At 46.5% G+C, this 71644-nt stretch overlaps 3 protein-coding genes across 3 annotated transcripts in view; all 3 read right to left on the bottom strand.

The window, feature by feature from the left end:
- LOC131917304 (C-type lectin domain family 10 member A-like) overlaps positions 1-316 on the bottom strand; it is an 8070-nt gene extending 7754 nt beyond the window's left edge. The window contains exon 1 of the mRNA XM_059271046.1: positions 215-316. The gene's annotated coding sequence lies outside the window, so the exon portion shown is untranslated. The remainder of the gene's footprint in view (positions 1-214) is intronic.
- A 21070-nt stretch (positions 317-21386) lies between these two features.
- On the bottom strand, positions 21387-22172 carry LOC131917308 (enhancer of rudimentary homolog). The gene has a single exon (XM_059271055.1). It carries the CDS (start codon positions 22088-22090, stop codon positions 21776-21778), a length of 315 nt encoding a protein of 104 aa, XP_059127038.1. The 5' UTR covers positions 22091-22172; the 3' UTR covers positions 21387-21775.
- A 4846-nt stretch (positions 22173-27018) lies between these two features.
- LOC131917305 (asialoglycoprotein receptor 2-like) lies at positions 27019-41350 on the bottom strand. The gene is made up of 9 exons (XM_059271047.1): positions 41171-41350; positions 40703-40925; positions 33486-33602; positions 33131-33226; positions 32446-32517; positions 31621-31707; positions 31377-31522; positions 27528-27634; positions 27019-27291 (listed from the first exon to the last, which is right to left on the bottom strand). Exons 2-9 carry the CDS (start codon positions 40824-40826, stop codon positions 27135-27137), a joined length of 906 nt encoding a protein of 301 aa, XP_059127030.1. The 5' UTR covers positions 40827-40925; positions 41171-41350; the 3' UTR covers positions 27019-27134.
- Between the last annotated feature and the right edge of the window lie 30294 nt (positions 41351-71644).

Raw genomic sequence — 71644 nt, 5'->3', positions numbered from 1 at the left:
AGGGGCCAAGGATGGGCCTGAATTTGAGTCTTCGTCCGACTAGGAATTGTGGGTTCAAACTAGGATCCAGTGAAGGGGGGCAGTCCCAAGTCTCACACAAGCCCTTCCTATGCCTGCACACTTCCTTCCACCCAAGGTCTAGAGTCTGTCCCTCCTTGTATCCCTAACACATTCCCTGTCCCACTGGTCGCCCTGGCGACCCCAGCCCGGTTACCTGTGTGAAGTCTGGAGACGGTGACTCTCGGCTTCCCTGGGCAGCAGTGACCAGGGGTGGGAAGTCGGTCAGAATGGAGAACTATATCCCAGAGGGTTGATGTGGGAGGGACCAAGCAGAAGTCACAGACGTGTCAGAGCTCATCTAGTCCTTTGTGTCTGAAAGTCCAATGGTCTGTTTGGGGAACACCCAATTTTTCTCAACTTGTAACAGTAAACATTGAATTGGAACTTGAGTGTTTGTGGAGATTGTGGAAGTGAGGTAAAAGACAAGATTCAGCAACATCTTCCAGGGTATGCCTTCCTCTGTTTCTCTTTCTTGAAGCTCCTATAACTTCCTCATTTTTCACTAAGGGAAGAGGGATTACAACGAGGGACAGTCTATTTTTCTTCTCCTAGGTCTCTCATCTTCATTTGCTTCCTGCCCATGCCCAAGACACTATGAATTTTGGTGTCTGTCACTGAACTCCACAGGAGTTCATTCACTATTCACTCTGCAGAGTCAAAACCCGATCTGACTCCCTGGCACCTGAGGACCCCAGGACCATGCTCCATCTCTACATCCATCACTCCACTCAGAAGGATGGAGAGGGAAAGAAACCATGTCCTGACCAGAGTGGAGAGGAGAAGTAAAGAGAGAGAGCATCTTGTATTATTAAGCATCAATTCTGGGTGAGGGTGGAGGCGTTAGAATAGGCCACTGATTCCCACTAGCTCAGGAGGCAGTGAGGATGATGGAAGGAAACAGCCCTAAGTCAAACTCCATGGCATCCAACACCAGCCTGGCTCTCTGTCTGCTCAGCCTTCCCACCAGACATCCATTTCCTCACGGGAGCCTTGTCAGCGCGTGGATCTTCGGAACACGTTCCCTGTTTGGATTTCAATCAGGAACCTGAGTGTCGAAGAGTAAAAAGCTTTCCAGTTTGTTTTCTTTTCATCCATTTCGACTGCGTCGCTGCTTTGACCCTCACTTGCTTTTGCTGAACTGGTACGTGTCAGGATCATCTGTACACATCCAGTCATAAAACACGCTCCATTCACCTGCGTCTCGTTTTGTATGTTCGTTTTTGATTTGCCTGTTTGTGTTTGTGCCTTTCCATTGTGGTTTTGTTTTACTTATTCTGTGATATTTTGACTAGTCTGTGTTTCCAGTTAGAGCTATAGCTTGGATCTAGACAAAGGTCCTCAGACAGCTGTTATTGGGAGGTGACCAACCCCTTTAGAGGCAACTGAGTGGGAAGCCTTCTTGTCACCAAGCCGTGCTCTGGAAGGAGGTTGTGGGATCCCAGCCCTTTCCTCTTTCTCTTTTGCTTCCTAGCCAGGAGTTGAGTGGTTTTGCTCCCACACGCTCCTGATGTGATGTTCAGTCTCGTCGTGGGCACAATGCCATGGAATCAACCATAGGCTGAAATCACAGAAAATGTGACTCCAAATAAGGCTGTTCTTTCCACAAGCTGATTGTCTTGGGTAGTTTTTAGAGGGTGGAATGCCGACAGATTTTGCAAGCTAATGATGAAACTGAATTGGGGTACAGGGGATAGGCTCCTTAGTAGGAACCCACCCTTAGAAAAGGATGGGGAAGAAGACCAGAGGGAGCTCCAACATGATATCAACCAGCCTGAGTTCTACAAGTGTGAACTATGGAGATGCATGACCTTGATGGTTCCAATCCAGGAAATGATGGAGGTTATACCCAATCTGTAGATCACACTCAAGGAATACAGTCATTTTTCACAGTATTAATTCTGTCAAGTTATGAACATGAGAGTACTTAGAAAATTCTTGTCTTCTTCAGTTTTTGTAAAGGGCACAAGGTCTTTGTGCTCACAGATAAACACTAGAGAAACCAGGAATGTTAAACACCCAGACTTGCTGGGCGGTGATGGTGGCATTGCTCGCCTTTAATCCCAGCACTCGGGAGGCAGAGGCAGGTGGATCTCTGTGAGTTTGAGGCCACCCTGGCCTACAGAGTGAGTTCCAGGATATCCAGGACTGTTTCACAGAGAAACCCTGTCTTCAAAACAAAACAAAACAAAACTACCCAGACTTGCCTTTCAACTTGTTTTCCCCCCCACACCCCGGAAGGCCGGAGTGGATGTAGTAAATAGCCTGGTGATCTGTCCTGTCTGTAGGGCTGGGCCTTACTCGAATCCCCCAGACTATTACGTTTGTCCCAGACTTTCTCTCTGGACCTTTGTCTTCAGTACTGTTTCTCAGTCAATAGAATCCATCCTTAGGGGAGATGTCACATGCACTTTGTAGCTTGGTGACCTCTATGATATCTGTATGACCTAGACCATACCTAATCCTCCCCTAGGTCCTTAAGCTTTAGAGCCAGTCTTTATGGAAGAGGTCACATGTACTTTGCAAGAGTTCCAATGAGTCACACCTTAAGCTTTATTGTGCACATGGGATTGAGATCACTGTTACCAAAAAACCTTTTTCCAAAATTTTACTGTACTTAAATATATCTCAAATAAACTGCCCAGTGTCAGTCTCTAGAAGTTTGAACCAACACTAACTAACTCATGTTGAAGCTTCTTGCCTCACATGGATCGTTTCTCTGCTGGTGATGGGGCTTGCAGGGACCTCCACAAGGTTTTGTAGTAGAGGTCTTTCACCTCCAATTAGATGTCCCCCTAGGGTCGTGTATAAACAATTGTGAATGGATGGTTCTCGGTTCTCCTGATTTCTATCTAGGCATGTTCACAGTCAGTGTACAAAAAACACCGTTTTCAGATGCTGGCTTGGGATCCACAACTCTGCTGGGCATAATTATTAGATCTAAGAGTTTCATGATGGAACTTTCGGGTCTTTTAAGTATAAGATCATATTGTTTGAAAACAGGGATAATTTGGCTTCTTCTTTTACTGTTTCTACCTCTTATGTTTACTTCTATCACTTACTGTCCCAGCTGAAGCTCAAGTACTATATTGATTACGAATGGAGAAAGGGGTTATTTAGAGGAAATACTCTCAGGTTTTTCCCCATTTAGTAGAATGTTGATTATAGGTTTATGTTAAGTATGTTCCCTCTATTCCTAGGCACTTTGTGACCTTTATCATGAAAGGATGTTACGTCAGGTCTAAAGGAAACTCAAATTCCCCAGACCCCAAAAGGCAGTCCAAATATCCAAAAATGAGTGCAATCTGAACTATAGGAGGATTTCTGGTGGTTAGCTAAAAGCCAGAGTTCCTCGGGCACTTGTGAAACTGACTCCTTTCTACCAAAAGGAGTCATCTCCTTTATCTCTGACAGAAGGGACAAACAGCTGCCTGTTGTGCCTATTAGCATATTAAAGCCCATGCTGGCCCCCAGGCTCCCTCAGTACCACAGGTACCTGTTACACATTTCAAAGTCCATCCTAGCATCCTTACCCTTCTCACCTCCTCCCCTACCCCAAACTCCCTCCAGCTCACAGACTTCCCTCCCCACAGCTACTCATTCTCCTTATAACCCTGCTATTTCGGCTATTTTCTCTCTCTCTCTCTCTCTCTCTCTCTCTCTCTCTCTCTCTCTCTCTCTCTCCCTCCCTCCCTCCCTCTCCCTCTCTCTGTCTCTGCTCCTGTTTCTCTCATTGTGTTTTCGTTATTCTCTATCCTTGCTATTTTCCCTCTCTCAAAGATAGCCCTGGCCATGTCCAGTCTGCTAGTCATGTTCAGTCTACTGCTTTCTCTCTCTGCTCTGGACTCTTCCAGATGCCTTGGGCTATTCTCACTCTTATGTAATTCTCTACAATAAAAACCTTCACCTTAGCCATACCGTGGGGTAGTCATGTCATCAGTTTATACATGTTGCAGTTATCAAAGGCCTTTTCTGCATCTGTTGAGGGGATCACATGACTCTGGTCTTTGAGTCTATCTATGTGCTGTCTTGTGTTTATTGATTTGCATATGTTGACCCATCCTTGTATTCTTGGAATGAAACCAATATAATCATGATGTACAATGTTTTAATGAGCAAACATTTAATATCAGATTAGGTTTTTCCAATATCTCATTGACAATTTTTGTGTCTATTTTCATCAAGAATATTGTTTTACAATTTTTTTCTTTTTGTTGTTTTCTGTTCTGGAGAACACTAGGTTTTCAGTGTGTCTGCATCCAGCCCTTCCCTCTCCCCATCTATAACTGCCTTATGCAGCGATCTTTCAACTAGGACCATGACTGGGTGTCCCCAAGCTCCCTGATTTATGATTATTCCTTGTTTTCAGACCCACAGAGTAGCTCAGTCTCAAGTAATATGCCTCCTTCCAATACAGTGTAGAGCCCTGCAAGGAATGGAGCATGCTGAAACGGACTTCTCCAGTGTCCTTCTCTCAGCCATCCCAGTGGTTATCCAACACCAAGTGGTCAGCCCTGGAATCATATACATACAACTAACATCATACAGACTGGGCAGGCTGTATTTCTATGTTTAGGAATACACACACACACACACACACACACACACACACACACACACAATTAAAGAAATAGAGGTCATGAATTTGAGAGAGAATTGGAGGAGGTACATGGAAAAAGTTGGAGAAAGGAAAAGGAAGGGGGGAAATGATGTAATTCTGTTTTAATTTCATTTTTTTCTTTTTTTTTTATTCTTTTCTCAAACAATACATCCCAACTGCAGCCTCCCCTCCTTCTAGTTCCTCCTTCATCTCCCCTCTCCCCCAAATCCACAGCTCCTCTGTTTCCCTTCAGAAAAGAGCAGACCTCCCAGGGATATCAACCAAATATGGCATAAAAAAAAACTTTGTAATAATCCCAATTTTTGCAAAAGTCACTTATCTCAAATCTCCCAACTGGATCTTGGGCCTATGAGAACCATGCATTTGTCCTTTGGCTATGGTGACTGTCAACTTCTCTTTACATCAGGGCCACCTAGCTTACCTTGTAGAGAACTCTTCAGGCCTCCCTCCTCCTACAGGGAGCCAGGTAGATTGTTTTCCAATTTTTGCTGCTTAGTCTTGCTATTTCTCCAGGCCCTTCAGCTCTTCTGTGATGTCTTCTGTGATTTCTGTGCATTTCTTCCTTTCTGTCTTCAGTATAGAATCCACCCTGTTGCCCTGACTTCCTCAGAACTGATGGTACATGGAGGCTGCTTCTAATCTGCTGTCTTGGCATACCTCCCTCTGACATTTTGTTTTGTTTTATTTTGTTTTGCTTGGTTTTGGGTTTTTCGAGACAGGATCTCTCTGTGTAGCCCTGGCTGTCCCTGGAACTCATTCTGTAGATCAGGCTGGCCTTGAACTCACAGAGATCCACCTGCCTCTGCCTCCTGAGTGCTGGGATTAAAGGCATGTGCCACCAAGCTCAGCCTCTCTGACTTTTTAATGAGATCATTTACAGGCATCAATTTCCCTCTTGGAACTGCTTTCATTTTATCCCGTGGGTCCTAGTATATTGTATTTTCATTTTTAGTTGATTCTAAGAATTTTTAAATTTCCTTCCTGATTTCCATGAGTGCACATTTTCTGTAGTTCCTCTTGATGATGATTTCTAGTTTCATCCCATTTCAATCAGAATACAAGAAGTTATTTCAAATTCCTTATCCGTAATAAGACTTGCTTTATGCCCTAAAACATGATCTACTCTAGAGAACATGCATGGGCCTCTGAGAAGACTCTGCATTCTGCAGCTGAATGTTTTGTAGATGTCTGCCAACCCTTTGAGCTGTGGTGATATGTGTTGTACCCTAATAAAATTTGCCTGAAGATCAGAGAGACAAAGGAACAAGCCACTGCCACGCCTCACCTCACCAACTCCACGAATCCTCTCACTGAACGCCTCTGAGTCCTCAGACGAAAGCTTCCAGCCGAAAAGCCTTTAGTTCCTGTCTCCTCATGCCTTGTATACCTTCCTCCTATTGTAATCACTCAGAGGCTTAATATTAATTACAGACTGTACATTCTATGGCTAAGAATTCTTGCTAGCTAGCTCTTTCATCTTAAATTAACCCATATCTATTAATCTATGTATTGCCATGTGGCCATGGCATTACCAATCTGTTTGCATATTGCTCCTTGGGCAGCAGGCTGGCGTCTCCTCTGCCTCTGCCTTTCTTCTTCCTGTCTCTCTCTTGGATTTCCTGCCTGGCTATAACCTGACTTGCCATAGGCCAGAGCAGCTTCTTTATTAACCAATCATAGCAACACATATGCACAGCATACAGAAAGACCATCCCACAGCACTTCCCCTTTTCTATCTAATCAAAAAGGAAGGTTTTAACTTTAACATAGTAAAATCACATATAACAAACAGTTATCAAACAAGAATTACAGTTACATTATCTAGTCCATTTGTATTTGGCAAAATTAAAGAAGATATTCTATCATCTATCCTATTTTCATGAGTCTAAAGTTTCATATCTAATTTATCTTTTATCATAAGTAAGGAAAATTATAATTATAGCTATCTAGTCTTCAACTCCATCAAAGACCCCAGAAGGATATAATATTACCTAAGTAAACAGGAAATGTGTTGTAAGCAACTTCCAAAATTCTGGAAATGACAGAGACAGCTAGCTGCCTGGACAGTCACCCAAAGTTCCTCTGCAATGTTGGGGCATCCATCTTCAGCTTATAGGTCTAGAGTTTCTCCGTCACTTCTCCCTGTGTCCTGAAAAATGTCTGGCAGTCTCCTCTGTGAAGCAGAAACCTGAAGGACCATCTCACCTTGTTTTAGCAAAATTCAGTGGTCATTTTCCTATGGGTCCTGCATGTCCAGTTTATACAACATCCTGTCAAGCAGTCAAGGCAAGGGCACTTTTTTGCCCAGTGGCTAACTTTTGCCACAAAGAAAACAAACTCCATTAATGGGTTTCTTTGATGACCATCATCCTCTTTAAAGTAATTGGTGCTGCCAGGAGCAGACGTGTCTCATTGTTCAGAAAAGTCTAAGTTCTTAAGACATTTTAAATGCCATATTCTGAAGGTCTTTGAAGTGTTTGAAGATTACCTACCTAATTGAAATATACCTATATGTACCTAGAAAACTTAACTAAAATGACTATAAGTTTGATTATCATAGATGACTAATTATTCTGTATTTTTAAATTATATATTACAATTTTAAATGAGTTGCATAAACATAATACCTTAAACAAGAGTAGAAATATATATACAGTATAACAAAATTAACTTTAAATTTGTATCAATAAGCCAAAATTCATACTAATGTAAAATATTTTGAGATTAACAGTTGTTTTTTGTATTAAAGTAGATTCAATAATCTACCCTTTTATCCTATCATTTCTAAATCATATTCCCCTTTCTTCTTTTAGAGAGAGATTTACTATGACCAATAACAACTTGTAACCAACCCCTTAAACAAAGACAAACATCCATAATCCATTTTTGGGGAATGGGGGTGTAGTATTCTAGGCTAGCTCCTGCTGACTGGGGGCACTGTTAATCATATGGAGATCCTGAGAAAATTTGAGATAATGATCAAGCCTGGGAAGACCAGCCATAACCTTTGTTGATAGATACCATCTGTTAAGGTTCAGGAGGTCTCGCTTGATCAAATCTGATCCATCTTAACCTGGAATGAATCCACAGCCTCTTGCTTCCTGTGGAAACAAAAGCAGAGCCTCCTTTCCAAAGCAACATATCCTTAGATCCAAACTTTGAAGTCAAGATACTTTTAAAATATATATATATATATATATATATATATATATATATATATATATATGGCTGGGGAGATGGCTCAGAGGTTGGGAGCACTGACTGTTCTTCCAGAGGTCCTGAGTTCAAATCCCAGCACCCACATGGTGGCTCACAACCATCTGAGTGAGATCTGGCTCCCTCTTCTGGCCTGCAGTCATACATGCTGTATACATAATAAATAAATAAAATAAATAAAAAATAAGAAATAAAATATATATATATGTTTAACTTAGCAACCTTTACAATCAAATGCATTTCAGCAGTTAAAAATCCCAAAGTCAATATAATCTAGACTCTCTGTGTAATTTCCATCTTTACATGGCTTATTTTTTTTATATTATTTTATTCTCCTTTTTAAGGACTTTATTTTATTATTTTAAAACTATGTATTTCTTTTTTATGATTGTCTATACCTTCTGACCATTGTTTTAAACTGCAGCATGGCTAGGACCAAAGTGGCAGCCCCAGCTACTGGCTCCACCCACCCCAACCCGCTCAGCTTTGCAATGGTGGAGTTACACTTACCACCAGCTCTGGGGAGCAGTATTAAATAGCATGGACTTGTATTCTAGAGCCCACAGCTGTGCTGTCAAGCCTGCAGGCAGAGGCAGGGGCTGGGAGAAGCCTCTCTGTACCTCAGCCTGTGGGAGAGACAGCCCGCCACACCACTTAGCTCCATCTTGTAGGCGGCTGTCGGGAGACATGTCTCTGTGCTGCTGCTGGCATGAGACTGCAAGACCAGGAAGCCCAGTGAAGCTCTGTTTCTGTGTGTTAAGAATCCTTTTAAAGATTTATCAGGTCTATGTGGATCAGTGCTCGACCGTGGGCGCCAATATATTAGTTATAACCTTCTTTTATTATTTTAGACAAAAAAGGGGAAATGTGGTGATATATTGTGTACCCTAATAAAATTACCTGAAGACCAGACAACAGAAGAAGCCACTAGATTAAACATAGAGGCCAGGCAGTGGTGGCACACACCTTTAATCCTAACACTTGGGAGGCAGAAATTCATCTGGATCTCTGTGAGTTCAAAGCCACCCTGGACTACATGAGATTGACTCAGTCTAGGAGAGAAACAGCCAGGCAGTGGTGGCACACGCCTTTAATCCCAATACTTGGGAGTCACACGCCTTTAATCCCAGCACTAGAGATCTCACATTTTTAATCCCAGTATTTGGGAAGCACATACGCCATTAATCCTAGCACAAGGGAGGAAGTGGTGGCTGGGCGGAGGAAGGTATATAAGGCGTAAGGAGACAGAAACAAGGCTTTTTGACTGGAGGCTTTTGGATGAGGACTCAGAAGCATTTAGTCAGAGGATTCATGGAGTTGGCGAGGTGAGACAAGGCAGTGGCTTGTTCCTTTGTCTCTCTGATCTTCAGGCAAATTTTATTAGGATACAACAAAATCTCACCACATTGGGCTATGGTGTTGTTTAACTGTAACGGTTGTTGCTGTTTTGTTCAGGTGATTGTCTTGGTTAAAGTTGAGTGTTGACACCACCCCCTGTTACTGTGCTGAAGTTGTCCTGTGACATAAAGTCCAGTAGTATTTGTTTTGTGAAATCAAGTAGGCTAATGTTTGGTGCACGTGTGTTTAGAATTGCTATATACTCTTGGCAAATTGTTCCCTTAATCAATATGAAGTGGTCTGCTCTTCTGGTTCATTTTGAAGTCTGTTTTTGTCAGATGTGAGTGTAGCTACTCCTGCTCAGTTTTGAGTTCTATTTGCTTAGAGGATTTTTGTTTTTCCATTCTTTCACTCGAAGTCTTTATGAGATTTATTTCTTTACAGACAGCTACTGTTGTGTCATGATTTCTGTATGTGCATTTATGGGTATGAGTGTTCAGTGGGGGTGGTGCATGTGTGCACATGTGTAGGTCAAAGAAACCATCAGGTCTCATTGCTCAGGAGTCAACTACTTCGCTTTTTGAGACATGGTTTCTCACTGAGACCTGGAGCTAATGGGTTAAGCTAGACTGGCTGTCCAGGGAGCCCAAGGGGTCCTCCTGTCTCCAGTTCCCAGAGCTAGGATCATAAGCATTCATCAGCATGCCCAGCTTTTTTTAAATGGATGCTGGGGATTGGACTTACGTCCTTATGAAACGGGCACCTGAGAATGACTGTAGGGGTGTCTTAATTCTATTAAGTGAAGTGGGAGGAACTACCCAGTGTGGGTGGCACCATTCCCCAGGCCTTCAGTAAGTAGGAAAGGGGACTGAGCCACAGCAGACCTTCCATTCGATGCGACCAGCTGCTGCCTCGACTTCCCCACCTTACAGACCACACTCTGACGTGTAAGCCAAACAAACCCTTCCTGCTGTAAGTTGCTTCTGTCAGGATGTTTTACCATAGCAGCAGGAGAGGAAACTAAGGTAATCTACTTGTCTTCTAGTCCTCATATTCCATCTTCCTCTTGAAGCTTTCCACTGGGTAGAGTAACGGCTGTCTTAGTCAGGATTTCTACTGCTTGATGAAACGCCATGACCAAAAGCAAGTTGGGGAGGAAAGGGTTTATTTGGCTTACACTTCCATGTCACTATTCATCACTGAAGGAAGTCAGAACAGGAACTCACACAGGGCAGGAACCTGGAAACAGGAGCTGATGCAGAGGCCATGGAGGAGTGCTGCTTACTGGCTTGTTCCCCGTGGCTTGCTCAGTCTGCTTTCTTATAGAACCCAAGACCACCAGCCCAGGGATGGCACCATCCACAATGGGCCGGGCCCATCCCAACATTCACTAAGAAAATGCCTTACAGGCTTGCCTACAGCCTGATCTTACTGAGCATCTTCTAAATTGGGGTTCCCTCCTCTCCAATGACTTTAACTTGTGTCAAGTTGACATAAAACTATCCAGCACAGGGCATGCTGAGTTTTTTCACTTCCACAAATTCTTTTATTTTAGTATTTCTGTCTTTTTATTTAATTCCTCTTTTGTATCCTGTTTTATTGTCCTTTCTCACTCAGCTACTTATTTGTAGGAACTTTGAATTTGGTTTACTCACATCTTCTGAACATTCTTTTTTTTTTTTTTTTTTTTTTTTCGTTTTTCAAGACAGGGTTTCTCTGTGTAGCTTTGCACTTTTCCTGGAACTCACTTGGTAGCCCAGGCTGGCCTCGAACTCACAGAGATCCGCCTGCCTCTGCCTCCCGAGGGCTGGGATTAAAGGTGTGCACCACCACTGCCCAGCTCACTGAACATTCTTATAATCATTTTTTTAATAGTTTGCTTGGTATGCCCTGAACTTCAGCCCCAATTGAACACTCCAACTGCAGAACGGGGAGCTTTAGGGGAGCCATGAAGTGTCAGTTTTTCTTTCACATTTCTTGTGTTTCTGCCCTGGGACTGGGTCTTTAATTGGGCTTTTAAGTCTCCAGTGTGCTTTCAGCTGGAGTGTTTACAATGTTCCAGTGGCGGAAGGATGGCTGTTGGCAGGTGTAGTCTACACACACACACACATACACACACACACACACACACACACACACACACACACACTATGCTGGAGGTCTATGTGGACAGGTGTAGTCTACACACACACACACACACACACACACTCAGACACATTCACACACACACTGTTCTGGGGGTCTATGTGGACAGGTGTTGTACACACACACACATACACACACACACTATGCTGGAGGTCTATGTGGACAGGTGTAGTCTACACACACACACACACACTCACACTGTGCTGGGGGTCTATGTGGACAGGTGTTGTACACACACACACACACACTCACACACACTGTGCTGGGGGTCTAACTCAGAAGCTGAACTCCTGGCAATGTGCCTCTGGAGACACCAGGCCCAACCCCCAACACGACTCCACGTGTTGAAGAGAAGCCCCGGATGAAAATGCAGTAATGGTGGACTGAAAGGCCTGACTCAGTGATGGCAGGGGACAAAGGGGAGGCTAAACCACCGTTCATACCAGAAGCATGTTAGACTGAGGGTAGGAATGAAAAAATAAATAAATAAGAGGAGGCAGCCCCGTGACAGTGTTAGAGCAATGGGGAAATAAATGAGTTGAAAGTAAGGAGGAAAGCGAGAGGTACAGCAGACCCAACTCAGGGTGGAGTGAGGAAAAAAGGAGAAAAATACAGATGAGACACTGGCGATAAAGAGGAATTGTGGTTGGAGAAAGATAGTAAAGGGGGGGAAAGGAACCGAAGAGCTAAAGAGAGCTGAAGAGGAGGGTGGGGGAGAGGATCAAAAATTAAATACTCAACGCTGCAATCCCAGCACCCTGAGGCTGGGGCAAAGAGCCCATGAGCCCTAGGCCAGAGCTTGTCTCAAAAAGGAGGACCTAATTGACGAAGTAAATAGGAACTGTATAAAAGAGAACAGGAAACTGTTTAAGAGAACCAAGCAGAAGTTTACACATAAATAAATAGTTATCCTGACTTTGCTGGAGGAGTGCATAGACCAGCTCTCAGTGTCTAATACTTGACCCTCGACCCCGCCCTGGTCCTCACGGGTGGGGCAGGAGCTTTGCCACCCAGGACTGTCAAGTCCCTTGGGGTCTTTTCAGAATGATTTCCCACCACTGTGCTCCTCAAAGGCGGGGAGGAAAGGATTTTCCTAGCATCTATGTTAGGAAGCTCCCGGACACACAGACACACAGACACACAGACACACAGACAGACACACAGACACACAGACACACACACACGCTTTGGTGAGCAATAAATCTGCTAAGTGATGACTCCACTCTTGATTGTGTTTCCTGAGTCCCTGTTCTTGATCTGGTGTCCACCCCACCTCCTCTGTGCACCTCTGTCCCTGCTCACAGCTCTGTACCAAATAGCCCCCCCCTCCTCCACACACACACACCGCACTCTTCTCCAAAAAGTCTCGGCTGCTGGAAGTGCAGCATGCCTTTGCTGAGGCGGCAGCCTCTGAGGTTGCCACCACAGGCACTCAGAGCTCAGCCTCCCACTGCTGAAGCGGACTCACTCCTCCCACTGCTGAAGCGGACTCCTCCCACTGCTGAAGCGGACTCCTCCCACTGCTGAGGCGGACTCCTCCCACTGCTGAGCTTTCTAAACGGTCTTTTCTTTTCTTTTCTTTCCTTTCCTTTTCTTTTCTTTTCTCTTCTTTTCTTTTGTTGTTTGTTTGTTGCCTTTGCCCCTGGAATCCCACCCCTCAGTCGCCCACTTGGTAGGACAGCTGCTCTCCAATTCCTCCCAGTTTATTCTCCCAAGGTTCTAGCAGCTGGTGCAAGGGCCTCACCTACCACCTTCCAAAATGCCAGAGTGAGCCGGGCGGTGGTGGCGCACGCCTTTAATCCCAGCACTCGGGAGGCAGAGCCAGGCGGATCTCTGTGAGTTCGAGGCCAGCCTGGTCTCCAAAGCGAGTTCCAGGAAAGGCGCAAAGCTACACAGAGAAACCCTGTCTCGAAAAACCAAAAAAAAAAAAAAAAAAAACCAAACCGCCCGAGTGTGATTTTCATATGCTGTGGAGAACAAGGTTCCATTACTAGACAGTGCAGTTTAAAGTAGCCTTTCCGTTCCTGTCCTTCATTACAAGCACTTGGGAGGTTGGGCAGGAGGATCGAAAGTTCAAGGCCAGCCTGGATTACATGACAAAACCCTGCCTCAAAATAATAATAATAATAATAATAATAATAATAATAATAATAATAATGTTTCAAGAAAATCTTTACTGGGATGATGAAATCAGAGTAAAATTTGTGGGAGGCAAGGGACTAAGTCCTGGGGAATGCGGAAGGAACTGCGTTCCAGGCAGAAAGCAGAACAAGAGGGGAAGGCCCTGAGGTAGGATAATGTCTTCTGTGTACAAGGTCACCCATCCACGTGCAGATAGTTCATTAAAAAAGAGCTCCAGAGGAAATAGATCCGTGAGCCTCCGGGAAATCTGGGGTGCCAGTTCTTGAGGGGCGTCGTCACTCTGAGTCACATGGAGATTTTTGTTTGTTTGTTTTTTGTTTTTTGTTTTTCGAGGCAGGGTTTCTCTGTGTTGCTTTGCGCTTTCCTGGAACTTGCTTTGGAGACCAGGCTGGCCTCGAACTCACAGAGATCCGCCTGGCTCTGTCTCCTGAGTGCTGGGATTAAAGGCGTGCACCACCACCGCCCGGCCACATGGAGATTTTGAAGAAGTTAGAACAGAAGGATGACTTAACGTGACTTCCATGTGAGTCAGTGGTGTCAGTGCCGTGTGGTGAGCTTCCAGAGAAGAAACAAGCCTGGACGCAATGCCCAGGCAAGGAGCCTCTGGAAACGTGCAGGAGGAAGATGATGGCGGGTGTGCATGGAGGTGGTGAACGGTGTTCTGCGTCTGGATTCACTATAAATGTAACTGCACCCAGTTTTGCTGATAAACTATGTGGGGATTCCAAAGAACAATTCTTTTTCTAGTCCCTCAAATAAATGAGCTTTGAACTTTCCCCTAAACTGCTGACTCTATGAAAAGCAATTCTACCTCAGACTAATGCCATGCTGATGCTTAAAAGACATGTTAGGACTTTTTATAAATGTAGAAATCATGTGTGGGGGGGAGGCTGAATTTTGCCAGGGGGAACATTCTGAATTCAACTTTTTCAAGTACAAGGTGGTACTGGCGCTTTTTTACTGGAATACACATTTCTCCACTGAGTAAACTGTTGGCCTTTCTTAGACATTTTCTAGAACTCATCAGAGAAGTCATGTGGACATTTTCCTTCATGGAAGTTGTGGTGGCTGAATAAGAATGGCCCCCATAGGCTCATGTATTTGAATGCTTAGTCATCAGGGAGTGGAACTACTTGGGAAGGATTAGGAGGTGTGGACTTGCTGGAAGAAGTGTGTCACTGGGGGTGGGCTTTGAGTTTTCAAAAGCCCATACCAGCCCAGTCTCTCTCTCTCTCTCTCTCTCTCTCTCTCTCTCTCTCTCTCTCTCTCTCTCTCTCTCTGCCTACAGATCCGGATGTAGCTCTCAACTACTGTTCCAGCACCTGCCTGCCTGCCTCCATGTTCTCTGCCATGATAATGGACTAAGCCTTTGACACTGTAAGCAAGCAGCTAAATGCTTTCTTGGATAAGAGTTGTTTTAGTCATGGTGTCTCTTCACAGCAATAGAAATATGACTAAGACAGAAGGTTTTCAATTATGAATTCATTTTAAGTTCATTTACATCATTTTTTTGGAGTTTCACTGTTTCAGTCAGGCTGGTCTCCAGCTCACAGTCCTGCCGTGGTTTGGACTGCCAGGCCACTTTGCCCACTCACACATCCCATTTTGTGTTTTTTCGTGAGGCTGAAGACAGAAGCAAAGCCTTATGTGTACTGGGCAAGTGCTCTACCCCAGCGCTACATGTTGAGCCCATTTTTCCTAAGTTTTGGTAATCTCTATCCTTGAGGTATAGAAAAATCTGGGAGGAGATGAGGAGGAGAAAGAATATGATCAAAATATATTGTATAAAAAACTTAGTAAAAGTTTAAAAAGCAAATGTGTCTGTTCTGGCAAATGTTCATATTATGCTTTCACTGTATATAGGATCAATAGCCCTATCCCCTCTTTGGTTATTATCCTTGAAATTCAATCTTCATATTATCTCTTCATCAATCTATCAATTCTACATATCTTTTCAACAACTGTTGAAGCAGGGCGTGATAACACACCTGTAATCTCAGCACTTACAAGCTGAGGCAGGAGGATCATTGTGAGTTTGAGGCCAGCCTGGGCTGTATAACAAGTTCTCCATCATCCTGAACCACAGAGAGAGATTTTCTTACTTTCCGTTATTTTTAATGTTACAAATATCTGTGCTTCATCCTGTTCTTCACTTTCCAACTTTACAAACTGCTTATCTCCTTCCTTTCAAGTCTTTGATTTTTGGTATTTCTATTCTGGTTACAGTGGGTATCCTCCATCTGTTGATTTTACAGCTGGGATTCGACCAATAACTCATTGAAAATGTTAGGGGAAAAATTTGCATCAACACTGAATGTGCCAATCATTTTCATATCATTCCCTAAAATGAAGATAACAGCTATGTAGAGTGTATTAGTCAGGGTCTCTAGAGTCACAGAACTTATGGAACGTGTGCATATGTGTGTGTGTGTGTGTGTGTATAAACATATATTTGGGAATTTATTGGAATGACTTACAGTCTGCAATCTAACAATGGCTAGCTGTGAATGGAAAGTCCAAGAATCTAGTAGCTGCTCAGTCCCACAAGGCTGGGTCTGCATATGCTGGAATCCTGAAGAAGTAAGCTCCAGTGCAGTGAAGGAATGGATGTGCTGACTAGGTGAGGGCGAGCAGGCAAAGAGTGAATGAACCTTCCTTCTCCCATTGTCCTTCCAGCAAAAGGTGTGGCCCAGATTAAAGGTGTGCCTTCCTCCTCAAGAGCTGGATTAAAGGCTTGTGTCATCCTGCTTTAAGACCCGGATCAAAGTCATGTTGTCTTCTTGCCTCAAGGTCAGATCACAGGCGTTCCCTCTGAATCTGGACTGTAGTTCATTCCAGATATAGTCAAGTTGACAACCAAGAATAGCCATCACATACAAGCCCTCACGTTATAACAGGTACTAAAGTAATTAGAGCAGCGGCTTTAGATAAATCAGAAGGGTTTTACTGTCATAGTATTTTTCAATTATGTGTACTTAGGGGTGGGCAGTATGTGTATGTGAGTACAGGTACCTGAGGAGGCCAGAGGCAATGGGCCCTCAGGAGCTAGAGTCACAGGTGATTGTGTAGGAGAAAATTCCTCCCAGAGTCCTGGGGAAGATTATGTCTGGCAGGGGGGTATCTGAGAGAAAAGAATCTACGTATACCATGTTTTTTGTCCGCTTTGTTATTCCTCCATGACAGAATTCTATCTATACAGCCCTGGTTCTGCCCTGAGTCTCAGCTCCTCTCTGTACCTACTTTTCCTGTCCCCTCACAGCCTGGTAATAACTAAGCTCTTATGCTTTTGGTCTCATCTCCGTCCTCTGTTCCTCTGTCTTCCATCTCTCCTTCCTCTTCTCCTCTCCTGATCTGATTCACCTACAATCTACAAGAAGCCTTTCCTTGCTCCTCACTCCTCAGGCTGAGCTGTTCTGCCTTGTCATCTGCAGAAACTCTCCTTGTTCTCTTCTCCTCTGGCCACACAGCTCTGCCTCAGTCGGATTCCTGCCTCACTCTTCACTCCACCCAGATATGCAAAAACCTCCCTTGTTCTGAGTCAGTTGCCCTGGAACACCACTCTCCTGTCTGGGGAAGGGAGGTCTGAGCTTCATTTGCACAAGAAGCAAAGCTGTGCATCTACAGCCTGCCTGTCTCCTAGGCCCTGCGGGGGTGTTAGTTACCTAGTGGCTCAGCGTCTGAGAAGCTTACACTGTTTGCCAATACGGTCTAGTAGTATATGGGCTCACAAGAATTTCATAGCAGAAGACAGCTGAAGTATTAAAAACAGAATAACACCAAATATTCCTTGATAAATGGCTTCCTCTAGAAAAATGCCTTGAAATTTCTAGGTATAGCTTTAATATACAGCTGAATCTCTATAATATACTCTTGTGGCCCACAAGAGTTGTGAGCTGCCTGATATGGACACTGGGAACTGAGCTCAGGTCCTCATGCCCTTCACCACTGAGCCATCTCTCCAACTCCAGGATTTCATTCCCAACAGCCAGCGTCCATGCCTCTTCACCAGAGGACTGACCATCCTCCTGCCTCATCTGGGCACACAGAGAGCAGAAGTTACCTTAGAATTTATGTTCTTGCTAACCACAGCTGCTAACCAAAAGCTAGTGGGTGTGGTGCCGAGATGAAATACTCCAACTGCCTTCTTCCTACCAGGGAGAACTCGGGCATGTGACCTGTGCTGTCTTCACCGAGCCCTGTCCGGTTGAGACGAAGTTACAGAATCACCACTCTCATCAGCACCTGAGGTTTGGTTTGAAATTGCTTACTTACAACCCTTTGTAATGAATCACTTTCCTCAGAATCCTCATCTTACAGTCAGCACCCACTGACCTTTCTTGACCTCTGCCCATTCCTTATTCTGCCTCCCCGGACTCCTGACTTCCACTCCACAGAACACATTGTAATGAATCACATTCAAGGATCCTTCCTCATCTCCAGTCTCTTCCAAAGAGCAGGGGCTACAGATACGTTCCTCTACCCTCCATCTTCTCCTTTTCTTCTTGCCAATCCTCAAGAGCAAAGGAGACATGACTTCAAGGACATGGTTGGTGCTCTTCACAGTAAGCGTCCAGCACCAGACCTTCAGGAGGCTTGGTGGGAGTTCCTCAGAGCCCATGGGCTCCTCTGACCCACGCCAGTGCTGTGTGACAGTGATGGTCCCTGAATCACTTGGCTCCTGCTCTGATTGCAACCATTTCTGACAGTCTTCCTAGATGTCAATCATTGGGGATCTGGCTTCCAGCCTCACAAGTTCTTATTCTCTGACATCCTTGTCCTGCAAGGCCAGCTGAGTGCAGCCTGATCAACCAAAGAGAGAGGCAGGAGTTTGCCCAGGCATTTGCTTTCAGACTTTCAACAACAACAACAAAAAAAAAACCTCAAAGGCATAGCCACAGCCTCCTCTAAAACCTATCTTAAGAGACAGGGCTGGTGGCATGTACCTGTAACCTCAGCACTGGAGAGGCTGAGGCATGAATATTGTTGCAAGTTCAAAGCCATCCTAGGCCACATAGTGAGGCCCTGTCTCAAAACAAAACAACATTTCTTGATGTGTTAATATCTACAACTTGGCTCCCATTGAGCCTTCTGGGGAGAGGTTTGTCTTACTTCACGCAGACAACCCTCTCTGCACAGATGTGCCCTGGGGACCCCATCGTCTAACTAGGGAAGGTGTGAAGGAGCATTCCCCTTTCCTGGGGGAGGGAGGCGGGCGGTGATTCTCCCGCTATGTGTAAGAATTCTCTAGAAATCATCTCCATTAGTAGGTGCTTATTTTTGTCTCTTCCTAGGACACTCCCTCCCCATGCTTCCGGCTCCCCAGGCTTTGGAACACGTGGGCACTTTGCTGAGGAGATCTAACCAAATTTCTATGAAAACAGGAAAAGCGTTTCACCTCCTGTTTTGTGTGACTATACCACTTTTCTCTGTTCCTTAAACGGGCTTGTCAAGATTTTACTAACAATGCTGTATTCTTTTGGGGAAATGGGTTCTGTTACAAGAATGACAAGTCATGAGATTGGAGAAAATATTTGCAGGCTACAAACCATACAAGAGATCAGTGTCTAGAAGAGATAAAGAATTCTGGGCTGGCCGGGCGGTGGTGGCGCACGCCTTTAATCCCAGCACTCGGGAGGCAGAGGCAGGTGGATCTTTGTGAGTTCGAGGCCAGCCTGGTCTACAGAGCGAGATCCAGGAAAAGGCACAAAGCTACACAGAGAAACCCTGTCTCAAAAAAACAAAAAAAAAAAACAAAAAAAAAAAAAAAAACCCAAGAATTCTGGGCTGGAAATGGCTCAGTGGTTAAGAGTGTTTCTATGCAAGCTCGAGAACCTAAGTTCGAATCCCAAGCCTCCATGTTACAGGAATGGCTGTGTGCCTGCCACCTCCAGAATTTGGGGGCAGACAGGCAAAGAAATCTCCAGAGCTCCCTGGCCACACAAACTAAACAACAGCAAGCTTCAGGTTCAGTGGGAAAGTCCATCTCAAGGTGCCAAGCGGAGAGTAATAGAGAGACACTCGATTTCTTCTTCTCCAGTGTGACCTGGACACTCATGTGCATGCACCACAAACGTATCCCAATGCACACACACACACACACATACACATATTACACACATATACACATATTACACGCACACACTACACACACACACACATACACATATTACACACACATACACATATTACACGCACACACTACACACACACACATACACATATTACACACACATACACATATTACACACACATACACATATTACACACACACACTACACACATACACATGTTACACACACACATGGACAATTAGGACTTGAAGAAAGGACAAACACACAGACACATGTATAGAAAAGCTGGGATCGGGTGGGCTGTGCGTGCTGACAGAGACACACCAGCAAGACCCAGAAAGCCAGCGGTTACTTTATACACCTGAATTGAGGAGGCAGGTTTATTGGATACAGCTGAACAAGGCAGCATGTTTCCACTCATCTCAGTAGGTGGTGTCTGTAGGGAGTAGTCTCAGGCTGTAAACATCCAGGAGGAAGCTGCAGTCCATACTTCCTGCACACACTGTTAACCACCCCACCAGGACCAGCGGAAGGCTTTGCCATTCCCCTGGGTCTAAGGCATTAGGGTCCTTAGCATGGCCGTGCTTGTGACAATAATACACATTTACTCAAGACTTCATCTACTCCCCACAACAATGGAGTATTTATCACAAAGAAATGAAAATTTATGTTCACACAGAACCTTATACAAGAATATTCATGACAGAGCCAATGAGACAACCCAGCAGGTAAGGGTGCTTGCTGCCAAGCCTGGTGACCTGAGTTCAATCCCCAGAACCCACATGGTGAGGGAGAGACGTGACTGCAGCAAGTCTCCAGCTGACCTCCACACGTGCACCATGGCACTCAGGTGCCTATGCATGCACACACCAAGTAAATATAACTTTTTAAACTTTCAAAAAATGGTTTTTATGTGTACGAGTGTTCTGCCTGTATGTGTCCATGCACCATGTGCATGCAGTGCCTCTGGAGGCCAGGAGAGGGCGTCAGATCCTCCAGAACTGGAGGTACAAAGGGTTGTGGGTGATGTGGGTGCTGGGAATCAAACCCAGGTCCTCTGCAAGAACAGCCAGTGCTCTTAACCACTGAGCCATCACTCCAGCTCCAAAAAAAAATTTTTTTTAAAAGTTCATAACAGATTTATTTGCAGCAGCCAATATTTTGCCAAAATGCAAAAAACAAGCCCCATGTCCTTTAATGAGAAAATGTTTAAATACACTTGTACATTGAATGCTATTCAGCAATTAAAATGACTAGTGATGCATGCAATAATTTGGACAAATCAAGGAGTTATGCTGGGGGAAACTAAGTCAGTCCAAAAGGATTTTGTACATTCTCATATAATATGTAGCCTGCTGGAAATTACAAAATTAGAGAAATTAACAACAGATTTGTAACTATCATCACAGGAACTGGGGAGGGATGTGGAGCTGGCAGATGTGATACAAAAGCCAACAGGAAGGATCCTGGGGGCCACAGACATGTTCTACGTTGTGACTGTGTCAATGTCGATGCCCTAGTCATGGTGTGTTGGGAAATGCTATAAAGATCAGGTGGGATCTTCATCTACCTTCCTACAAGTGTATGCGAATTTCTAAATTTAAATGGTCTACTTCTTGGTTTGGTTTGTTTGTTTGTTTATGTCTCTCTGTGGAGCCCTGGCTGGCCTCAAACTCATAGAGATCCACCTTCCTCTGCTACCCAAGTGCTAGGATTAAAGGCATGTGCCCCCACACCCATCTTAAAACATCTACTTTTTTTTTTTTTGGTTTTTTTTTGTTTTTTTTTTTTTTTTTTTTAGCTACAGAACATTTTTTATTTTTCACTAAGACTTTCCCAGAGGACATAACTAAGCTGTCACCATCCCTACCCCCCACAAAGGGTTAGTGCACTCACTGCTGTAAAGCAGATACAAACAGTTTCCAGGACTGGAACCCACCTTAACTGGCCAAGAACACTTTCTCTCTGAATTATCATAAAAATGTTTAAGTAAAAAAAGAAAGGAAAGGAGCAAAGGGGCAATGGTGGTTTGGAATGAAAAGATCATTCACTATCATGTCATACATTCAATCTTGGCTCTAGTAACAAATTGGAAACAGGGTTACTATCATACAAAATGTTCACTACAGCACGCTGTATGCACCTGTTCCAAGCCCACCCTCAGCCCCCAATGCTTCCAACTCAACTACTTCCCAGCCTGTTGGGCCTGTCGACGAAGGAGCACGTAGATCTTCTCTTTGATCCAGTCTTTGTTATAAGGCTGGTACGTCTGTGTATCAGCTCGGTAAACAAGACAGCTGAGATCTGCCAGATCATCGATAAAGTCAAACAACTGACTGATATCATATGTGATGGAGGGGCTGTTGGGATTCATTCTCTTCAGATGTTCTTCATACATTTTACAAACACCTTCCATGCACTCATTCACAGACTCATAGTCCGCGTAAGTCCTGCCTTCTGGTCTCTTGGTAGGCCGTACCAACAAAATGGTGTGAGACATCGCGCCAAACGCTTTGCTGCAGCCGCCGCTCAACACCGCCGCCGCCGCACACGAGCTCAGCCGCAACGCCGCCAACAGCCAATCCCGCCTTTTTTTGGTTTTTTGAGACAGGGTTTCTCTGTGTAGTTTTGCGCCTTTCCTGGAACTCACTTGGTAGTCCAGGCTGGTCTCGAACTCAGCTTTTCCTGGAACTCACTTGGTAGTCCAGGCTGGCCTCGAACTCACAGAGATCCGCCTGCCTCTGCCTCCCGAGTGCTGGGATTAAAGGCGTGCGCCACCACCGCCCGGCCAGATCTATTTCTAATGTTTACTAATTTTTGTTTTGTTTAGTGCCCCACAGAGTTTAACTGAGGCTGTCTGTGCGGCCCTAAATTTGGCACCAGCCATCAGGAGCCTAGCGGGCTCAGCAGCGGGTGTAGAGCCACATGCTACGCCTCCCCATCTCACAGTCTGCTTGTTGACAACACATTGGCAGTGAGTTAGACAGATCCCCACTCCCACCAGAGCTGCCTGTGAGGAGGACATGACTTGTGTGGGCCCAGGGCCAGGAGATGCAGCTCCTGTGAATTCATGACCGCCATGGCTGTGTCTTGCTTGGAAGACATCCCCTTCACAGCTCTTCTCTGTATCTGTGGCTCTTAACATTTTTCTGCCCTCTAAGCCTTAAGGGGTGGTGGGAATGTCTTGCTTAGTACTGATCGCTCAACTGTCCTTTATTCTCAGCATTACGTGTGGCTTCTCTGTCTAAGGTGGAGAGTAGCCCCTGTTTGGGAGCGCTAACACAGATATTTCAGAGGTGGCTTTGTGGTGTATCGGTTCAGCTCAACAGCAACCTTAAATTCCCCACTAGGGCCCAAGACTTCTACAGTCACGGGGTTTGGACTGGATTCAGAGTAGGAAGTCTGGGTTAAATTCTATCCCTTTGAATTTGCCCCTGCTACAGTTCGATTTTACAATTGGTTTTCTAATTTCTAAGTTGGATACTTGTATTTTTCAGTCTTCAGTTTTCACTTCTTAAAAATCTTGAGGGTGTGCATTTTCCTCTGAGGCTAGCATAAGTCTATAGATAATTTCCTGTTGGATCGTGTAATATGAGAAAGCATTTATTCGTTTATAAATAGCTAATCCCCTTCTCTTATTTTTTTTTTTTTCTGAGACAGTGTTTCTCTGTGTAGCTTTGCACCTTTCCTGGAACTCACTCTGTAGACCAGGCTGGCCTTGAACTTACAGAGATCCGCCTGGCTCTGCCTCCCAAGTCCTGGGATTAAAGGCATGCGCCACCACCGCCCGGTCCCTTTTCTTATTTCTATGGACAATTTTAATATACTTGCATTGTAACAGGAGAATGTAACCTTAAAATCCTTCCCTCTGGCAATTAGTAAGATTTTGCTGGACTGGAAATGTGGCTCAGTGGTTAGGAGCGTTTACTACTTTTGTAGAGAACAGAGTTCAGTTCCCAACACCCATATCAGGCACCTCCCAACTGCCAGTAACTCCAGCTCCAAGGGATATAACACCCTCTTCTGGCCTCTGCTAATATCTACATTCTCATAAACAAAACTTACACACATACACACACACACACACACACACACACACATACACACACACAAATAAGAACTAAATGTATTTTTTAAAGAATTTGTTTTGCTTCCTTCCAATAGCGTATGCAAATGACTTTGTTGATGATAATGCTACAAGACATTGGCTCCCACAGACTGTTCATCTTTTAGGAAAATTTGTGTGTGTGAGTGTGTGTGTGTGAGTGTGTGTGTGTGTGTGTGTGTCTTGGTTTTTTGTTTGTTTTTTGTTGTTGTTTTGTTTGTTTGGTTGGGTTTTTTGTTTTGTTTTATTTGTTTGTTTGTTTGTTTGTTTTGAGACAATCTCACTTTATAGTCCAGACCTGACCAAAACTCACTATGTAGCCCAGGGTGGTCTTGAACTCAAGCAATCTTTCTACGTCAGCATCCCAAGAGCTGGGATTACTGGCCTGAGGCGCCATGCCCAGCTAATGAAAGCAGTTTTACCTGGTCAAGTGTCCTGTTGCTAACCTCGGGATATGTTTGTGCTTACGTTCTCATAAAACTCCTAAGGGAGGGGATGGAGAGTTGGCTCAGTGGTTAAATGAACTGGTTGCTCTTCCAGTTGACTGGGGTTTGGGTCCCAGCACCTGCGTGGTACCTAACAACGTTCTGTAACTCCAGTTCTAGGGGATCTGGCGAACTCTTCCGCTGTCCTCAGGCATTGCATACATGTTGTGCACAGGCATGCACGCCGGCTAAACACCCGCCCACATAAAAAAAATTAAAACTCCAACGAATGGGAAACTGTGTGCGTGTGGCAGGATATTTGATCACACTGTGAACCCCAAGATTGTATTATTTACTGGAAAAACCTGTTTCTAATTGTGTTATGGCTCATCCCTAGCCACATACCTTTAATCCAAGAGCTTTCTGCTTGAATATTGTAAATAGGATTAAATAAAGTCAACCATAGGTTAAGAGCGGAGCAAGCAACCAGTTGACAGGAAAAAACAGAGAGTAAGAAGGAGTTGGGAGGACAGATAGAGAGACACACAGGAAGCAGAAGGGAGGGCCGCTCAGTTTGAGGAGTCTTGTTTGAGATGGTATAGGAAATGGCTCTCTTTCTGGGATGTTGGTGGAGGAGGAAGGTCAGCCAGGTGCTTCCTCTGCCTCTCTGAGCTAGCAGGCTTTCACCCCAGCATCTGGCTCCCGAGTCTTTATTGGTGAAATTGAACAATTGAAAATTTGTTGAAAACAACATGCATGGATTATAATTTCCCTTTTACTCATCTGCTTTTCTAAATCCTACATTAGCAGTTCTTACAATGGATAAGCCAATACTGATACACTGTAATTGACTGACTCCATAATTTATGTTAGATTTTATTCTTTCTATTGTGGGTGTTGACAAATATATATGGACACAAAGTCACTACCTCCATAGTTTTGCCTCTTGGAATGGCATACAATTAGCATTATGGTTATAAAATATTTCCTGGAGGAATGTGTGACTATTTCCCTAGAAACTGAAGAATTCTCTCCTGTAGGGAGAAGGGAGTCTCATAAGACTCAGGAAGTCTGCGTGACTTTCACAACTCACTAGGCCACTTCTCCAAGGTAATAAGATTGGCAACAACAGCTGGAGGAGAGAAGGCAGAACTCTCTGAAAGGTGTGTGGGGAGCCCAGGGATGCGGCTTGTGTGGGTCACCATTCATGCTGGGGTGGAGATTTTGGTGACTTAGGTGCCTATGAGTCAACAATGCCCTGCAAGGAACCCCTGTAAACCCGACGGTTCCCTAAACTAGACTTGTGTGGAATGCCTCCTTCAGTCTGTCATCAGTGGCCTGTCTAGGATCGATAGACACATGCTCACTTCTCCCCAAGGTAAGTCTCGTAATACCCCCACAGACATATGCTGAACACGGTCTCTAACAAGTGGCACTGTTCCGGGAGGTTCCTGGGAAACTGTCAGAGGTAGGGCCTAGCTGGAGGAAAAGGTCACTGTAGCCTCAGGCCATATTTTACCTCGGTACCTGCCTCTCTGCCACATGTTCCTGCCACCATGGTCCCACCTTACCGTGGTCCCAGAGTCAGGGAAGCCAAGGACTATGGTCTGAAATAGTTCCTTTCTTTCCTTCCGGCTTTCTCTTGGGTATTTTGTCAAGGCAAAAAGAGCCAATTGATAAAGGAAATCAGTACCAAAGAAGCAGGGTTGCTACAGCAGCTATGTGCAATGTGCCTCTTAAGGGTTTGGAGCTGGTTTGCAGAAGGAATTTGAAAGCCTTTGGAGAATGTAGGCTGGGAAAAGCTTAGGCTGCAAAACGTAATGGGCGATCCTGGGGTCAGAGCTTAGAGTACCGGTAGGAACACGGATTGCTTAGGTAGCAATGAGGACAATGTTGAGAACTGGACTAGAGGCCACATGGGCTGCAAATGGCAAGGTCACAGGAATGGGACTTTCCGTGCTGGTGACCAGAGACGGCTATGTAAATCAAAGTTTCCTGGTTCCCAGTATCTTGTTCAAATTTGAGGCAAACTGTGTTAATTAAGGGGACAGTCGTTGGAAATTCGTAGCCAAGCATTAGAAACTCTTGACTCATCAGAAGTTTCCAACATTAGAGATAAAGACACACAAAGATGCCAACTCTGTTCCTATTGCAGTAAATAATTAAAGCAGAGAACATTCACACGTTAAATTTCTCTACAGCTGCTACATTCGATGAAGTAAAATCCTTTCAGGTAGTGGCATCTATTAGAAGAATGATCACAGACACTGCAAAGAGTGTGTTGGGGTGCTATTTGAGTCTATGTAGAATCGCGTATGTGAGTTACAGGAAGCACCCCAACAACGGCACACCCTGGAAGTGGTGAGTTCTGGGTGGAAGTGGAGGGGGAAGGGGAACCTTAGGGTGTGAGTGTGTGTGTGTGTGTGTGTGTGTGTGTGTGTGTGTGTGTGTATACGTGTGTGTGCCTTCCTTCCCCTGGGACTTGGATTAGAGTGAAGGCATTCCCTGCCAACTCAGCTTGGGGAGCCCTTGAGGTCAGAGAACACTCCTCTTCCAGGAGTCTGAGGTTCTTGCAGCAGATCCAACCATCCACACGGCAGCCAGCGAGGTTCCTGCTTCCTGCCTCTTTCCTCCCTCACTCTGAACACCAGTGTATCATGGATGGTCATCGGGGACTCACACCTTGCTTCCTCCAGACCCTCCCGGCTCCCTTTCTTTTGCCTCAGTTCCAAATAACCAGATCACATGACTTTCAAGTATCATTTCTTTCTTTTTTTTTTTTCCTACTCCATTCCAAGGGCTGAAATTTATAACAGTTGCAGTGATTGTGGAGAGCTGGAATCTCAGCCTTCCCAAAGTGTGAGACAATAAAGCCACCCCCTTTCTGTTTTCCCATAACTCCTCCTCATGCTAGGGACTCTGTTTCTCTTCCTTGTTTCAATATCCCCAGTGAAGAAGTTGGGGTGATGCAGTGGGGGGGAGGGGGGACAAGGGAGACATGGTAGAGCAGGCTCCTAGTGGGTGATATTGCGCCCCTTTTCACACGCCCAGCGGTTCACCTGTCGACAGAAGTTGTCATTCCAGCGGCCATCGGAGAACATTTCGACACAATCTTCACTTCCGCCCTCTTCATGGCCCTGCCAGTTATCTGGCTGAGTGGAGGCCCAATTCCTAAGAAGGTAAGCCAAAGAAAACTCAGGGTCTAACCCTACAACCCTGCCTCCCACCCCAAAAAAGCACAGCCTTGGGAGGGTTCAAGGGTTGAAGATGTACAAGCTTGGAAATGGGGGTGTTGAGAAGGAGAAGGTTGAGGAATAGGCCCCTGTGGGACCTGTAGGTGAAAGGCCAGGTGGTCATCCCTGGAGCAAGCAATAGGAGAGAGATGCACGCGGGAGGGAGGTACTGACTTGTAGTTGTCTCTATATTCGGTTCCGTCCACCCATTTCCAGGAGCCACCCCTGTCGGAGAGACCTATCCAGGTATGAAACGAGCCCGTGTGCTTCACAACGAATTTCTAGAAAAACAAACGCGAGAGCAGATTGCTTCATCCCTCATCCATGAGAGCATCCTCGTGACCACCACCACCACCCTAGCCTGACCTGCCCCATGCTGACGCCTCAGCTCCCAACAGTTACCCTGGCTTTTCCCTCTGTGAGCACAGCTAGTGTTAAGTGAACCTTTGCTGGGCTTGACTTTGGACCAAGTGCTTTGCAAGAATCATCTCGTTTGAGCCTTAGTAACTCTCCGAGTTGGTTGCCATAGAGACTCTCACTTTGCCAGGTACATTTTAGAACCCAGAAAGCCAATCCAGTATCTAGCTTGTGACAACATCCTGTTCCCAGCCTGGGCCCACTTCCCACTCCATTCCTAGCACCGCTGCTGTGGCAACACGACCTTCCCATCTTGTGCACCAGAATCTTGGTGGTCCTGCCCTTGCTGCCCCACAAGCCCCAGAACTCACGAAACACCCTGTTTCATTCTTCTCCTCATTGGCCCCTAGCTCTCTTGCAGGGGTGTGGATGTCATTTCCTGAGGTTTGCCAGCTCCAGCACTTCCAAGCTTGGCCTCACTTTCCAGAACCACATTTGGACCTGACTACATGGGGCCTGACGGTCTCTACTGAAGGTAGGAAGATGCCTGGGTAAAAGGCAGCCAGCTCAGTCAGGAAACTGTCGGGCTTCAGTGCAAAGGTCCCCGCACTTACAGATGGCTCCTGAGGACTAAAGCCTTTCCAAGGTTTTACAAATGTGGCTGTTCCCTCCCAGGAATCTAAATCCCATCTTTTCGGATGGTTATAAGGGAACATATGGTCACCTGGTTTTATAAAATACGCAGAATCAGTTTGACCAGCATACACTCTAATAATCTCATTCAATAGCATGTGAAGAGTCCCCACCTGCATTTGGAGAAAAAAACTGCCCGATTCCACTCAGTCTCCCCAGAGACCAAGGTTGCTCATCCAAGAGCAGACAGGAGCACCCATAAAGTCTAGAATTCTACATGTTGTGTCCAGTTCGTGAAGAAGCAGCCACCCAGGCTGGTAAGGCTGCTCCACAGATTCAGAAGTATCAACAGGGATGGAGTGAAGGGACCTGGAGACGGGATATTCTGGTTGTTGCTACCTGATGCTGTAGCCATGTTTCCCATTACAAAGAAACTGAATAACTAAGACAAATGTACACGATCAAAACCCCCAAGCTCAATGCTGAGAGGAGTCAAATAGTGTGCTAGATGACCAAATAATAATAATAATAATAATAATAATAATAATCCAGATTATCGTCTGCTCTTCCCTACGTGAACACAGAAGGAACTGCACCCCTTCACAACAGTGACAGGAGGGAAGTCATCGTGGAACTCATGCCCCACCCCAAAGAGGAACCTGAGTGTTTACATGACAACCAGCTGTGGCCTGTGTACCAACAGTTGAGCACAAAAGTCATTTGTCCCAAAAACCATTGATTGGGTCATTTTTTGAGGACAACGTACTTACTTTGAAAGTAAGAGGCTTGGGGTTGACATTTGTTACCCAAGACTGAGAACCACTAATTTAAAACACAGAGACCCAAAAATGGTTGGAACTGAAATGATGGACAGAGACTTAAAAAAAAAAAAATGCAAGGACCACACCGTGTATGTCAGCCAAAGATGAGTTCAAGGCCGGAAGGGTTAAGTGGGAAGTTCAGAATGATGGTAGCACAGTCCACCTCGAAGCTGTAGTCATGAACTCATGAGCCAAATCTGAGGCTGAGTTACATAAAATTGATGTTTTCATATGTCAAAATGAACTAAATACTAGCAACTTCAACCTAATCAGTAAAGCAAAATATGTTTGAAATTACCATAAAAATCACTTCCATAGCCTGACAGACAGCAAATAATAAATACATTCTGACTTCTGTATCAAATGGTCTAATTGCTTTAGCATCGTAACACTTCCAAATCCAAACAGAACGAAGCCCCCATAGACCGTTTAGTATTAAGGCGGCAGGCAGTAGTTGAAAACACTGGCAAAGAGGCCACGTGGGTCTCAATCCTGACTCCACGATGACTTGCTGGCTCTGTGCACATCACTTGACCTCTCTCTTCCCTGATGTCCTGAACTCAAAGCGGGAACGATAAAGGTGCCCACCCAATAGGGTGGTGAGGATTAAAGAAATGAACTCATGAACATGTCCAAATTGCAGTGAGCACTGCAGCCAATGCTATCATTACCCTCCTTGTGCAAAACTATTGCCCCACTCTACCAGACGGGTCCCCTCCATGAACTCCGGTGTTCAGGTTACTGTCTGGGGACAGACAGAGTGGGAAAGGAAGACACGAGACAGGAGACAGCGCTGGTCAGTGAGGACCCAGACCCACGGCAGGAGAGCAATTGAAGTCTTCCCGTTGTGTTCCTTTGGCCACGCCCCACACCCGACAGGGCAAGAAGGGACTTTCAGACCCTCCATTGGATTGACTTCCAAGTCTTCCAGGCTGGCATTCTATCCTGGGACTGTCTCTGCATCACCTGGTCACCTGGCCCCCGTCCCCTGCCTCTCCTGCCTCTCCTGGCCCCCGTCCCCTGCCTCTCCTGCCTCTCCTGCCTCTCCTGGCCCCCGGCCCCCGCCTCTCCTGGCCCTCAGCCCCTGCCTCTCCTGGCCCCTGGCTCCCACTTCTTAGGACCAGTTACTGTTCCACCCTGAGCCGCCCAGAGCCCTACCACACTCTTCTGTACTCTTCCTTAGGTGATATAAGAACTGCATGCAGGAAGAAAACTGTTCTACCTCCCTCCGCAGCCAATAGTCCTTCAGTGAGGGTTGAGGCTTCCATCCATCCTGGGATGTAGGTTAGCTTGATCTAGTGAAGGTCTTGTGCCTGAAACTACTGCACGACTACTGCACATGAGCACACATGAATACTGCGTGTTCACGTGTGCAATGATGACCCTGTCATGTCCAGAAACACACTGCTTCCCACCAGTCCTCCACAGCCTCTGACTTTCAGCCCGTGATTGGACACTCACGCTCCAGCGGACGGCCCTATACCCATGCACATACTAGAAACACCAGCTGGACTCATTGGGTTTTAAAAAAGAAGAACTCTGGGCGGTGGCGGCGCACGCCTTTAATCCCAGCACTCGGGAGGCAGAGGCAGGCGGATCTCTGTGAGTTCAAGGTCAGCATGGGCTACAGAGTGAGTTCCAGGAAAGGCTCCAAAGCTACACAGAGAAACCCTGTCTCAAAAAACTAAAAGAAGAAGAAGGAGAAGGAGGAGAGGAAGAGGAAGAGGAAGAAGAGGAGGAGGGAGGAGGAGGAGGAGGAGAAGGTGTGAAATTGGGAAGGCATATGATATGTGATACAGTGGTTCTGGTAGAATTTGGAAGGAAGGTCAAGGAGGGAGTAGATTAGATCGGAACACATTGTATAAAAGTATGAAATTCTAAAAGGATAATGAAAGAAGAAGAAGAAAGCAAACAAATTAAGTAAATAAATAAGAAATACAAGGGCCAGCGAGATGGCTCAACAGATGAACACAAGCCTGATGACCTGAGTTCAATCTCCAGAACTCACATAAAGGAAGGAGAAGACCAGCCCCACAAAGTCATCTTCTGACCTCCATATGCATGCCATGGCATACACACTCAAAATAATAATAATAATAATAATAATAATAATAATAATAATAATAACAATAATAATAAAGTAAATAGTAATAGGTAACTAACAGAAGCTTGACCAGGCTGCTTGATTAAGCCTGCCTTCAAGTTTGCTCACCTGCTCCTCCCAGGAGTTGATGACCAGCAGGTGGGCACTCTCTAGCTGGCAGTACTCAGCAGCCTCAGCCCAGGTCAGTCCATCCTTTGAAAACCAGTAGCAGCTGCCCCCGTGCTCCACCCAGTTAACAGGGCAGCATTCTGTGCCTGAGGGCACAGAAGGGCAGAGGGAAATGAGATCCAGCTGGAGGAGACAGACACTAGAATCAGAGCCGTCCCTGTCCCCGTCCCCATCCCGTCCCCACCATTGCTCTGGAAGAAAGCCAGCTGACAGCTCAAGGTTCGAAAATCCAGCGGGAAGTGCTTCAGGTGCAGGAGCAAGGTGGAGTGATCTAAGGGACAAACACGGACAGAGATGCAGCGGACATGCGGCTCCACACCTGCCAAGACCAGGCACAGAACTCCAGCTACCGTCTGGGGAAACACACAGATGCATACCACACCACACATCACCATCACCCAGAAGTGGGGGCTGTGGAAACACCCAGATACATACCACACCACACATCACCATCACCCAGAAGTGGGGGCTGTGGAAACACCCAGATACATACCACACCACACATCACCATCACCCAGAAGTGGGGGCTGTGGAAACACCCAGATACATACCACACCACACATCACCATCACCCAGAAGTGGGGGCTGTGGAAACACCCAGATACATACCACACCACACATCACCATCACCCAGAAGTGGGGGCTGTGGAAACACACAGATACATACCACACCACACATCACCATCACCCAGAAGTGGGGGCTGTGGAAACACACAGATACATACCACACTACACATCACCATCACCCAGAAGTGGGGGTTGGAGAAACACACAGATACATACCACACTACACATCACCATCACCCAGAAGTGGGGGTTGGAGAAACACACAGATACATACCACACTACACATCACCATCACCCAGAAGTGGGGGTTGGAGAAGCACACAGATACATACCACACTACACATCACCATCACCCAGAAGTGGGGGTTGGAGAAGCACACAGATACATACCACACTACACATCACCATCACCCAGAAGTGGAGGTTGGGGGTGACCTCTGACCTGCTCTCAGGTCCTGCTGCTTTTTCTCCAGTGTGGCTCCCCAGGATGTCAATTTGTCATCTCTGCTACCTCCTGAGAGAAGGAATGGTAAATGGCTTCCCCATCAGTCTGCCTCCTGAATGCTTCTCCAGCTGCACACTCCTGGGTACCCAGAAGGGTCTGTTACCTTTCCCCACATGCTGCTTATCTATGCCTAAACTCCCAGCCTCACCCCAGTGAGGCCGCTGTGCTGCTTAAATTCCTTCACTGGTTCCCCATGTTTTCAGGCCAAGCCCGACTCAGTCCACACAGCTTGCCGTGTGACCTGGGCCCCTCCGTCTCTCTGACCCATCACCGCTGTCCATCAGTCACCACCTCCGGCCACATTGAAAGTGTACACAGTCCTAAAATGTAGAGTGGTCTTCTTTACTTTTGACCATCATGGCTTCTTGTCTCTGCCTGGCACTAACCACCATCATATCACCTCCTGCCCGGATTCACCCTCCAAGCCCCTTTGGTCAGGAACCACGTCTCCAGAAGCCTTGCCAGTTCCCCTGGCTGGATTGTCTCCCTGGTTTTTATCCCCACAGCCCATGAACACACTCCTACTGCAGACCCAGCCCCATGTCCAGCAAGTCTGGATGGATAAACATACGTGGATAAAGCGTTCCTATGGATAAAGTCCCAGTCATCTTGCCCAACTCACCGTGAGAATCCAGAGCCCTGAACTCCATCAGGGTGCTGGAGGAGAAGTTGCTGAAATTTTCTTTCAGGGTCCGAAACTCCTCTTGCAGCCGCAAGCCTTGTCAGGGGACATTTGGGGTTAGGTGTGGGGCTGTGTCACAGTGTCATATCACCGTCCTTGTGACTGACCCCATATAACCCATCACTACTACCATCAATGATCCCGTCATTTCCACACTATTGATTTCCATCTGCACCCGGACCCTGCTGCCCCAAGCTGCCTCCACCTCTTCTCCTTTTCCTCCCCCCATCTGTGCCCCGCCACTCCCCAGAGCACTTCTCTATCCTGGCCTCATCCCTGCCAGCCATGACCTCACTTTGGGATGAAATCACACAGATGACCACCAGCAGCAGGACATTGAAGACCAGGGCAAGCAGACTGAGGTAGAGCCTGAAGCTGAGGCACCGTGGAAAGGGTGGGGAAGGAGGCTGCCCTGTGAGAGAGAGAGAGTGTGTCAGAAAACAATTCCAGAGGACGAGAGACAGAGAACAAGACTCAGAAGGAAACATGGGGCATGTGAGTCTGAGGAGGCACAGCCTGGGTAAGGGAGAAAATCAGGTGGGGGCTGAGGGAATTGGATGGACTTTGATTCTGTACACACACACACACACACACACACACACACAGTTACACACACACACACACAGTTACACACACACATAGTTACACACACACACACAGTTACACACACACAGTTACACACACACAGTTACACACACAGTTACACACACACAGTTACACACACACACACAGTTACACACACACAGTTACACACACACAGTTACACACACACAGTTACACACACACATAGTTACACACACACACAGTTACACACACAGTTACACACACACACAGTTACACACACACACAGTTACACACACACAGTTACGCACACACACAGTTACACACACACAGTTACACACACACACAGTTACACACACAGTTACACACACACAGTTACACACACACAGTTACACACACACACAGTTACACACACACAGTTACACACACACACACACACACAGTTACACACATGCATCCACATGAACACGTACAAGCACTCATTTGCACATGCTACAAGATGAACCAGCTGTATACACAGGAGAGATCTTACACCTGGGGACAGGGAGACACAGAGAAGACAGAGGTGCAGAACTGGCCTTTCCTAGACACCCTAAAAAAGGAGGTCTACCAATGGTTTTTCTTCCTGCCCATGAGTCAAAGAGACCTACAGATCACCTCTGTCCTTCCACGGCCCCTGTCCCTTCAGACTGGAGTGTTGACAGGCTAGATCATGTGCTCCTCTTAGACAATGCCCACATCCGTCACACAAGCCCAATACTGGAACAATGCCTTCCTTCACGATTCCACTGGGATTCTCCAGCCCAACTCATCCCGCCATAAAGTATGCCCCAAAAGCCACTGTCCAGGTCCCATCCACTTTACCCATGTCCCCCCAACTCCCACCACCCCTGTTCTCATCCCCAAATGTCACTGGCAGAGCCGTCCCTTTGTCCTTCCATCGTCTCTCAGTGGCCTCTCCTGCGCCTTCATCCATCTGCCCCACACTCACACCTACTTCTTTTTACTCCAACAAGCACACAGACTCGAAGACTTGTGCACACATCCATACACTTTGCCGCACAGTGATTTGCGACCTCACGCACCTGTGTCTTCACCTGCATGAACTGGCTTGCCTCTCCAGAGCCAGAGACGGGACTCCTCTCAAACCCCCCCCCCCCCCCGCTTTTGTACCAGCCACCTGCACCCAGACTCCTCTGCATCAGCCTGTGGCTCTGTAGCCTTCTCTGTGTCCATGTCACCAAGCCAAAGCAAGCTCACATCCAGGGGATCATCTCAGTCAGGAGCCAGAAATCCTCCTGAGGTCATTCCCCACTGCTATACTGAGTCAGATGTTTGCAGCCATACTTAGGACCCCTAGAGTTACCTAGAGTTCTCCCCAACCGCAAACCCCTAAGCACAGCCTCCCCTGCCTCTCACCGCCCCTGACACCCTTCTGAGACCCTGCACTCCTCTCTGCTGTGATTGGAATGTGCCCCCAACACTATCCCCAGTGCAGCGGTGTTGGGAGGTAGGGCCTAGTGGAAGGTGGGTAGGTCTTGAGAACTCTGCCCTCCTGAGTGGATTGTTGACATCATTGCAAGAGAGCAGCCTTATTAAAAGCTAACAGGGACAATTGGGGTCCAGCCCCCTCGATAGTCCTCTCCCAGGGTCCAGGAAAAGTCCACAACCAGCTGATAATCTAATCTTGGACGATATTAAATGAATCTATGTACATGAAACTCTTTTGGCCACACACTTTATTCTTCTGAGTCAGTTCTCTCTCTGCACGGCTTCTATTTTGCTCCTACTTAGCTCCTTTCTTGCCTAATTTCTCTCTACATTTATATGCTGTTCCCCTATCTTAATTCCTTCCTCTAATTCTGCCCCATCTTGGTTCTCATCCATCTAGTTCTTCCCGATCTTAGCTCCTCTTCGTCCTTCGTTCCTCTCTATAATCTTCTAAGTTCTCTCTCTCATTCTTCCCTTCTCCTTACTTCTTCCCATCTTGTTCTTACCCACCTAGTTCTTCCCCGTCTGGCTCTTCCTCGTCTTCTATCTCGTTCCTCTAGTCCTCTCCTCTAGCCCTTCAACCTAGTTCTCCTCTATCTAGTTCTCCTCTATCTAGTTCTCCTCTATCTAGTTCTCCTCTATCTGGTTCTCCTCTATCTGGTTCTCCTCTATCTAGTTCTCTATCTAGTTCTCCTCTACCTAGTTCTCCTCTACCTAGTTCTCCTCTACCTAGTTCTCCTCTACCTAGTTCTCCTCTATCTAGTTCTCCTCTACCTAGTTCTCCTCTATCTAGTCCTCCTCTATCTAGTTCTCCTCTACCTAGTTCTCCTCTATCTAGTCCTCCTCTATCTAGTTCTCCTCTACCTAGTTCTCCTCTATCTAGTTCTCCTCTATCTAGTCCTCTCCTCTATCTAGTTCTCCTCTATCTGGTTCTCCTCTATCTGGTTCTCCTCTATCTGGTTCTCCTCTATCTGGTTCTCCTCTATCTAGTTCTCTATCTAGTTCTCCTCTACCTAGTTCTCCTCTATCTAGTCCTTCTCTATCTAGTTCTCCTCTACCTAGTTCTCCTCTATCTAGTCCTCCTCTATCTAGTTCTCCTCTACCTAGTTCTCCTCTATCTAGTTCTCCTCTACCTAGTTCTCCTCTATCTAGTTCTCCTCTATCTAGTTCTCCTCTATCTGGTTCTCCTCTATCTAGTTCTCTATCTAGTTCTCCTCTACCTAGTTCTCCTCTATCTAGTCCTCCTCTATCTAGTTCTCCTCTACCTAGTTCTCCTCTATCTAGTCCTCCTCTATCTAGTTCTCCTCTACCTAGTTCTCCTCTATCTAGTTCTCCTCTATCTAGTCCTCTCCCCTATCTAGTTCTCCTCTATCTGGTTCTCCTCTATCTGGTTCTCCTCTATCTAGTTCTTCTCTATCTGGTTCTCCTCTATCTGGTTCTCCTCTATCTGGTTCTCCTCTATCTAGTTCTCTATCTAGTTCTCCTCTACCTAGTTCTCCTCTATCTAGTCCTCCTCTATCTAGTTCTCCTCTACCTAGTTCTCCTCTACCTAGTTCTCCTCTACCTAGTTCTCCTCTATCTAGTTCTCCTCTATCTAGTTCTTCTCTATCTGGTTCTCCTCTATCTGGTTCTCCTCTATCTGGTTCTCCTCTATCTAGTTCTCTATCTAGTTCTCCTCTACCTAGTTCTCCTCTATCTAGTCCTTCTCTATCTAGTTCTCCTCTACCTAGTTCTCCTCTATCTGGTCCTCCTCTATCTAGTTCTCCTCTACCTAGTTCTCCTCTATCTAGTTCTCCTCTACCTAGTTCTCCTCTACCTAGTTCTCCTCTACCTAGTTCTCCTCTATCTAGTTCTCCTCTACCTAGTTCTCCTCTACCTAGTTCTCCTCTATCTAGTCCTCCTCTATCTAGTTCTCCTCTATCTAGTTCTTCTCTATCTGGTTCTCCTCTATCTGGTTCTCCTCTATCTGGTTCTCCTCTATCTAGTTCTCTATCTAGTTCTCCTCTACCTAGTTCTCCTCTATCTAGTTCTCCTCTACCTAGTTCTCCTCTACCTAGTTCTCCTCTATCTAGTCCTCCTCTATCTAGTTCTCCTCTATCTAGTTCTCCTCTACCTAGTTCTCCTCTATCTGGTCCTCCTCTATCTAGTTCTCCTCTACCTAGTTCTCCTCTATCTAGTCCTCCTCTCTCTAGTTCTCCTCTACCTAGTTCTCCTCTACCTAGTTCTCCTCTATCTAGTCCTCCTCTATCTAGTTCTCCTCTATCTAGTTCTCCTCTACCTAGTTCTCCTCTATCTAGTCCTCCTCTCTCTAGTTCTCCTCTACCTAGTTCTCCTCTACCTAGTTCTCCTCTATCTAGTTCTCCTCTATCTAGTTCTCCTCTATCTGGTTCTCCTCCAATCTAGTTCTTCCCCATCTCAGTCTGTTCCTCTCCAGTTCTTACCCATCTAGGTCTTCCATTCTCTTTTTCTTCTCCATCCCTCCTCTGAAAATAAAACTGCCTTTTATCCCTTTGGCCTTATCTCTCCAAGCTATCTCTGCTCCCGCCATTTCTGGCAGGGCAGGGGAAGTATTCTTGGTCGCTAGGCAACTTGGCTAGGCAACTTCCGTCACAGCTAGATGTACCTGTAAATTGGAACTCTTTAGTTCTGAGTTAATTGTTAAGAGTGGATCTAAAACTAGAGATAAGACTTTGGAAAGGAGAAAGTTAAGCTTAATTAGCACATCTGCCAGGCCTTCTCAAACCGATAGTCTGGATGCTTAAGTCTGTTCTTAGAGAATCCAGAGGTATCTCTGATAAGATACTTTCATCCATCTGGGAATGGTCCTGGCTGGATGCTGTTAATGACGATAATTACAGAAAGGCCTGAAATTAGGCATCCTAGCTGAGTTACTGCACAGAAGGTTATCTAAATATTCCATTAGTAGAGGGGAAATTGTGCCTAATAAATGATGGAAAAGCTACAACAGCACATGAGAAATTCATAGCAGGAAACAGCTAATAATCAAAAGCCAATATCACAAGACTCCTTGAGCCCCAGCTTGACCTCTGGAAGGCCCTTGCCTTGGCTTCTTCCAGGTGTAGCTTTGTCGCAGCCAGCTGAAATCCAACTACATCTTATTGCGGCTTGCAGCAAAAAGCTTCCCTCTTTGCTGTCCCTTTCACCCTCCCCGTGCCCTCCCACTTTGGGGTGACACATGAAGAAGCCCTACCAGACACAGCCCTCAGTCCCGGGCTTCCCAGACTCAAGAAACATGAGCCAACACATACCTGTTCATTCTAAGTTTCTTAGTCTTGTGCATTCTGTTTTAGCAGCACAAGACAGGCTGGGAAATGCTCCATCTAGAAACACTTTCTGACCAGTCTCCCCAGATGGAAATCCACATTTAAAACCCTGACTACTTCTGCTAGAACTGTCATGCAGGAAACCTTTATCCTGATTCCCAGCTGACCTGTGACTTATCAAGTCCCAAGCCAGTCAACCCAGAGTAAGCCAGCTGAGCCACCAACTAGGTCTGACATCGTGGACAGGCCATTCCATCTCTTAGTGTCCCCTTTTTTTCATGTATAAAATAACAGTGACAAGTGTAGCCTCCTGATGTAGTGGTTTCTGGGAATTATTTGAGTTAAAACATAAAGCTCTGTGTAGGCAAGTTTGAAATGCTCTACTCAAGATGGAATGGAAGCTGCCAGATTTAACATTCTTTCAGAAAAAGTCAATTAAAACACACACACACACACACACACACACACATATACATGCATACACATATACATATACATATATGTATGCATGTTTGTATGAAACAACAGTTTTCAAGACACTGGACATCAGGCCATGAAGGGCACTGGTCCCTGAAAGACGGGGAATGAACGAGATGAGTCCTCCCGTTGCTCAGCTCACTGCTCACACCTAGAGGAACTTTCCAGGTCACTGGGCAGCGGGGAGAAATCGGGACAGAATCTAGCAGACTCCCCATGCTGAGGAAACAGCTTGAAGGACCCAGGGGTCAGATGGGTCCTAAGCCACTTACCTGCATCCCAGAAAGCTGAAGAATACTTAGAGGAATACCAAAGCATCCAGCACCCAGCAAGACGGAAGTCACAACGCTCCACATCCCACCACAGGTTACAAGACATAATGAAATGGAAAACAGTTCAAATGAAGGAGATGGATAAGTCGACAACTCAGACACATGGTGTCTCAGTGATATGACACTTGCCTATGTGCCTAAGGCCCTGGGTTCGACTACCAGCATCAAAAATCAATAATCAGAAAGTGCATCTATCCAAACGAGATCCCAAGACCATTTGAAATGGACTCAGAAGCAACACCAATGTTAGAACAGACAGGACACTGATGCCCATGCTGTGACTGGACCACACAGGTGTAAAACACCAGGGATCTGAAAGAGAGTTAAAAGTTCAAGTTGGCTGGGCATGGTAGTGCACACCTGGGATCCCAGCACTCAGGAGGTTAAAACAGGGGGACTTCTGGGAGTTCAAGGCTAGCTCAGGCTACACAGTGAGTTCCAAGACAGCCTGGGCTACAAAGTGAGACCCTGTCTCAAAATAACAACAGAAGTCCCAAGTTTCTTCTGAGATGAAAAAATAAAGTGTCTGAAACACATTGGGTAACGAGCCTAGGGTAAGATCTCTCTTGCCCTAAACCTTTTTCCAACCATGGGGAGCCTGTGTTCAAAATGTGCAAGAGGCGGATACAGGCAGGAAACAAGTGGGGTCTCCCAGGATCTTTCTGTGCAGCCCAACTCATGCCCCACCCCAGTTCTGGATTCTGCACGCCTCCTAGGCACATACATTGCACACGGGCAGTCTGGAGGAAGGACTCATCCCTAGGTCCAAGCATTCTCTCACTTCTAGGCATACACCCTTTCCTTGGGACCCTGCAGTCAGAAGTGTCAGCAGCTCACATCGAGAGGGACACTGCACTGGCTAGTTCTATGTCAACTTGACACGAGTTAGAGTCAGCAGAGAGGAGGAAGCCTCTACTGAGAAATTGACTCCATAACATTGCGCTGTAGGGAGACCTGTAAGGCATTTTAATTAGTGATTGATATGGGAGGGCCCAGCCCATTGTGGGTAGTGTCACCCCTGGGCTGGTGGTCCTGGGTTCTATAAGAAAGCAGGCTGAGCAAGCCATGAGGAACAAGCCAGTCAGCAGCACCCCTCCATGGCCTCTGCATCAGCTCCTGCCTCCAGGTTCCTGCCCTGCTTGAATTCCTGTCCGGACTTCCTTCAGTGATGAACAGTGGTGTGGAAGCATAAGCCAAATAAACCCTTTCCTCTCCAAGTTGCTTTTGGTCACTGTGTTTCATCACAGCGATAGAAACCCTAACTAGGACAGACGTACACCCTGCTCACTGAGTGAATGTGAGAGAGACAGAGGAGCTGGCAGCTGAGACAGGGATCCAAGTGAGGCCCCCAGACACTGAACACTTGCCTTTCCAGAATGGATTTTCTGTCCTAGGATTCTGCCCATGGGTGTCTCGTTCCTCATCGCCGCTGAGCTGATGGTCGTTTTCCTCGGAGTCCAGCTGCTGGATATCTTGAAAGTCCTTCTCCATGGTGGGCCCTGAGGGCTGGAGCTGAGTTGAGGTTTTTCTTGGAGCTGGAACTTGGGTTTACGCTAAGAAGCCAGTCTCCTGTGGAGGGACTGATGGGACCTGAATAGGTCAAGGTGAGTGGTTTTGAGGTTGGAGATTAGCTTGGATAAGGCTTGAAGTACTGCAGGGTCCCATCTCTTCCCAGGAGACTGTCTGGCTCTTTACACAGCCAGGAGCCTTCCTACCATACTCTTATGGACCAAATTATACAGCATGTTCCCATTCCTCCCCCAGTGTCCCTGAACCATGTTCTTTTTTAGCCCTAGACATCCCCAGTCCCACCTGCCTCCCCCCACCTCAGTTACCTGTTAAAGGTCTAGAGAGCTGTCTGTGGCTTCCCAAGGCAGCCCACGCACAAGGAGAAAGGGGAGTTAAACCCGGGAGAACTGGACAGGTGGTGCCAGATGAGAGAGGAGGAGGTGGGTCTAGACGAGAGCCGAGTCCCTGTGTCTGAGTGTCTAAGTCCATCTAACCTGTCATCTCCTGCCCCCTGGGACTTTGGACAGTAAATAGAAATAGAAACACAGTTGGAAACGTGGACAGTGAGCAGTGGGGGTGGAGGACATGTTTCTGTTCTCACAAGCAGAGAAAGGAGAAGGGACGTCCTCTTGTACACACACACACACACACACACACACACACACACACACATACACACACACACACACACCACTCCGCCCCTCATTGCACAATGTAGGAAGGGGAGCCAGGTGTGGAGGGGCCAGGATACAGTTTGCTGTTTCCTCTCCATCCCTCCCCTGTTTCACTTCCTGCCTCTTCATTTTCCAGAACTGTTGATGTCTCCAAATATCTTGGATCAGAGTGACCTACAGATCAGTTCCCTGTTCTTGCCCAATCTGATCCTGTGACTCTGGAGCCAGCCACAGCCACAGCTTCCTAGGCACTCAGCACCGGGCTCCCCACCCCAGCCTGACTCACTCACACTCCTTTTTTCCCTCCCCAAATCCTTCCAGATCCTTATCTCTCACCTACTCAACTTTATGTTCCCCCCTCTCTCTCTAAAAAAATAAATAAATAAAATAAAAAGTCAAAGCAAAAGACCAATATGACAAAACAAAACAAAAAAACCACCGTAAAGTTCATTTTGTGTTGGCCAAATACTTCTGGGCCTGGTGGAGTGTGGTTGATACCCAATGACACGCCATTGGAGAAAACAGATTTTTCCCTTCGCCATTGGGTACCAATTGCAAATAGCTTCTTGGTTAGGAGCGAGACCCAGTGTCCACCTCCCCCTTTTAGTGGGGAGAAGTTTGATGAAGACATCCCACTTAGGACTGAGTCCTCCAAAGATACTCACTCTGCACATTGCTCAGTTGTGGGTCTTGACTCTGGAGTAGGGAAGTTCCTCAAAATACTAGGAGTCGTGACCCTGGCACCACGCCAGTCCAGGAACACAAACATCTCTCCACATGCCCTGCTAGAGTCACACAGTGTCTCTAAAGCCTGGGGAGGTGACTCGGGGGGTAAGGCGCTTGCTTTGTAAGCGTGACGACTTGAGTTCGAATCCCCAGCACCCGCGTAGAAAGCCAGGCATGGCAACACACACCTACGATGCCAAGACATCAGGGAACAGAAAATGACAGGCAGATCCACGAGGCCAGCATCGCCAAAACGACAAACTCCAGGTTCAAAGACGCAGTCTCAAAGAATAAGGTAGAGAGTAATAGAGGAAGACACTGAAAATCCACCTCTGGCCTCCACACACACACCGGCACAGGCGAGCACACACCACACACACATACACAGTATCTATCGGTGATTTTTCATTTAACCCTCACAACACAACACCCTATGAGGTCAATACATTTGTCACTGGAAGAAAGGAGATTAAGTGACTTTGGTCTAGGTGGCTGATACTATAGTTTGGATCTAAAATGTCCACCCCAAACTCATGTGTTAAAGGCTCAGTCCCCAGACTATAACACTATTGGAATATGAGGAAAGTGTGAGAGAGGGGCCTGCTGAGAGGGATTTCCGTGTTGGAAGGTATGCCTTCACGAGGAGGCTGAAATCTCAGTTCTCTCTCTGCTCCCCCTTTCCAGTCAGGAGCCAAGCAGCCTTGCTGCGCCTGCGTGCTCCGTCATAATGTGCTGCCTCCCCATGGGGCCAATCAACAGAGCAAATTTATCACGGATTGAAACCGCTAAAACCACGAGCCAAAATAAATCAGTTGATTCATCTCAAATAGTTGTAGTACTGGATCCGTTCTGATGACTATTCAAAAGCCAGTACTCGGGGCACGAGAGCTGGAGGAAAGGAAGTCATTTTTATTCAAAGGCTGGTATTCTGGATGATGGGAAGAGCTACTGTCTATGAGAACCATCTTAGAGAACCCAGGTCCATGGTATGGCTTTTAGGGGTAGAAATTACAGTGTGGGAGGGGACAGCAGACAGGAGGAACGCATTTGGAGTCATGGATCTAGGTTCTACAGCCGTCTTTGTTACTGGGGAGGGATTTTTTCTTTCTCTTTTGCTGGAATATCTTTATGAAGACCATCAGTCTTCATGTCTTAGGCCAGCTCCTACAATACTTTACACAAGATGGAGAGGTGACTCAGTGTTTCAGCACACTGGCTGCTCCTCCAGAGGTTCGATTCCCCAGCACCCACACGGTGACTCACAACTGTCTGTAGCTCCAGTTCCAGGGGACCTGATGTGCCAACCAGGATAGAGATAGGGAAGCCCTGAGCGCTCCAGACAACCAGCCTAGCCAAAATGGTGAGAGGCAAGCAGTGAGTGAGAGAGGAAGACACTTGGCCTCCTCCTCTGGCCCCTGCACGTATGCACATGGTCACACACATCTAAACGCACACGTGCACATGTGCCCATACACGCATACAAATAATTTCTTTTAATTTCAAATAAAAATTTAACAAATTCACTGTAAATGTCATCAAAACAAGAAACAGTGAATAATTCTTTCTGTACACAACTACCACCCCAGACATCAGAAACTTACTTTGACATTGAGTTTCCACATGCCAAGGGCCCGGGGTCCAGGACAAACCGCCTAAAAGAATTTTCTACTCATACCAATAACACCCAGCAGAGCCACCCTAAACCCCATTATTGTCGAACAAGTAGGCCAAACAGGCCATCTGCAGCTTCACCAGAGCCAGACTGAAACGCCAAGGCGGAGACTCCCGTCACGGCCGCATGCGATCCACCCTCTCCCTGTCGCCATACGGCTTGTCTCCGTTTAACATATCATGTTTAACATATCATGCCTTGTATCATCTAGGTGTGGAATGAGACACCATTTGAGCAGAAGCGGTCTCTTCACGTGTAAACAGCAGCCGCAGCCAGGGCCACACCTGCACATGGACAGGTGTGCTGCACGGAAAACAATGTGTTGTTTCCACTCTCTTTACACGGTTTCCTACCAACGTAAATTGTGTGAGCTTGTCCTCAAAGAACTGTTTGATTCGCTACTCAATTTCCATGCCCAGAACCATACTCAAAAAGAAAGAAAAGAGAAAGGAAGGAAGGAAGGGAGGGAGGGAGGGAGGGAGGGAGGGAGGGAAGGAGGGAGGGAGGGAGGGAGGGAGGGAGGAAGGAAGGAAGAAAGGAAGGAAGGAAGAGAAAAAAGAGGGGGTTAGAGAGATAGCTTATGGCTAAGAGCACTAGATGCTCTTCCAGAGGACCTGAGTTCAATTCCCAGCACCCATATCGTGGCTCACAACCATCTGTAACTCCAGTTCCTGGGGCTTCCACAGGCCCCAGGCATACATGTGGTACACAGACGTACATGTAGTCAAAACATCCATACACATAAAATAATGATTTTTGTATAAAGAGGAAGTGGGGACAAACTGTATAAAAAATAATTCCCTTTTGGAAAGCAGGGGGAGCCTTAGAAGTAAACGGAAAGGTTTTGAACCTTTGAACCTCAGAAAGAACTTTGAACCTCAGAAAAGTTACTCAAGATGCCTGATCTTTTGTTTCTTTAACTGAAATCGGACATGTAGTACCTGCCTTCTTCTGTCTTAGGAGAACTAAGTAGGTTGATGGAAGGGAACAGTTTAGTGAGGAGCCTTTACCCAAAGCCCTGGTCATAGAAAGCACTTCAGTAAACTCCATTCATCGCCTCTCCCAGATGCTACAGAGAAAGCCCCCACCCCACCCTAGCTCCAGCTGCTTGATCCACATCACTCTGGAATGATAGGAAGCAGAACCTCGCCACACCAGCGCCCCAGAGGAGGGCTGAGCCTCCAGCAGTGCATCCTGGGAAATGGGAGCGAAAGTGTGAGCTTCTCCTGGGGGATTTGGAGACTCCAGCAGTTTGGGGAACGTAAAGAGCAGGAAGTGAAAGGAGATGTGGGCTAGAAGGGGTTCTGATCCCTCCAAGAGAGCTCCACACACCCACTTCTAAGTCACAAGAATGAGGAACTCGGAAAAGCCAACCGGAAAGGACAAGTGGAAGGCCCATCCCTTACGGCAACCCCAGGCCCAACGACCAGCTCCACCCCAGTGTGATCCCAGAACCACTGGCCCAGCACCTCTTCAACCCTAGCCCCTGCCTACCACCAACCTAATCCACTGCCAGTTCCAACAAGGTGAAAGAGCGGAGTATTGAAGACAGTAAGAACCCTCAAATCATGAGGGTTCCCAGTTCTCTCTGCTGCCTTTGTATCCAATTCTTTTGTTTGTTTGTTTATGTGGGTGGGTTCTTTTGTTTTTGTTTTGAGTCAAGATTTCTCCATACAGCCCTGGCTGGCCTGGAGCTCACTCTGTAGGCCAGGGTGGCCTCAAACTCAGAGATCCGCCTGCCTCTGCCCCCTGAGTGCTGGGATTAAAGGCGTGTGCCACCCCACCGGCAATATTTTGTTTCCACATCTAATCTCTGTCTTTCTCTATACCTCTGCCATAGCCTGTGCCTCCGAGAGTCTTTCCTCCACCGCTCCCTTTCTGCTTCTCTCAGGCTCATTCACCCTTATCTCACGGTGTTGTTAAGCACCAATTTGGAGGTAGATTCTGAGGCCCATTTAGTAGAGGGAAAAACAGAGGCACGAGTCATAGAAATATATATCAAAACCTCAGGCTGGCCACAAGGCAGGAGAAATTGTGCCCAGGGAAGAGAGTTCCACAGTCACTGGTCTGTCCACAGCCATGCTGTTACCAGAATTTAAAGTTCGTAGTTTGTCATTTTAGCTAAATCCCAGGAGGCAGAAATTAGTGGGAGGCGACAGATTCGTCAAGGCAGCAACAGGAAACCCCTGTGCTAGGTTCTCCAGAGCACCGTTCCCTTCTCAGGGCGAGGAAAATGGCCGAGGTGGGAACGTGCTTGCCTTACAAGCACGAGGTGTGAGTTGGAGCTCCAGAATTACAGGAGAAAGAAAAAAGTGCTGGGCATGGTGGTGCTCACTTGTCATCCCATGTGGAAAGACACGCCAGGCAGGTCCCTGGGGCTCACTAGGCCAGTCACTTAGCCTAGTTGCCAAGAGCCAGGCCAGTGAGAAACCCAGAAGAAATGTGGACAATGCCTGAAGAGTGAAATCTGACCAAGAGCACGCCTCAAAAAAAGGTTTCCTGTGGCATCCACGTGCACTTCATGTGCACGCACACACACTCTCACACACTCTCTCTCACACATGCACACACATGTACACACTTTCACATACACACTCATACACACATGCACACACACGCTATCACACACACACACTTTCATACACACACACTCTCACATACACATACACACACACACACACACACACACACACACACACACACACACCTCCTTCTCTTCTTCCAAAGTAGATCCAGACCCAGGTCGTCAACCTTCTGAGACCAGCAGCTGCATTTGTTTTCAGACAAACATTTCATTGTGCCAGGATTGGGTGGCACACACCTGTAATCTCAACCACCAATAAACACAAGCAGGAGAATCAAGAGTTCATTTCAGGCCAGGCTGGGCTACATAGCAAGAACATGACAAAAAGAAAAGAAAAGAAAAAAACATGTTTTTTTTTCTGCAAATCAGTGCAGAGGAGCTGAGATGAGGAGGCATGGCAGAAGTCTCTCAAGAATCTAGACTAGCAGGTGAAAGGAACAGGTCATTAAAACACTGGAGAAAGGTCGGGAGGTCAGAGAGCTCAGTGGGTAGAAGTACTTGCTCTGCAAGCATGATGCCAGAGTTCAAATCCCCACACCCAGGTAAAAAGACACTGGACCATGTGCCTGCAACCCCAGCAGTGGCAAGTGGTCACAGGTAGATGCCAAGAGCTCTATGGGCAGCCTAGCCAGACAGCAGGCTCCCGGCTCTAAGGTGGAAAACAAGAGAGAAGACCCCTGGTGTCCTGCTCTAGCCTCTTACATAGCCAGAGACTGTGCGTGTGTGAATGTGTGTACAGAGATTCCCCCTGCTCTGCTACAGTCCCATTGTCTGTCTTGGTTCCATTTCCATAACCCGCAGGCCTCCTGGTCTCATCTGTCTGGCCATTTCAAGCTAAGTGTGGGCAAAAAGGAGGATTTGGGAATGAAAGGTCTTAACATGATGAGACACAACCTTTCTGTGCCCCTCTGAGGAGAGGGTCATCAGAGGCATGTGGTTATTGATTCTGAAGACCTATTTGCATAGTTTCATGCACACTGTATAATACTATTTAACCCTAGATAAGTTTCTATTGTTATCATCATCAATTATCATCATCATCATCATCATCATCAATCATCATCATCATCATCAATCATCACTATCATCATCATCATTGTCATCATCATCATTGTCATCATTATCAATCATCATCATAATCAATTATCATCATCATCATCATCATTGTCATCATCATCATTGTCATCATTATACCATCATCATCAATCATCATCATAATCAATTATCATCATCATCATCATCATCAATCATCATCACCATCATCATCTTCATCATTGTCATCATTATCATCATCATCGTCATTGTCATCATTATCATCATCATCAATCATCATCACTATCATCAATCACCACCACCACCATCATCATCATCGGGGTGCTGGTACGGAATCTAAAACTCCTCTGAGGGTGGCTCTAATCACAGTGTATAACTGAGAAGACACAGATAACACCTCAGAGGATGACTAGATGATTCTGGAACACTTGGTTTTTTGTTTCTCATCAGGAATGCGCCTCCAACAACCTATGAGTGAAGACAGATTGGATAGGGAGCACATTAGCCTATTACCAAGCCGTGTCCTGAATGCCATTTGCCAAGTCCTAGCCAACAAAATGTGAGCTGCTGGGGCTAGAGAGATGACCCAGCAGTTAAGAGCACTTTCTGCTCTTCCAGAGGACCTCAGTTCAGTTCCCAGAGCCCACACTGGGCAGTTGGCAGCTACCTGTGATTCCAGTTCCAGGAGATCCAACACCCTCTCTTGGCCTCTATGGGCACTTTTACATATATGGTGTACATACATACACACAGGCACATACACACACATTAAATAACAACAAAAAATCTTTAAAAAATATGTGAGCTATTATATTTAGGCCATTGTCCTATCAAGCATGTGACACTGAGCAAATCAAAGACACAGAAGGAAACACTAATCTCATAACTGCTTCTCTCTGTAGCCTGGTGTGATGTTTGAATGGGAACGGCCTATAGACTCACATATTTAAGTGCTTGGTTCCCAGTTGGCAGAACTGTTTTGGAAGGATTAAGAGGTGTGGTCTTATTGGAGGAGGTGTGTCCCTAGGGGCAGGCTTTGAGGTTTCAAAAGCCTATGTCAATCCCAATTAGTGCCCTCTCTCTCTCCCTCTCTCTCTCTCTCTTTCTCTCTCTCTCTCTCTCTTTGCCTCTAGCTCCTTCCCTTCCTTCGTAGATCCCTCTCTGCCTCATGGTTGTTGTCTCAAGATGAAAGCTCTCAGCTACTCCTCCAGCGCCATGCCTGCCTCCAGCGGTGCTCCCCACTGCATTGGTCATGGACTCACCCTCTGAAACTGTAAGTCCCCAGTGAACTCTTTCTTCTGTAAGTTGCCTTGGTCATGGTGTCCTATCACAGCAACAGAAAAGTAAGACACTTGTCTTTGGAAGAGATGGCCGAGATCCTCCACCAGTGTGCAAATCCAGGGGGATCTGCAGAGAAGTTGCAAGTGCCCTCCTCAGGCAGGGCTGCCTCTCCTCCGAACATATGAGTCCTTCATGTAACGGTTCACTGCATGACTCTGCAAAGCAGAAGTAAAACAGCACAACATACGGGCCTTTCCAATTTTCAGCCCCCTGTTTGTCAGGCCATTGAGTTTTCCAGGTTTTTCTCAGCACCGTGTCTCCAGGATGAGAGAGGCAGAGTGGCTTGTCCACCAGACGTGCAAACCTTGTGCGAGCAAATTGGTGCAAAAGAGCTGGTGTGGGTCAGCTGCTGCCTGTGCTGCTCGGTTCTGGCTCAGCTTTGATTGTATTCGATTGTAATAGGGGAGGCACCGTGTTAGTGTTAGCTGATCGTGTTACCATGGTGAAGTGCCTGACCAAAGCAACTGAAGGCTCACAGTGGGAGGGTGCAGTCCATCACAATGGGGACATCTTCACAGTGTGAGGGTGCAGTCCATCACATGGGGACATCTTGACAGTGTGAGGACCTCTTCACAGTGTGTGGGTGCAGTCCATCACAGTGGGGACATCTATACAGTGTGAGGGTGCAGTCCATCACAATGGGGACATCTTCACAGTGGGAGGGTGCAGTCCATCACAATGGGGACGTCTTCACAGTGTGAGGACATCTCCACAGTGTGAGGGTGCAGTCCATCACAATGGGGACATCTTCACAGTGGGAGGGTGCAGTCCATCACAATGGGGACGTCTTCACAGTGTGAGGACATCTCCACAGTGTGAGGGTGCAGTCCCATCATAATGGGGACCTCTTCACAGCGTGAGGATGTCTTCACAGTTGGAGGGTGCAGTCCATCACAATGGGGACGTCGGCAGTAAGAACACGAAGCAGCTGCTCCCATTGCATCCACAGCTAGGAAACAGAACAGTGAGTGTGCTCGTCATCATGCTTCCTACTTTTTATACCACAGCCCCTGAGATGCTTCTGCCACATTCCACGTGGGTCTTTCCACCTCGATTAACTTAATCTAGACAAATCCCTCACTGACAGGCCCAGAGATTTGTTTCCAGGGTGATTTTGACTCCCATCAAATTGGCAGTCAAGATTACGAAGAGTCTCCCAAACATTATTATTATTAATTTTTTTTTAGACCAGGCTGGCCTCAATCTCACAGATATCTGCCTGCCTCTGCCTCCCAAGTGCTAGGATTAAAGGTGTGCGCACGAGCTCCCAGACATTATTTCAAAGCAACTTAAAAATACTGCATGTTGCCGGGCGGTGGTGGCGCACGCCTTTAATCCCAGCACTTGGGAGGCAGAGCCAGGCGGATCTCTGTGAGTTCGAGGCCAGCCTGGGCTACCAAGTGAGTCCCAGGAAAGGCGCAAAGCTATACAGAGAAACCCTGTCTCGAAAAACCAAAAAAAAAAAAAAAAAAAAAAAATACTGCATGTTGCCGGGCGGTGGTGGCGCACGCCTTTAATCCCAGCACTCGGGAGGCAGAGCCAGGCGAATCTCTGTGAGTTTGAGGCCAGCCTGGGCTACCAAGTGAGTTCCAGGAGAGGCGCAAAGCTACACAGAGAAACCCTGTCTCGAAAAACAAAAAAAAAAAAAAAAAAAAGTACTGCATGTTGCCACTGAAATGGAGAGTGGAGTAATAGGTAACGTTGTATCTCACTTTAAACAACTCTTGACAAAGTTTATCTAGAGACTTTATGTTATTTTGTTTCTCCAGAATTGAAGAGTGAACCTAGGGCAGTGTTTCTCAATCTGTGGGTCACTCCTTTGGGGTGGAACAACCCTTTCACATGGGTCACCTAATAATTCATAACAGTAGCAAAATTACAGTTATGAAGTATCAACAAAATAATTTTATGGTTGGGGGTCACCACCACCTGAGGAACTGTATTAAAGGGTCACATCATTAGGAAGGTTGAGAATCAGTGTACTAGGTCCTTGTGCGTACTAGTTAACACTCATGCACTGAGCTATAGCCCCTGACCACCATAGCCTTGGTGGACAGGGTGAGGATTTTGTATGCGCATGTCCATAAACACACAAACACACAGAAGCCAGAGGAAGCCAGAGGGGATGGTCCTGTGTCGGCCAGGTAGGCTGTATGTCGTAAAGTCTCATAACCTCTCAAGGTAGGGCCACCCACCACCTGGGGACATTTCACTTTCAAACCAGAAGCATATGGTTTCAAACCAGCATAACACCCAGCTGCTTGTTGAATGGCACATTCCAGGGAGCAGAGAGAGCAGTCGGGCCAGAAGTCAAGCTGAGCTATAACTTACCCTAAGACCCATCCCCAACTAAGACTTACTTCCTCCCACTAGACCCCGACTCCTGAACGTTCCAACCGCCTTCCAGAGCAGCAGCGCCAGCTGGGGCCAAGTGCTCATACACTGGAGCCTGTGGGGACTTTTCCCGTTCAAACCTCCACAAGCATCAAAGCCCCCAGCAGGCTGCTTCTCCCAGCACCTTATTTGGCATGTCTGGCCGCTCTGATTTCCTTTAGCCCCATGGAAGTCGATCCCCCCACTTCCTGGCAGTGTATAATAACTAGCTGTTTAGCGGGTAAAGCAACGGCCTCCAGCAGGGCCAGGGTTTCCACTGCCCTTGCAGGTTTGATGGGTTTATTTCCTGAAGTTAGTGACCTTCTTTCTTTCCAACAGCTCCATGTGCAGCATTAGGAAAAGACGCCGCATTCAGGCACTGTCGTAAAGACATATCTGAAGCCGTATCAGTGTTTACCTGCTTGCCTTATGGCCGTAAGCCCTTAGAGGGTGCAATCATTTCAGCCGTTTGTGCAGGGTTGCTAGGCACGAGGGTTTGGGCATCTATTGCTTGCTCCGGCACTACCCCGACATGTTCATCTCAGCAGCACCTTTCTTGTATGTGGCTGCTCCATCAGGGATCAGCTCCCAGCCCTGTCCTGTCAGTAGCAGATCTGGTGAATCCAGTTGGCTATGATAGACAGCAACAAGGATTTCTAAGCAGTGGCATTCCCAATCAGAGGCAGTGTCCGCTGCTGGGAGCAAAATGTCTGACTTTAGGACTAAGGCAGTCTGCAAAACGACGTTTAGATTGTCCAGCAGAATGGTCTGTCACTGTCCGTCGGTCTCACCACCATCCAACAAGCATCAGAATAAACTGTTCACGAGTAAACACTCTCGTAAGATAGCACAAGTAGCTGCAGTCGCCGGAAGTCAGGGGAGCCCTTCTCTAGACGCAGTCGGTGGTGTTAAGAGATAAGCTGTGGGTTGTGAGCACTCGACAGCCATATCATGGGGACCCCCAAACCTACGCCTTGCTTTTCAAGGACAATTGGAAGGGCTTTCAAAAGCAATGTAACCCCAAGGCTGGTACCACTCTTAACAATGCCAAATGTTCATTGGTCCTAACCTCTGGGGGACAGAGTGGTGTCAGTCACGCCCAAGATGGTTCCTTCCCCTCAGTTAACCAAGTTTAGAAAGTCTCTCACAGACACGCCTCAAGGTTTGTCTCAGAATCTAGATTCTGCCTAGTTGACAGTCGATATTAACCATCGGATCTTGTTCAAAAACAATCTACCTCTAAGCTGAAAAGATTATATAAAAATGCTTTGATACACTTTTTTTGTTGGCTTGTTAAAAGATTTAGTTGATGTTGAATTAGATGTATGTGTGTGGGTACGTTCCAGGTGCTCTTAGAAGCCAGAAGAGGGAACTGGTTCCCCTGGAGCTGGAGTTATAATTGTGAGCTGCCTGACATGTGGGTTCTCGGAACAAAACCCAGGTCCTCCGGAAGAGCAGTACACGCTCTTAACCACTCAACTATCTCTCCAGCTCCAGCGTACTTGTTTTTATATGAAGAAATTATCTTCTAAGGCTGGGAATACGGCTCAATGGTAAGGCACTTGCCTGAGTGTGTGAGGCCCTAGGTTAGTTCAATTTCCCAACACTGCAAAATAAATAAATAAATAAATAAATAAATAAATAAATAAATAAATAAACAAACAAAACACTCAGAATTCTTCTTTTTTTTATTATTATTATTTTGTGTGTACGGGAGTTCTGCCTACATGTATGTCTGTGTACCACATGCATGCCCAGCACCTAAGGAAGCCAACAGAGGGTCTTGGATCCCTCTAGAAATGAAGCTATAGTTGTGAGCCACCAGGGGGGTGCTGAGAAATTGAACCCAGGTCCTCTGGAAGAGCCATCTCTGCAGCCATGGTTTACAATTGTGTTTTAAGTATATTTTTGATTGAAATAGAATTGTACCACTTTCCCTCCCCCCTCCACCCCCTCCACCCCCCCCACCTACCCTCCCTCTAGCCCTCCCATGTGCCTCCCCTACTTTCAAGTTGATAGCCTCTTTTTCTTTATTATCGTTATAGACCTATATGTGAATGCACAAATACGTAAATACAACCTGCTGAGTCCATTTTTGTTGGTCATGTACATATGGTTTCAAGGTTGACCCCTCTGAACTGGACAAACAATAAAGAGGCTCATCCCAAAGAGAGGCTAATTCTCTTTCTCCCAACAGTCATTCATTTCCTGTAGTTTGTCTAAGGGTGGGACCCCGGGAAAATGTCCCCTTCCCTGTTAACAGGCCCATTGATATTATTGCTCTTGTTTATGCAGCTGCTTCTAGGAGAGACTGCCTCCCAGCAGGCCTCCTAGCATTCTGGCCCTTAAAATCCTTTGCCCCCTTTTTAACAATGTTCCTTGAAGCATCACAGCAGGAGCTGTGATGGAGATGTGCCCACTGTCCCCTGGGGCTGGTCTTCCCATGACCTATTGTTCTATGGTCTCCATTTGCTATAAAGAGAAACTTCTTACTTTTTTTGTTTGTTTGTTTTCATTTTTTCAAGACAGGGTTTCTCTGTGTAGACCCGGCTGTCCTGGAATGCATTATGTAGACCAGGCTGGCCTTGAACTCTCAAAGATCGGCCTGCCTCTGCCTCCCAAATGCTGGGATTTAAGGCCTGTGCCACCACACCCGGCTGAAGAGAAGCTTCTTTGCTGAGGAGTGAGAGCTACAAGATAAGATTTAGAATGAAGCAAGAAGTTAAGCTGGTCTAGCAGAGTGGCAGCGGTACACGCTCCTCCAAGCTCCGTGACCTCACCAGCCCTGGGACGCTGGCTAGGTTTCCAGTACAAGGCATGATTTCGCTCCTGTTGAGTGGGTGTTAAGTCCAATTAGACAGCTGTTAGCTGCCACCAACATTGAAATGCCATTTATAGCATCTTTATGAGTGTCTTATCATGCTGGTAATTATCATGGTTCATAGGTTTTGCAGCTGGGTGGGGAGGACCATTTAACCACTTCCTTCTCTTGGCAGGTTGCACAGTATTTTCTGGAACCATGGAAGCTAGACCACAAGAAAGAGACTTGGGCACCCAGCTCTCTGGGGTTCAGCCCCTAGTTCATTCAACAAAAAACGAAAGAAACTGCTATAGCGGCAGCAAATTAGAAAAGAATTAATATCAACCACAGCTCTCTAATACGTCACAATGGTCATAGGGCAGAAAATGGCCAATGTGCTTACAAATTGAAAATCACTCAGGTCTACAAAGTGAGTTCCAGGACAACCCTTTCTCAATGGGGGGGTGGGGAGGGAGTGGGGTGTTGGGGGGAGGAAAGAAGGGAGGGAGGGAGGGAAGAAAAAGAAAATCACTTGGATAGGCATGGGAACAGTAAGTGAATGAGATCAAGGAAAGAGACAGAAAAGTGGGCGAAAAGGGGGAGATGCAAGATTAAATAAATACAAGAAGGAAAGTGGGGAGCAGAGAAGAATATTATAGAGGAAAAGAGAAAAGAGCAAGAGATTAGGAAAAAGAAAGAAATAGCAAAAAGTTCAAAAACAAAAAAATCAGACAAATGTAACAAGGGGAATAAAAATATGAAAACACAGGGATAGTTTTCAATAAGGTAGGGGCTAGAGAGATGGCTCAGTGGTTAAGAGCACTGGCTGCTCCTCCAGAGGTCCCGGGTTCCACTCCCAGCACCCATGTGGTGGCTCCCAACCATTTGTAATTCCAGTTCTGGGATCCGATGCCCTCCTCTGATCTTCGTGAGCACCGGACACGCATGTGGTGCACAGACATTTATGCAGGCAAAACACTCACACATAAGATAAAATTAATTAATTTAATAAAATAACAAAAGCCAATAAAAGTAAAGTCAAAGTGCTACTAAAAGGGACAGAGGGAAACCCAGGACCGAAAGGTGGGGAAGAAACCAAGAAAAGAAAAATATTGGCCCCAAATGGAAAAAAAAAAAACATGTATAATAACACTAAAAAACTGCATGAAGAGGAATAACAAATGAAACATTCAAACTGAAAATACAGTAAAAAAGTCGTGCTAGATGTGTGTGTAGGGGCAAAGAGAATCACGCTGGGAAGTTGGGAGGAGTTGGAATTGATGGAGTGTAACAGCAATTTCTGAGTCACCAGAAGTCCAAGAGTGCATGTGTGGGGTCATCTGACTTGTGAACGCTTGTCCTTCTCATGGTTTATGCTGCTGTTGAATCTACTGGATAAAGTGTCTGGTGTCTCCTAGGCCTCTGCTCACAGTAGCGGTGTCCTCTGTGTATCGGGTTGTATATGGTGGTCTCTGCTGGCCACACTTGGCTTGACATTCTGTGAGCTAGGCAAATCCTCTCACCCTCACAAGATTCCCCACACCCTACTCCCGAAATGTTTCATTCGGGGATGCGATCTCCCACATATGTTCGGTGTGAGAAGCTAGCAGGGCACTGAGATCGGTGTAGCCAGAGGACTTGGCACGCTTTCAAGCCCTCCTGGGTTCTAATCATTCTACTGGGGGCAGGGGAGGGTGGGGACCTCATAGTTCTTGGGGTCTACATCAGTGAAGGGCTGATAGCGGCTCCTAAATTCACTCTACCTGCTGCCTCAGCCTGAGATCTGTCAAACTCCGTATAATTTGATGACTACTATTCCCCCCGAGGGCAGTGCCATATTTCTTTATGTACTTCCCGGGCCGAGCCAGCCCCCTGACTCCTGGGCTCTTCAGCTTGCTGGTGACCAGCCATCCTGCTCTCTACAGCTGCCTCTCTGGGCCTTCCCTTACCCAGGGGCTATGGCAAGCCAAACAGAAGATCCTGGACCTGTCTCCCGAGTTCAGGCTTCCAAGGTAGCTCAGTTTTTAACAGCAGATTCCCTCTCAAAATAGCAACTAGCCACGGCTCTCCAAGTCACAGATATGACAAACTTCAAATTTGTCCACTCCAGGGACTTTTCTGCAAGAGGGGTCACTGTCTTCCACAACCTGCATCGGACATGCAAGAGATCTGTGGAATTAACTGCCTGGCTTTCAGCACACACACACACACACACACACACACACACACACACACACACCTCTGCCAGGGCACTAACTGCACACCTGAGGCTGTGTTCGCTTATTTCTTTGGTAGCCATCTTTTTTCTGCTCTTCTCTGGCATTGGTTCACACCCCCTGTGGATTTCCAAGGCGTCTCTTATTTTTCTGTCTTTGAGATAAAGTCTGCATTTTCTTATTGTTTTGTCCTGTCTCAGGCTCACGCAGAGGCAGCCTCCCGTCTGTCATCTTGCTGGGAAGCTTTTGTTATTGTTTTGTTGAGTAGTTCGGATCTCACACAACCCAGGCCGACCTAGAATTTATGTGACAGGATGATGACTTTGAACTCCTGGTACTCCTGTCTCATGATAAGTTGTGTGTGGGGTGTGTGCGTGCGTGTGGTCCCTCTCGTTTGCCAACATTCAGCACAGCAGCGCCACCGTGTGGTATGGCTGCAGGCTCTACTTTCAGGAGCCCTGAAGCAACATTTTTCAATACTTCTTAATGCCCCTTTCCTAAACACTCAAGTGAAATATTGAACAGCTGGTTCTGACAGCTTTTTTTTTATTCCATAATTCCACTCCTGTGGTAAGCTGTTCACTTTTCCCCACTCCTTTCCTTACTTACCTAGACCTTAACCGGTCACTCAGAGCTAATAACTGCTTGCAATGACCTAAAGGTCAAAGAGGCTTGGCCTCAGAAAGTAGCAGTTTTCTCGACCAGTCCCAGATCTGCCGAGCTGGTGTTCCGGGGCCAGGACGACTGTGTCCTAGGTTCAGTGGCCAAGGACCTTCTTGGGTGTTATTTATATTGTTACCCCTCTCTAACAGATCTCCGTGTCCTTTCTCGCTGTAAGTGGGAATTGCGGGGTTGGAGGGAACAAGAGCACCTTACCCAGAACGTGACTCCACCCTCTCCGGGGTGGGGTCTCCCCACCCAGAACAAAAGCCCACTCCCCAGGCACCGCGGCCAAGCACCGAGCAGGTGGTGGAGGTCGCCTGCAATGGTTCTCCCCAGTGTCCACACCACGATTATCTCCAGACAGGTCGCTTAACCAACTAACTTCCTCTGTGGATCCTCCAAACTTAAGTCTGCTGAGAGCATCTCTTCACTATTAGGAGTTTAAGCCTCTTCCACGTTTTTGACACTGAGAGGAACTGGCCTTGTGGTGCTCTGATTGGCGTAAGAGGGGACAGAGAACCTGCAGCTGAGACCACGAGGTGGGGTCTTGTCGCTGGGGCTCAAGAAAGATCCCTGCACCCGAATCATTCTTTCATCCTGCTCCTTGCCTGTCCGCAAAGCCCAGGAAAGTGCAGTGAATGTTCGTCTGCATCTGCAGCCGCCTGGCTGTGGGGGTCTGGGAGGCTGTAGGAACCCGCTGACACCCCCACCCCACCCCCCCACCCCCCGTGTCAGCTCTGCCATCCCTGGGCTTCGGCGCTTTTCCGTACCCATCCGCCTCCGCCTCTGGGGATCTCCTCCACCGAGGCTGCCTGTGACCCCTCCTGGCAACAGCTTTTGTTCTTGACTTTTTTTTTTTTTTTAATTTTTATTTTGCAATACAATTAAGTTCTACATACAGGCACAGATTCCCTTGTTCTCCCCCCTCCCGCCCCCCTCACCTTCCCCCCAGCCCGCCCCCCATTCCAATCTCCTCCAGGGCAAAGCCTTCCTCACAGACTGAGATCAACCTGGTGGACTCAGTCCAGGTAGGTCCAGTCCCCTCCTCCCAGGCCGAGCCAAGGGACCCTGCATAGGCCCCAGGTTTCAAACAGCCGACTCATGCAATGAGCACAGGACCCGGTGCCACTGCCTGGATGCCTCCCAAACACAAGGTCGGATAAAGCACAGAGACAAATAGCCAAACAAACGGAAACACATGAAATATGAACCAATGGCTGAGAGGTCACCAACTGGATCAGGCCCTCTGAGTGGGTGAGACAGTTCTTGACTTTTAAAGATAAAACATGGTGCTGGGTTACAGGAAGTCAAGTTTGTTTTCTTACGGCGCCAAACAGACGGTTAATAACTTCCCTAAGTGATCTGGCAAAAGATCCTTATTCTGGTAGAGGCTAGTCTAAGACTGTCCTCCCTCATGGGCCAGTGTACAGAGATGATGACTGGAAACACTTGTCTAAATAAGCAAATAACTTCAACAACGAAAGAAAAATCCCGGCTGGAGGTGGGGGTGAGCTGGAGAGATGGCTCAGCAGCTAAGAGTGACGCCTGTTCTTCCAGAGGACCTGGGTTCAATTCCTAGCATCCACATGGCAGCTCACAGCTGTCTGTAACTCCAGTCCTGCGGCTTCTAACACCCTCTCACAGACATACAGGCAAAACACCAATGAACACAAAATGAAAATAATTTTTTTTTTTTTAAATCCCAGCCTGGTAGTAGTGACACAGGCCTTTAATCCCAGCACTTGGGAGGCAGAGGTAGGTGGCTCTCCATGAAATCAAGGCCAGTCAGGGGTACAGAACAGCCAGGACTACACAGAGAAACCATGTTTTGAGAAACAAACAAAACACAAAAGGAAAAAGATCTAAAAAAACCTAATTCCTCTTCCTTTAGTTGTGCTTGTTTATTTAGGAAAGCCAGTGTAGCCTCAGGCTGGTCCAGAATGCCTCAGGCCTTCCTCAGGCCCCAGTGCTGGAAAGACAGGCATGTGCCACGGTGACCAGCCCCATCTTTCGGAGATGTAATGTCATGAGAATGTACCCAGGGCTAGAGTGATGGCTCAGCATTAGGAATACTTGATACTCTTCCGGAGGAGCAGACTGCAGTTCCTAGCCCCCATGTGCGGGTGGGGGATTACAGAGTTTCCAACCACCTGTGAGTCCAGCCCTAGGGAATCCTCTTCTGGCTTGGAAGGCTCTTCACTCATGTGCGGACACACAGACACACACACACACACACACACACACACACACACACACACACACACATTTTTTTAAAGAACTCCCTAAAGTTAAGTGGTCCAAGGGAACTATGTCATGACTGAAACAGTAACACTCATCTTAGCCATAAGATGAATGGTTTCAGTGACAAGCACTTATTTCTCATGGTTCTGGAAGATGAGAAGTTCAAAATTAAAGTGCTCAGAGACCCAGTATCTGGTGAAGGAGCTCTTTCTGGTTTGCAAACATCACCTTCTTGCTGGCAGCCACATCACTTCAAATTATGGCCAGAAAGAGTGTATGTATATGTTCTTATAGTTTCTCAAAGGGCCTAATGTAGGCGGACTTTTCTTTCCTGGCCACTAGTCCCAAGTAACCACACAGAGGCTTACTTATATTAATTACAAATGCTCAGCCAATAGCTCAGGCTTGTTACTAGCTAACTCTTACATTTAAATTAACACGTATTTCTTATCTATGCTTTTCCATGTGGCTTGGTACCCTTTCTCAGTACAACATACCCATCTTGCTTCTCTCTGAGTCTGTCAGCAACTCTCCAGCTCCGCCCTTTTTCCTCCCAGCATTCTCAGTTTGGCTCTCCCACCTAACTTTATCCTGTTCAGCTATTGGCCAGTCAGCTTCTTTGTTAAACCAATCACTGTGACATGTAGTCCCACGGTGTAAAGGAATATTCCACATTCTAATACCATCATGGGAGCCACACCCCCGTGACCTCATCTTAATCTTATTATCTCCCAAAGACACCACCACTGATGGCCTGATATTGAAGGGAGAGCATCAACATAGAATTTTATGGGGCATGTTCAGTCTGTAGGATTCTGGGTAGTGCTAAAATCTGCACGGGTTCATGAACAGGCCAGGTTGAATGTGCTCCCTGCCCAAGTAGATACTTGAAAATGCACTGGGGAGCCTTAGATGAGCAGGGACATGAGTTCTGCCTCAGGAGCCCAAGGACGTTCATGGCATGACATGGCTGTCCAAAGGCACTAATGAGGGACTGCAGGACACTCTAAGCAAGCCATCATTGATCAAAACATCTAAAATTCACAGTGTATACATGTATCTCGATATTGTAAGAGCCAAAGTTACATTTTAAGTCTTAATTACTATGCCTTAAAGATCTATGAAACAAAAATGCCTCTGATCTGCAAGCCCCTTGCCTAAGGACAGATAGTTCCTGAAATGATGGAGGTTGTTGTTTATGGGAGATAAAAAGTCACATGTTTTCACTCCCCTAAACAAGTTTGTTTGACCCATCTGTACCAGATGTGCTTGATCACATGTGGGCGGGAGGTACCTAGGCAGGAAATATGTCAGAATGTATGCTTGCCCCTGGTTGGACCTGATGGGAAATGCAATAGATTATGGATTTTCCTTCTTAAGCCGCTGTAAACTGTGATTCTGGGCCATTTCCCAGGAACCTGGGTATGGTCTTGGCCAGAGCCCATCCACCTGGCCAGTATTTAATTAAAGCTTGCTTCAAATCTGGCTTTAAACTGTGGTAGTGGTCTTATTATCGGTTGGTTGGATAAACAATATCACTTAGTATCCCACAAACCTGTACATCTTTTATGGTAATTTAAAAAGAAAAAAAAATCTTTTAAGTGTTGAAGTTCCCACAGTCCAGGCATCTGGTGGTTGGTGGAAACAGAGCTGAACGGGGAATGAAGGGTAGATATCCATTCTTTTTCTCATTAAGCCTGAGAAACTTCAGAGACAGCAAAACAGCATGCCAGGGCAGCTGCAGGCCAAATAGGGCCTGTTTGCTCTAGAAAATGGAGCTACTGTCAGCCTCATTAGATGGTCCAGATCCTGGGCATCTGGAGGCAGCTTTGGTCTTTTTTTTTTTTTTTTTTTTAAAGATTTATTTATTTATTATGTATACAGTGCTCTGCTTGCATGAATCCCTGCAGGCCAGAAGAGGGTACCAGATCTCATTACAGATGGCTGTGAGCCACCATGTGGTTGCTGGGAATTGAACTCAGGTCCTCTGGAAGAGCAGCCAGTGCTCTTAACCGCTGAGCCATCTCTCCAGCCCAAGCTCTGGCCTTTTTAAACTGTAAATCTCCACGGTTCTTCCAAACACTGGGGCCATGAACTTCCTACTAATCTGAGTTAATAATCACTAAAGTAATAACTTTGGATATCAAAAAGAAACATACACTCACATATACTCCAAGCTGGTGAGGCCAATCATGTGGGTAACAGAAAAACATGTCTCACTTCTCCTCCCAGATGCTATCATCAGAGCACAGGGAAAGAAACGCTTCCAATGTGGTCCCTAATATAGTACGGATGAATAACCTTGTTCAAGTCAATCTCCTTAAGATTCAGTTTGTTTATCCATAAAATCAGAGTCATCTAGTCTACTCAATAAGGTCATGGTAAGAATTAAAACAGTGTATATCAAACACTGGGTACATAACAGACCTTCAGTAAATGAGTTTCCTCTTTTCTTTTCTTTGAGACAGGGTTTCTCTGTGTAGTTTTGGTGCCTGTCTTGGACTCACTCTGTAGACCAGGCTGGCCTCGAACTCACAGAGACCCTCCTGGCTCTGCCTCCCGAGTGCTGGGATTAAAGGTGTGCACCACCAATGTCCGGCCTCCTCTTTTCTTTAAAAAAGACATCACCATGTTGTATTTCAGAGTCTCAGTAAAACCCAACATAGGCACAGGGTGTCTTCAGTGAGACTCATCCGTTTGATCCCTGAGTCTCCCCATACTTGCACACCCTCCGAATGGAATCATGCTTCCCTCCAGTTTCGGCCAAGAGACTGCAGGGTAGCAGTGCCGGAGGCAGATTCCCTCTAGATCATGTCCTTTTTTCCCCTGGCCTTGAACCTACCACCCTGGACACCATGCCTCATCACTTCTGCCCAGTCTTGCCTGTGTGATGGCCAGCTGTCTTGGCAACCAACCCAGATGCTTGACTGTTCTGGCTCCATCGTTGGGGCTTCTCACCAACACCACAGTATCTGTGACAGGCGGGGCCTCTGGTTCCTCTGCCAAGGACCCTATGTATACCCCACTGTTTCTGGTTCTATCCTTGGGTCCTCTCTGGAGTCCTAATCTTCACTATCCAGGTACTCTTCGCCACTGCTAAAATGTCTAGTAGTCTTGAGCCAGGCATGGTGGTACATGCCTTAATCCCAGCACTTGGGAGACAGAGGCAGGTGGATCGCTGTGAGTTTGAAGCCAGCCTGGTCTACATATCAAATTCCAGACCAGCCAGAACTACATAGTGAGACTGTCTCAAAAACATAAGAAACAAACAAAAAAAACTGTCCAGTCTTTTGAAGTGTCTTGGTTAGGTCTGGAGTGAAGGCTTGGTGGTTAAGAGTGCTTGATCTTGCTGATGACCCAGGTTCAGTTCCCAGCACCCCACAACCACCTGAAACTCCAGTTCCTGGGGATCTGATGCCCTCTTCTGACCTCCAAGGGCACCGGGCATGCTTATGGTGCATACACATACATTCAGACAAAAATAACACTCACACACATAAAATAAAATAATCTAAAAAAAATTTAATATCTTGGTTTTCTTTAAACAATGACTTTTCCTGTAATACAGCTAAATTAACCTGAGGCCAGATTTTATAGATGGTGGCATCTACCTATAACTCTAGCTCTTGGTAGGTAGAGGCAGGAGGATCACATGTTCAACTCCAGACTGAACCACATAGCTGAAAGGATCATCATCAACACAAGACCCCCCCAAGACTGAGTTCTCAGCACACAGGAGATTTATTTGCCCCAGAGGGACAGAGGGCAGGGAGACAGAGGAAGAGGGAGAAGAGGCAGGGGTATTTGTCCTGAAGGGACAAAGGACTGTCTCTGGCTAGAGAGGAGACAGATGTGGCCCATAGGCAAATGACAATTTATAAAGGGAAAAAGGGAAACCCCATGCTGGGATGAGTTGGTTTGTTTTGATTGGGCATGTTAATTAGGGTAGCCAAAAGGGGGCTTCTGATTGCGGACTTCATTCAATACTCTGACAGCTGGACCTTGGTGGTCAGCCTCAGGAGGAGGAAGTGGCCAACTAAGGGACTAGACCTTGGTAGCTGGCTTTAGGATTATAATCTATGGTTTAGCAGAGGGAATGGGGAAAGGGCAAGGCCTGCCAGGGCCATGTTTGCCATGCTCAGGCCTGCTGGAGCCCTTCAATAGCCTTAATTGTTGGAATTCCTGGCCACTCCCCGAGCTGCATGACTGCGCATGCGCTGGCAAGAGGCTTCGGGGCCTTACGTCCTACGTAATCCGTGCACTGCGTGGTCACATAATCTATGCACATGTGTGGCGTAGCTACGTAAGCCCGTATGTGCATGGGGGGGGGGGCGGGGCGTGGGATCCATGAAAAGCGGGTCACAGACCCTTCCCCTCTCCCTCCTTGCACGACCATTTCCATAGGCCTAAGCACGGCCGTCTGTTCCTTCTCCTAATAGACTCTTCTAGTGGGTTTCATTGTGCCTCACGGCTTTTCTCACACGGTAAACAGCGCTGCTTAATGAGTGACATGGCGCCTCATAATAACTAACATTAGCTACAAATGAAAACCCAGGTTCCAAAAATAAACAAGAACAAAGTCACAATCTACTTTGGGAACCGTGGGACATTTGAGGATTTGGTTTGAAGTTTAGTTCATTTGTGACAGGCTCAAGAGCAGTCGAGGCTGGCCTTGAACAGACAGCTGAGAATGACTCTGAACTCCTCATCTTCAACATCTCTCCTTCCCAGTGCATGTGTGTGTGCGTGTGTGTGTGCGTGTGCGTGTGCGCGTGTGTGTGCGTGTGTGTGCGTGCGTGCGCGTGCGTGTGTGTGTGTGCGCGTGCGTGTGTGTGTGTGTGTGTGTGTGTGTGCGTTCGCATACGTGTGTGTCGAGGCCAAAGGCCAGTGTTGGGTGTCTTCCTCGCGGGTCTCCACCTTATTTCCTGGGCCAGGCTCTCTCACCTAACCCGGACCTCAGCAGCTCAGCAAGACTAGACTCCAGGGATCACACGTCTCTGCCTCCCAGAGCTGGCGTAACAAGCGTGTGCCTGCCACTCCTGGCTTTCTACATGCCTGCCAAGGACACAAAGTCAGGTCCCCAGGCTTGCCTGGCAAGAGCTTTACCAACTCCTTAACCCTGTGTTTTGTTTTTAAGAAACTTTATATTTTAGAACAGTTTTTAGGTTTAAATCAAAATTGAGAAGATGTGAGGTTCCTGTATCTCCCCCACTCCACCAAGCACATAGCTTCCCTGGTGACTTGTCTATAACGCCTCTCTAAGCGATCCTCTACTATAGAGTTTATGAGGATTTGTTGTTCTTTTAATTAACTTTTTAAGTTAACACATTCTTGTCCCGGCCCCCACTCCACCTGATCTGCTGTCTCCCCCATCCCAGAACTTACATTTATATCATCATCATTTGCTTTTTGTGAAGTTTTAAAAAAAAGTATTTATTCACAGGCTAGAGAGATGGCTCAGTGGTTAAGAGCACATACTATTATTACAGAGGACCAGAGTTCAATTCCCATCACCCACATCAGGCAGCACACAATTGCCTGTAACTCCATTTCCAGGAGATATATACCTTTCTGACCTCTTATGTGCACACGCACACACACAGAGTAATAATTAAATTTAACATAAACACATATATTCAGTATTTTAGTGAGTATTTTGCCTGCATGCATGTCTGTGCACCACATCCATGCCTGGTGCCCCCGAGTTCAGAAGAGTCTGAACTGGAGTCAGAGCTGTATACAGATGATTGTGAGCTGCCATGTAGGTGCTGGCAATTGAACCTGGGTCTCTGTAAGAGCAACAAGTGCTCTTTCTTAACTTCTGAGCCCACCACAATCTGTTTTTATATATTTCTCATACTTCTCAAACCCAGAAAGTGCCGTTAAGGGAGAGTTCATTTGTTCCTAAAACAAATTTATTTTTATTTCACCAGTGAGAGTATAACACTATGTTTTTTTCAGGTCATTAAATGTTTGCAATAAAAATACAATTAACCAGTGTACCTGAGGGATTTGTTTGCTTAAGGATTTAGTGCCTCCCTTGAACAACATACTTTATTGTTCAACGGGGAAACGACCTTTAGCTGAAGGACACGGAGATTTTATTATGTTTCTAACTAGTATCCAAGAAAAACTAATCAGGTTGTTAGATCAAAGTGTTCTGTAAACGGAGTTTTAAAGAATTCTCTTTGGCTTCCAGGTGTGTGTGAGCGGTTTTCTTTTCTTTCACAAGAGCAGGAAGTGCAAGCCTGCCATGAAGACAACTGGGGACAGAATAGTTGCCCTTGGCAATGAAGTCTTCTACCCTGGGCATGGCAGATGGATCTCGAAGACCATAAGGACCTACAAAATCCAATCAAAGTAAAGCTGCCTGCTCCTCTGCCCTAGAAACCTGCTTACAGAAACCAAACACTGAACGCTTGTTTGAGAGGAAGCCTTTGCTTGCTCTCTGAATGATGGAATGCAGACTCCATGGTGACTGGAGGGATGGAATCCATCCAGAAGGAAGCATTTCCAGCACAGAGCAACCTAAAAACTGCAGAGAATCATTAGTGGGAGTGGAGCTAAGTCACTTTAGGAATATTTTTTTTTCTCCCTCTCAGCAGGCGTCTCCAAGCTCAGCCCAATGTTTGGCCATGGGTCTCTGAGTCTGCCTCCATCAGTCACTGGATGAAGGCTCTCTGACTTGGGGTAGTCGCCAATCCTATCACAGGGGATGGCCAGTCAGGCTATGCATCCACTGCTGCCAGGAGTCTTAGCTCGGGCCATCCTTGTAGGCTCCTAGAAGTTTCCCTTGCATCCGGCTTCTACCCAACTCCACAAAGCCCCCCTTCCCAGTCATCTCTCTCAGCACAGTCCCCTCCCCCCACCCCCCACCCAGCTAGATCCCTCACGTTCCCATGCCCACCGACCCCCAGTCCAACCAGGAGATTTCTATTTCCCCTTGCCAGGGAGATCCATGAGTCCTGCCTTGGGCCCTCCTTGTGACCTAGTCCCTCTGGGTCTGTGGATTGTAGCATGGTCATCCACTTAAGAGAATAGCCACTTAAGAGTACTGCTGCAGAATATTTGTCCACTGTGAAGATGTGTCTTTGCCAAGGTGCCTTCTGATTGGTTTAAAAAAGAGCTGAATGGTCAACAGCTAGAGAGAGGAAGAGGAGGAATCTAAGCGTGGGGATTTAGCCAGCAGACTCGGTGTAAGTCAGATTGCTGTGCTGAGGAAAGGTGAAAGCCGTGTGGCACATCATAGATTAATAAAAACAGTTCAAGTTATAAGAGCTAGTTGGGGAAAAGCCTGAGCTAAGACCAAGCTTTCATAATTAATAAATAAGTCTCTGTGTTGTATTTGGGGGCTGGTGCTCCAAAGAGAGACCAACAAGAAAGCTTACTACAGAGTACGTACCATGTTTGTTTTTCTGGGTCTGGGTTACCTCTCTCAGGATGATTTTTTCCAGTTCCAGCCTGAAAATTTCCTGATGTCACTGTTTTTAACAGCTAATACTCCTTTGTGTAAATGTACCACATTTTCTTTATCCATTTTCCAAATGACAGGCATCTAGGTTGTTTCAGGTTCTGGCTGTTACCAATAAAGCTGCTATGAACTGCCTTGTTACTTCCTGTGGCTTGTCACTCTGAAGGCTGTGGAGGTCACAGAGGCACCACCCTCCCCACAAACGCATATATTGTCACTTTTTACATTTATTAATCAATCCCCCACTCCCAAATACAGGTGGTTATTCTCTCACTGACTCTTATAATGCTGGCATCTGTCCTCTTAGCCTTTGAATAAGGAGGTGACATTCTGCACCTCAGGAAGGCCAGTCCTGATGTCTCCAGTCACAAACACCCAGAGTGGGCAGGAAGAGCTATGTAGCTAGCCCATGGTGCTCTTCCTCCTCCTGAGAGTTATCTTCCTGGGCCACATTCAGACACTCTGGCATAACCCACAGCCGAGTGTCTCTGACTGCGACACTTCCCTTGGTCTGACCAAAGCCAAGTGCCTGTGTGCATGTTCTCAGCAGGTTGCCCTTGACAACACTTCTGGCCCCTTGGCGATGCCCGTTTTGAGTCATTTGATAAGACAGACAGGCCTGATGAAGAGCAGCCAGTCACCCATCTGGCGCAGGTTAATGGCACTGAATTCCCTGGAGGATCCGACATCCAAGTTCACTCCTTAGTCACCACAACTCTGCCTGCCTGTCATGTTTCTGTCAGCACGAGCTCCCAGAAGTCCCGTTTACTGTCATAGAGCTTTTTTATCCCTCTCTCTCTCTCTCTCTCTCTCTCTCTCTCTCTCTCTCTCTCTCTCTGTGCGTGTGTGTGTGTGTGTGTGTGTGTGTGTGTGTGTGTGTGTGTGTGCAGGTGCATGTAGAGGCCAGATGTGTCAGATGCCCTCTGGAGCTGGAGTTACAGGCAGTTGTGAACCGCTCGGCATGGTTGCTGGGAATTGAACTCTAGTGGCCCTCTGCGCAGCTGCGCCCACCCCTTGGCTTCTGTTCTGATTTCCCGCCCTGGGTTTAATCACACCCAAGAGCCATCTCTCCAGTCCTACCACCGTACTTTATGTAGCGTGCTCCCCAGCAGACAACCAATTTTACAGTAAAACAAGGGTAGCATTTGGGCTCAAACGCATGGAATTCACTGATCTTGTGTAGCCTTTCACCCAGAAGCGGCTTGGCAGTCACTATTGGAACAACCAGTCAACTGTGCCTGGTGGGGAGACCGCCCCCGTGAGAGGCTGCTGCCGGCCTATGGATGCTCTACACACTGTTGCCTACGGAGCCAGAATTTTCGGGCCCAGAAATCAAAGGATTCCCCCTGATTAAATTCAATAAACTCACCTGTGTTTGGCTTCTGTTCTAGTCACTTTAGAACCCATAAACCCAATGGTCGAAATGCTTATGCCAGGAAACCTAACTGGTCCAATCCAGAGGCAAGGTCACTAAAAAGCCTGTGTCCGGTCAAAGAAACCGCAAGGGAACTTGTGATTCCTGGACCCTGCCGGTCTGAACAAAAGCCACGTTCAAACAGGGACCTGGGCCTTCTGCCAAAATGTCTAACGTGGTCAGTCGTTGTGGGTTGGAGGTGTCTCCAGAGGGCACCTGTTTTGTATTTCAAGAGGCAAAAAAAGTTAGCTACAGCGTCCACGCAGAGGTTTGTTTCTTTGGACTCCCTTGGTGGGTGGTGGTGGTTATTCGGTGGTTATTTGATTGATTGGTTGTAGCTTTCCTTCTTCTGTTGACAAACCACACCGATCACAGCAAAGATGATGGGAAGTGGGCACAAAAAGGTGTGAAGAAAGTTATAAAACTCTGGCAACTGAAGAGATCAAAAGCAAACCAAGGGGGTAGTATTGCTTCTGAGGAGAGTGGGAGAATGTTTCAGTGGCGGGTGATTTTTTTCTTCCAAGACAGAATTTCTCTGTGTAACAGCCCTGTCTGTCCTGGAACTCACTCTGTCGACCAGGCTGGCCTTGAACTCACAGAGATCTGCCTGCCTCTGCTTCCTCAGGGCTGGGATTAGAGGTGTGAGCCACCAATGCCTGGCTTGTGTTTGCTCTTTCTTTGTCTCCATCTCTCTTCAGCACTTGGGCTGGGCTGCGATGGAGTAGGGGCGGGAGTTAGAGTCCAGTTGGGTTTTCCCCAAACAGCAGCATCTGTGCTCCATCCCAAGCATTGCCAATCTCTTCTCCTCAACCTTCCCTCACCCAGCGACAAATGTAAGGACATCTGCTGCCACGTTAACTAACAACAAGGCCCTGGTATCCCTCAGCGACATGAGGAACCAGGAGACCTTCTGCCTCCCAGTGACTCCTCAAGTTCTCAAGAACTTCTGAGAACATTGTAGAGGGCTCATTATGGATGATGGTTGGATCCTCAAAGTTGGTCCCAAACCTTTCATTTGAAAAAGAAATCACAAGCCCTCAGTGCCTTGTTATTCCGGGCTGGGAGGAAAAGTCAAAGCGCCTTCAGGTATGAAATATTTTGGTATCTGGGAGTCGGCTCTCTTTTCAGTTGGTGCTATATTACAGAAAGAGAGCTATTTATACCTGTTATTATGTTCCTGTCAAAAATGGCAGCATAAGCACTATAATTGAAAATTCTGAATATAGAATGACATGTGCTCAGGGAATGGGTGTATGGAAGGTATTATATTCAGCTGGAAGAGCTTTAGGGAACTAACTGACATGGACACACCACTGAAGGGTCGGAATGAGCTAGTCACTCAGGGGCACTACATCAGTGCCCATGGGATGTCCACCATGCAGGATACACAGTCAGTGTCTGTTCTGAAGGGTTTCTCTACTGTAAAACCAATGAATTTGGGTGAGGACAAAAAGAGACCTCAGGTCCTCCAGGAAAGGGCCAGAGTGCCTCTGTACCTGTGGTTTTGTGTGTGTGTGTGTGTGTGTGTGTGTGTGTGTGTGTGTGTGTTTTGGGGTTTTTTTGTGGGTTTTTTTGTTTTTTTTTTTTGTCTAGTTAGTAAGAATTATAACCTTCAAACTAGAATGCCTGAAAAGTATCATCCCAGGGCTTGTAATTGGTAAATCTAATTTATTACAATTAAGTTACTGGCCAAGTATGGTGAATGCCTGTAATCTCAGCTCTGGGGAGGTTGAGGCAGGAGGATTATAAATTCAAAGCCTGCCTGGGCTACATAATGAAATCTCGTGATGGGGTGGTAAATTATTACCATTATCAAGGTAAAAATAAAAGGAAGGAGGGGACCTGGAGAGCTGGCTCAGCGGTTAAGCGGCCATGCTTACAGAGGACTAAGATTTCATTCCCAGCACTCACATGGCAGCCCACAACTGTCTGTAACTCCAGTTTAAGTGGATCTGATGCCCTCTTCTGGTCTCTGCAGGCACTGTTTACATGTAGTGCACAGACATACATGCAGGCAAAACACCCATATAAAAATGCATAATAAATAAATAAATCTAAAGACAGATTCGGGAAAAAAAATCTCTAAATGGTTCACGGTGTGTTTAAAAATATATGTAGGCTTGGGAGAAAAAAGAGAAAGTATAGACAGTCATAAAAAATAAATATATAGTTTTAATGCTGGGTGGTGGTGGTGCACGCCTTTAATGTCAGCACTGGAGAGGCAGAGCCAGGTGGATCTCTGTGAGTTCGAGGCCAGCCTGGGCTACAGAGTGAGTTCCACGATAGGCTCCAAAGCTACACAGAGAAACCCTGTCTCAAAAAAAAAATCGAATATATATATATATATATATATATATATATATATATATATATATATATATATATATAGCTTTAAAATAATAAAATAAAATCCTTAAAAGGGGAGTAAAGTAATATAAAAAAATTTAATAAGCCACATAAAGATGGAAAATACACAAAAAGTCTGGATACTGCATGTTATTGTGTTATCTTTAATTTTTTTCTGATAATGAACAAATGGTAACTACTGAGAGACATTTGATTATGAAAGCTGTTAGATTAAACCAACCTATACATTTTAAAAATATCTTGACTTCAAAATTTAAGTCAAAAGATATGTCACTTGGGGAAAGAGGTTCTGCTTTTATTTCCACAGGAAATAAGAGGTTCTGGATTCATGCTGGATTAAGAAAAATCAGGTGTGATCCAGGAAGACCCCCTGAAAAATCTCCATTGGGAATTGATGGCACTATTGGTGAAATTATTAAGGCCACTCCACGTAGTTAAAAGGAGATTTATTTAATGGCGTAACTTACAAATTAAGGGATAGGTAGGTCGCGGGGTCTGGGGAAGGTGTATCGCAGTCCAGCGGTGTTCTCTGGAGCTCTGCTTGGCCCACCTCCACCATCCAGGGTCCTGGAACAGAGAGAGCGCTGGCCCATCCAGATCTCAGGTCTCCAGGCACCTCCCTTGGCCCCGCCTTGTAGGCGTGACAGTTGCCGAAGTCTCAATGGGGGTTGGAACTTCCAGATCAAAGCTGGAATGGCTACCCACTACATGGCCTAGATGATCCAACATTTCAGAGTGCCTTTGTTGCAGTTTCCTCTGAGTTCTGCATCCAGAACAACTTCAAGCCTGCTGACTGAGATGATCTAGCCTCACAGAGTACTCTAGTAAGGACTTGACCATAATCCTAAATTTTCAAAGCATCCCCCAAAGATTGCCAGCTCCCCCAATCAACAGGAAATAGTCTAGAGAACTATACTCACATTCCCAAAACTAAATTATGAATGTTTGTCATCATTTAGGGTGGTTGGTTATAAGTTGTTATGGATAATAGTCAGAAAAAAAGCTGAACAAGTAAAATTAGATTCAGGGATCTCATTCAAAAAAGAGGGGATATAGAAATGATAGAATAAAAAGGTAGATTGTTGAATCTACTTTTAACTAAAGAAGCAACTACTAGTTTTGAATATTCTACATTGATATGGAATTTTTTTGTATATTGATACAAATTTAAGGTTACTTTGGTTAGAACATGCTGTACATATGCT

Source organism: Peromyscus eremicus, chromosome 8a, assembly GCF_949786415.1.
Source record: "Peromyscus eremicus chromosome 8a, PerEre_H2_v1, whole genome shotgun sequence".
NCBI lineage: Eukaryota > Metazoa > Chordata > Mammalia > Rodentia > Cricetidae > Peromyscus > Peromyscus eremicus.
This window is presented reverse-complemented; position numbering and strand designations above follow the sequence as displayed.

What these genes read in the sequence shown, in the direction of transcription:
- LOC131917308 (XM_059271055.1), bottom strand. Translation starts at nt 22,090, where the DNA reads ATGTCTCACACCATTTTGTTGGTACGGCCTACCAAGAGACCAGAAGGC.
- LOC131917305 (XM_059271047.1), bottom strand. Translation starts at nt 40,826, where the DNA reads ATGGAGAAGGACTTTCAAGATATCCAGCAGCTGGACTCCGAGGAAAAC. An exon ending in AGAAAATCCATTCTGGAAAG is followed by an intron (nt 33,603 to 40,702) that starts GCAAGTGTTCAG and finishes TCTCTCTCACAG; the next exon opens with GGCAGCCTCCTTCCCCACCC. An exon ending in GGCTTTCTTCCAGAGCAATG is followed by an intron (nt 31,523 to 31,620) that starts GTGGGGACGGGA and finishes CTGTGCCCTCAG; the next exon opens with GCACAGAATGCTGCCCTGTT.